Below are 72,089 nucleotides of genomic sequence, written 5' to 3' on the forward strand. Positions count from 1 at the left end.
GTGGTGGAGAAGGTCTACAAAGTTCTACCTTCAAGGTAAAATATAGTGAATTTTTTGATGGTGTGTTCTAGTGAGGCCACGCAAGTTTAACTGTGAAATAGTAATTACTGATTGAGTGATGCCTATTCTGAGCAACACATGAGGTGAGTTCTGTGGTAAAAATAAAAAGTGACAGGAAATCCAGACATAACTGTATAAGAGTACAATTTAGATAAATGTGGGTTGAACTGAAGACTGACAAACACATACATTAATAAATAGTACTTGAAGGATCAAATAAAGATGATATTGCTTCTTCAGTTTTAAATTCTGCATTCTCTCGTTTAATAATACTAGTGGTACTAAACTGTAGATTTTAGTTATTTAATAAAAATTAAATATAGTTATTAAAATAAGTGGTTGTCACAGTTGGTATAGCTTTAATCAGGGTAACACCTAGTAATTTTCTTCTACAATCATTCCTTCTTCTGTGAAAGGGGTCAAAACTATGAAAAGTGCTAACCACCTTGAGATCATTAAAACGAAAAAAAAAAACCAAAAAAGAAGGAGAAAGAAATTAAATATTTTCACACACGAAGAATTCTCTGTAGACTTCAGAACTCCCTTTCACCATATAGAGTCTCTAAGGTCTAGCATTTCATATCCTTTTCTTTCATTTTTGTATGGCTAAAACAGTGCATTGCACTGGAGACTACCCAGTGATTTATCATTGCTGGTTTAATCAGGGAACTGCTCTTTCAGATAAACTGTTTGCCTGAAATGCTGTCCCTGATGTACTATTTAGTTAGATTGGAAAAACAGTGGCAGATTCTGTGGCCTGTCTAAGGTTAAAAACTTGATAATTTTCCATTTTTTTGTAAGTCCTTTTCTAATAAATTTCCATGTGTGCTTCTTACATTACTCACCAGCTTAACATTTTGTCCTAGAATGTGGCTTAATTACTTGAGGAGCTAAAAGCTGAATAGGTGTCTAAACACTCAAAATGCCATTCTGACAATATCAAATTTTACAGTGAATTCCAGGATACTCTCTAAAATAGGCTTGCTATGCCCAGTCCTTCCTGAAAATGCAGGGGGTGAAGAGAAAATGAAACTTAAGGGTACAGGTTTTTAAAACTTCAATTTTGTTCCATAGATATGTAAATATCAGTGGGGACACAATTTTTTCCCATCCTGGTGCATGCCCTGTCACCTTGTTAGCCAGCTACTGACTATATAAAGACAACAGAATAAAAAATTCATTGGTTTATGTTGCTTTTCCTTATGTTCAAATTTGATCTGGTGATGCACACTTACTAAAGTCTTATACTGAATATGGTCCTGATTCCCTTTTTCCTCAAAAGAGCATCAAGTGGGTTAAACTTCCCCTATAGTCTTATTTCTCTAAAGTTGAAAATCCCCTATGAACACATAAGTTTTCTACTTTTACTGCTCTAAGTGCTTACAGAAATTTCAGTTAAATGGCTAAATAAGCATTGAAAAATGATTGGTGAGTTAAATGATGTAAGGAAGAGCTTGGAGAATTTCCCTCACTGCTTTTGAGCTGCAGCTTGGTTCTGAAGGCTGACTTAGTAACAAGAAAATGGAAGTGATCCTCTAGGTAATGAAGCTTTTAAGCCAAATTGTTAACTACTGAAGTCTGGGAAACAGCTTGTCAAGTCAAATAAACCCTGCTGACTTACAATTGCACACCCATATTCTTCCTTTCACTGGGACTGATTTTGTTTTAGAATTTAAATCAGTCCTTTTTTCCTAGCTCAGCTTTTAAAGATTTCTTTCAAATTGGTGCAAGTCCCTTATGTAGACATTTTTCATAAGTTTTAACTTTTAACTAAATTGGTTTAGTTTGAGACAGTCAATTAGGAAATTAAATTGCTTAAAGGAATAAGAAACTATTTAAAATATATTTTCTTATAGAATTTCCTGTGAAGTTGGACCTTAAGCTATTAGAGGGCATCCAAAGGAGGGTCATGAGGGCAGGGAAGGGTCTGGAAGAGCAGCTGAGATCACTTGGTTTGTTCATCTGGGGGAGATGAGCAGAGCCCTCATGGTAATTTTCAACATCCCCATGAGAGAAAGCAGAGGAACAGGGTCAGGAGTTAGACTTGACGATCCTGATGGGTCCCATCCAACTCAGAATATTCTATGAAATCTCCTTTAAAATGGTCCAGCTCCTGCTGAATGAACAACAGCTAAATGAGGTGTAACTTTGTGGCACCTAGATTTAGTCACATATGTGAATGATTTAGAATCATGATGAAAAACACTTGAATTTACTATTATTTTTGTTTTAGACAGTCCAGAAAATACCGAAAATATGCATCAAGTCAGAAGCACAAAACATGTGCCAGATCTTTCATGCTGTGTTGAATAGAAAACAAGCACTAATATCAGGCAGTGTGGCTTTCCCCAAACCTCCAGTAGCATGTCTGCCACCCAAATTGAAAAAATGTGTGTGGTGATATCATTTTAGACAGCAATGCTTTGCCTGTAAAATATTACTGCCTGGGAATTGATTTCAATGATACAAATAGAAAAAGTTATAATAATAGTAAATTAAAGGGGGAATTAAATTTTTCTAGGAAAGTGTCTAAGAGATGTTTAAGTCTCCTGTGTCATCTCCTTCATTAATTTTCAGTGAAATAGTTTTCTTGAATATAAATAACTCTTATCAGCAAATTAAGCTGTTACTAAGGAATGGCAAAGGTGCACAGAAAGGAACATAAAGCCAAGAAAATAAGAGTTTGGTCATCTGACCTAATAAGACGTGGTAGAAATTGGTCTAAAGAAAAAATTAGTTTGATTTAGTCTCCACTTCATAAATGGATCAAAAAGCATATTCTGAATTATGTGGAGAGATGTCACACTGAAATTCTGCATGGAAATTAAAAAAAATATTTTGTAGGACTAAGATCAGGTAGAGATGGCACTCACTAATCTAAACAAAATTACACCAGATCTGAAAACAGTGATAGACCAGAAGTTATCAGCAGAATATTTTGTGAGCACATTGATTATTATAAAATTTTAGTATTATACACAAGAGGAAACATATTTTTCTTAACATAGCGTTCTCTGAAAGCCTAACTATCCTCACTGTGCTATTACCTATAGAATGAACCTTAGACACCAGAGTGAAAATAATTAGGAAATTTCTTTTCTTCTCTGGGCTTTGGGTTTTCATTTCAGTGTCTTTGTTCCCATTGACACTGCACTGAGGAATGTTGTGAGACCTCAATGAGCTGTGAATCTGGTGCACCAGTTCTAATACCCTTACAAGCATATTCTTTGCATTAACCTCCATAATCCCCTCTGAATAGGTTTTTTTTAGTCTTTACCTCCTACACATTCCCTATCTGTTCCAGCAGCACCAGAAATACACCACTTGTCAAAGTGATCTGTCAGAGTAATGGTAATGTAATCATGGACTAATAATTTTAGATTGCTACAAGTAACACTGTTTACTAGAAGTCTTCATTCAAAAGACAAAGAAAAAAAAAAAGAAAAAAAAAAGGTAGTTAGTTAATATGATACAAATGGGTGATGATAAGTTCCTTCCTAGCCTACATACAGTTCTGCTCCTTGTCAGAGAAAGTACTTTCTACAAGCTCCCTCACCTGGCTTTGCTGGCATCTCACTCGCTTTCCTGGAGGATGTGTGGGAGTTGCTGTCCTGCTTTCTGCAGAGAAGCTCAGTACAGCTGTTGAATTTTGTCTCCATGGACAAGACTGCTAAGCATTCTACGCCTTAGAGTCGTGCCTCAACAGGAAAAAAAAGAATTCAAAAATCTCCCAAGAAGAATGATCTAATGTCCTTGTAATACTGCTGGTTTTCTCTTCTGCTCGTGTGTTCTGTTATTCAGGTGCTGAGGGGCACTGCATGACTCAGACTCCAGGGAGGGATGCATGAGTTTCACGCCTACTCTTTAAGGCAGCAAGGTAAAAAGTGATCTTGATGCCTTGTGCTCTCATTTCTCTCACTTCTTATTTCTCTTTCTCACTCATTTAATTTCCTCCTGCTTCTTTCAGCTTGATAGGGCAGGACTAACTGGGAAGTGAACATGAAGAGTGGACACGAGGTGCTGAATGTCCAGTGCATAGATCACTGCATGGCAGTGAGCAAAACTCACTTCTGGATGTGAACAAGATCTTTGCACAACAGAAATACTGCAGCAGACATACTTTTAAATAGATTTGTCATGCTGACAAAAACATTAAAATATACCCAAACTATATTTCAACAAGAAAAACATATGGTTTTATAGTCTTAATGTAATACTGAAATAGAACTTCTGGGCTTTTATTGTGACTCAGTTCAGTTCTGCAATTCCTGCTAATGTTATGTAGTTATGTGTTGTTAATTTTTAGTGTGATTCCAGCTGTAATCACTCTCACATAAAAAGTCAACAGCTACAAAGCTGGCATGCTTCTGCTGTTAGTATTATTAATCCTAACACACTCCACATGGACTACTCCCATGCTATTGTCGAATATTTGTTCACATCAGAGCAGTTTGTTTAATTATTTTTCCAATACATCCATAAAGCTTGAAAAGGAATCCTTCTGGAATGAAGTAGTGTGAATTTTTCATTGTTATCACCAAACCAAACAACTTCTGGCACAGATTGGGAGAAAAAATAAATCTAATTTGAGACAAAAAGGAACTCATTTGATTATGTTTAACAAAGGAAAAACAGTTGGTGGACTTACATAGAACTCAAAAAATAACTATACTTTCAAATTACAAAATGACTTATATTTGTAGCATTTCCCTATGCTTATGGAAGAGCATAGATTCAACATCCTGCTCTGGTTCAGGAACTTTAAATCTAACTATGAGAATGTTCTCAATCATCCTGCTTTATATCTGAGATTGAGCTATTTTAGGTCTTTTCTGTTTAAATTATTTCATTTTGTGTAAACTGCTTGGATAGTCTCTAAATCTGAGACTGTATATCACATCTCTAAGATAAGTACCCTAAATACAGTGTGGCAGATGAATTATCTCACAGTCCTGTTCTGTGCTTCAGTGAACATCTGAATGTTCTGTATGGATGAACTGAGGTAAACAGCTTAAAAGTGTTACCCAAGACAGCCTTGAGAGTTAAGAGTTCAAATGACTGCTCTTAAATAGATGTTAAATCTGTAATTGTTATTTTTGCAGCCTATTTTATTACTTTAGCATCAATTCCTCTTAGTGGGAAGGTATTTAGATTGTGCATGAAAATCTGCTGACTTTGATATCCACCTGGAATATAGGAAACCAGGTTTCCACTCTATGTTTCAACTGTGAAGAAATGTCAGCAGAAAAAGTTAAAACAGAGTATTTTTTGCCTCTAATACAGAACCCAACACATTCTCTTTTTTCCCTCATATGGTTACAAAGTCGTACAGCAATGTCATGGAGAACAGACAACACACAGGATCCATTCTTGCTCATGAATCCTTCTATGAAACCCTTGAAACAAATATAAAATGGTATATTTTTTTCAAATTTAGAGACACAACTCTGAAAGTTTACACTCTGTTCCTCCACAATTTCACTGCAGAAATCCATGTGGACTTAATCTTATCTGCCCATGGGGATGAAGCGGATGATACAGTTTACTTTACTTCTTTTTTTTATAGGTTCTCATAAAAGTAAGCACTGTGTCAAATGTTTGAAAAACTTGGGATGCAATCCTGTTGTAACCTATATTGGTGCAGATTTGGAACCACTTTGCTAGATTTTCAATGACAGAACTGTGCCTATAAATTTCTCTAAGTGCCTGAAAAAGCATCTTGCTTAAGAAAGAAAAATACAGTCTAGTCAACTAATCCTCCAGTGTTGTCACTTCTAAAAGAATTCTTTGTTTGTCTATATTATAGCAATAATTTAGGTAATATGCAGAAACATTCTTAGACAGTTGAACGTGACAGTCTCTATTTTCAAGCTCTTAGAATATTTCCTGAGATTATTTTGGAAGGTGTCAATTGTCCACTCTGAGAATTTCCAGGTATGCTCAGAAGCTGGAACTTCTTGTGGACTGATTTCAACAGCTTGAATAGAGCCAGCCTATTTAGAGGGTGAGACATGGATGAGAACAGAGAAAAGATGGTCTGGGTCACACAATCTCAGCTTCGAAAAGGACTCCAGAATTTTTACTTTATTAACTAAATGAACATGGTAAGATCACATTCTACGTTCAGAAGTCAGTTAAAAATTTTCCTTCTTTCATTGTCAGAAAATCTGAAAAGAAAAAAACAAAACAAAAAGCAACCCCATAAGGTGGTGAGTATCATGTATTTTCTAAAGAGAAATTATTGTTTTATAACTGTGTGACATGTGAGACTTTATGTCTACACAAAAAAGCAGAGTCCATGCATTTGCAAAGCAATTTACATCTCAGCACATCTTATGGTCAGCCTGTGCTGCTGCCAATGGAGGTCTGAGGGTGTTGAGATTTCCACAGGCATCACATTGGTGTCTGAAGGACAGAAAAACATCCCACAGTGATCTCATGGATGAATCTCAGAAAATGTGCCTGATAATTCCTGAAGGACAACAGTTCCTTGTCTTATCATTGTATGGGATAAATTTAAGAGAAATATGCATGAATGTGTTTAATTTATTCTAGTTTGCCATCTTCTGTAGGGTTTCCTTACAGCTTTCCATTGATAAGGCAGCAGGGGGAAGGGAAGGCCACTGACAGAGGTGTTAACAAAAAACATTTCTGCAATGCTTCAGTCCCACAAAAACACATGAACAGCTCCGAATGCCATGACCAGTTCACCTGTTCTCTTTAACAATGTACAGTCAGAGAAAAAGTCTTATTTTTGTGTTAACAGCTTTGCTTATATTGACCAGAAGAGGAAGGTGATGTATTTTTAGGAATAAAGTTGCATTTTGGTTCCTACAGGGTGAGTATAAAAGATCTGCGTGGACATCAAATGTCTGATTTACAGGGATAGAAAGGATGCACAACTCATGATTTCTTGAAAAAATGAGTCTTTTTCTGTTGAGGAAAGGAGTGCTCCTGCACTGCCAGGACCTCAGCAAACTTCAGCACTGCCTGGTTATTCCACCTATTTTGTGTTCTCACACAAATGCTGTAGATATTTTGTGATTTTGTATTGTGATTACGAGGCTCTGCTATTGTGGCCTTGGCTGAAGGTACAGGTGCCTTTTATATGACTTTTTTAATACATGACTATAAATGACTTTTTTTTATACATGATCTTTTCTGGTCATGCTACAGATAATTTTAAAAGTGGGAGCAGTGGTAAAATCATAGTGATCTTCTTGAAATACAATTTGAATGTGTTTTAAAAATGGTTTTTAGTCCTTCTGTGTCAAAGCCCAGGACGGCAAAAAATTAAAACAAATAGCATATATTTGAAAAATGTGCATTCAGGATTCATTAAAATTATCTAAAATTCTGGGTATGCAGTTCTAATTTACTTAATTGGGAACTTAACCCTAACCTTAAACCCCTTCATATTTCATTGCTGTTGTTTTTAGCTTTAAAGGGGATCCTGCCCAATCCCTCAGTACTCCTCAAACCCCAGCAAAAAAGCTGTAGTTACAGCACAAAATTATAGAGTATAATCACTTTCCCTATTGCAAGATTGTCTTTGTTTTTGTGCTATTTTTGACAAGGCAATAAATACTTCTAACTACCTACTAAAATTAGTAAAATTGTAAGATTATAAAGGAATGTGAAACAATGGTGCTGAGAGATCTTTGCAGTTTTTCCTCTTTATGGCCTTTATCTACCTCCAATTTTCCAAGTGGTATTGGAATGCCAAAAATGAACTGAACAGTTCCCTTTTGTACTTTATTTCCATTTGTCTTTTCATATAGTGCTTAATTTTCCCTAGAAAGCAAAAAAATTCCAGATGACAGACAGAAGACATGGACATTAATATGGATCATTGCTCAGACAACTGATTGGGGTACATTTTCAGCCAGTTCTAATGAAAGCCACAGCAGTCACAAATAGAGATCTATGCTTATGCAATAATTTATGGTTCTAATAATGCCACTTATATGAATAACATGTTTCTTATAAACTGGATAATAAACTATATGCTAAGACCATAGCAGGACTATGGCACATTAGTTCCTGCATTTTTAATCAAATGTGACTCTAGGGACTAGGCACTACAATCCTGATTTTACATCCCTTCATGGCTGGGCAGGGGTGGGGGAGGGAAATCACCCCAGATCATAAAGGGAAAGTGTAGAGCAATATTGCTCAGCCTGAAAGCTCACTGAATCTTTCATTTCTATGTCTTTGCATCACAGGAAGGAGAATATAAAGGAACTGTCATTTAGAAATGAATGACCTTTGCATTGAAGTAATAAAAGCAAAGTTCCTCAGAATCCTGCCAGATGAAAGATGCTGTATAAAAGTAAGATTGCTAGTGGTGGTTTGCAGTTGCAGTGACACTGCTCAGTTATGAGCTATAGAGAAACTGAGGGGGGATTTAGAATATTTCTGAACTAGTTTGCCATGAGCATTTTTGGATATTATTGCTTTGCAGATCCAAACACATTAAATCCATTAATAAATTCTTTAGAAAATATTTCTGGAGAATAATGACTCTGGAATTTATTTATTATTCTATAAGCCCATGTATATCTGGAAGGAAAAAATATGATTCATTTAGAAATGGAACATGTGTTTTGTGGAAGTTTTCATATGGAAACAAAGAAAAAGTACTCTGTCCCATCTTACTGCTCTGAAATAGTTGTAATTCCAGTCCTAAGCTGCACTTTTTCAAATTTAAACTGACATAAATAATTTAGCTATAACATGAAGTATCTTTTCTTTACATACTGTTTATTGAAAAACCATTATTATCAAATAATTTTCCTATTGTTTCACAAAGCTCATTTAAAAGTGTTTGATTGAACTGATAAAACATTTTCCAGGAAAACCTTGATTCTGATGAAGATTTATTTAAAAGAGGAAGGAGAAAAAATTGCTGCTTTTGAAATATTGCATTAGTAATTTCTGCATTATTGCTTTACTTTTTAAAATTTCAAAATAAATGAGGCAAGTAAGGCCTTGAAAATAGTTCAGTGCATATAACTGGACGGGAGGTGACAGCTAAGTTTGTTGCAAGTGTATAATCCACAGGGATATGTGCCTTGTTAGGGTGAAAAGTAATATCCATAGGTAAAGTATACATGTTTTAGAATTCTTGTAGCATTTTGTAGCTGTAAACTAGGGCTAGAAAAATGTGATTGTTTCATATTGCTTCTAGAAATTTCTTGCCCGACCTCTTGTCATTTCATTGTAGTTCACGTAGTGCACAGTTTGTGCAAGAGAGAATACTTCAGAAATAGTCAAAAATTAACATTGCTTTTCCTTAAAAATGGAAAAGATGTTTTGTGCTTTTTTTGTCATCTTATTGAAAATAATTTTTTAACAGTCAGTTTCTGACTATGTAAGAATTCTTAAAAATTTCCAAACTGCTGTGGATAATTTGTCATCCTCCATCTAAGCAGCATTATGAACATTTGAGGTTTTTTAAATCAGGACTGTCTCTTGGTCCCATGATTTAACATCAGAACCAACAATGTAATTGCTGTAATTGTTATTCAGTTGTTACTTGATTAAATTGTTCATTTCTTCCTGGCAAGTAACCACTGTGCACTTCTGTAGGTTGGTATCTTCTGAGCTCTCGTGCCCCACAGAAGCCTAATTTGGTTAATTTTTATTCTTTTCTATCTAGATACCTGCTGTTCTTTCCCAGCATCTTTCTTCTGCTTCATTACCCAAGCAACACTATGAAATCTGTGTAGAGACAATAAAGTCAATTGGTCAGAAAATGGCTCTTGGTTTGCCCAATGCTGCAGGTAAGACCAGAATATTTAATTACAGAATTGTCAAAGTGCCATGCTAGAAGGACAGGAAAGCACAAAAAGAAAAAAAAAAAAGTTTTAAAAGTTTAAATATTACCTCCCTGCTTCCACTACCTCTTCATTCTTCTTAAACCAAAATATTTCACCCGAGTTCATTCCATGACTGTTTCAGATTTTTTTTGCAAGGGTAAATAGCATCCCTATAGCTGAGCTAATCATGTCAACAAATTAAGTATATTATTGCATCAATTAGAAAAGTTAATTTATGGGAAATGGAAGTTGAGAAATTGTGACATTTTCTGTTTCCACAGGATGCTTTCCACCATAAAGTAGGTTGCAATTTGCAGGCTGAAGCAAGGCCAAACACATGGGGTTGGATTGAATTCATGCACCAATAATTGTCGTCCTATGTTACTGAAAACTCCTTGACTGGAGATAATCATTCATTTGCCATTATTTTTCTTCTCTTTTGTGTGTGACACATCATTACTGGAAGCCTATTCCCTTTGCCTCAGAATTCAGATTCTTGGCACACCATGTTGAATTTTATGGTTAAGGGTGGTGCAAAGCATTCACAGCTGTCTGTTGGTTAGGTGCTCTCTGGGCTTAAAAATAGACAACTTGGTGTTGCTTCAACTCAAAACTGAGAATTACAAGTCTCTGACTTGAACATGCCAATTTTCATACCCAATTTTCATCTTTTTTTTACTATTTTGGATGTGTGATGGACGCTTTGCAGGCAGTGTTGTCCAAACTGATGCCTGGAGCTAAACTGGGTCTGAATGAGTAGTCAACAGATATTGCCCCAATGGGAACAATAGTTTAATTTTCCATTATTGTACTCTTTCTTCAATAAAATAGAATTTTATTTCCAATGAAGGTAATAACCATAACAAAAGATTTGAATTAATGGTATTTAAAATTTGGAACAGTGCAGTTGCAAGGGTTAGATGTAAATCCTTTAAGCTAACATTTTGAAATTTGTCTGAGCTCCACTGGCAGCACTTAACCAAATAGATGATTCCTTCTTTTTTTCTTGTGTTGGCAAATTGTAAACACTATTTCTAAGCAGGGATATGATAATCTAGCATCCACTTACCATCTATGAATCAATATTTTGGCATCTGTCTGGGTGTTGAAAAGATCATTTGGACTTACATATCCAAGATAATTTGTTAGGCCTTATTAAACACATTCCAGCTTGTCCTTTCTCTGATGTTCAGTGGAGCTGTTGGTTCCCCATTTCTGTGCCTGAGATCCAACACCAGAAGCAGTAAAGCCGTGGATCATTTGGCAAGAACCCACAGCGTGCAGGATGCCAGCTGAGCATTGCCAGCCTGGTCTGTGGCTAGAGCTATTAAGAAATAAAACCTGCTTAGGGGCTGGCTTTGTCAGGTCTGTGCTTGCAACAGAATCTGAACCAGTAGCAATCTGAATGGAGATTTATAGCTAATATCTACTGCCTTGACACACTTCAGGAAGTGCAAAGGAAATTACACGAGGCCAGAAATGACTTCTCAGTCAATGAAATGAGGTCCCATGTTCACTGTTTCTTGGTGGCTCCTGGTCAAGCTTGCTCAGATTACATGTTAAAGAACAGGCTGGGTGGTTTTGTGGGTTTTGTTTTAAACTCTGCTCTGCCAGCATGATCTGTGATGCAAAGGTCAACTTGTGGTCTCTCTGGTTCTCATATCTTCTGGAGTTATGAATATTCTTGGGCTGAAACTTAGTAGCTTGAGATTTCTGTGCCAGAAGAAAAGTCTGGCTTGTACATTCTTTTCAGAAAATCCCTAAAAAATTTGCATTCTGTGGGATTTCTGCACAATTTGAGAATGGTGAAATATCTTTGCTTTTGAACACTTTTTCAATTAGCCTAAATTAACAAAATTCCTTACAGGCATCCTTCAGGAACTTAAATGAGAGCAGTATATGCTGTCTGCAGAATTGATTGCCAAGTCATTTGGTCTGCAAAGCAACCCCTACAGAAACAGAGTGAATTATAGTAAATGTGTTTTTAAGCTCTTCTACTCATAAAACCCATTACAGTCAGAGCAAATATTTATTGACAGCATGATATTTTTTGTGGATGTTTTATAAAAAAGACAAATTTCAATACCAGAAGAAAACAGTGCCTTTGTATATAAAGTGAGGAGAAAGATGTATATCACTCTAGGACCATGCCTATTAATTTTCTCAAGGGTGCCTTTTATCATGGCTTTTCATTACCTGCATTTCAACCAAATAAATCACTTGAAAAATTTCTAAGATGGCAAAGTTATTCCTCTATGTGTGTCTAGTTTGCATCAAGGATGACTCATGCTTCAGTGGATTTCTTACTGAACTCTTCAGTTGGTAGTTGCCATGATTTAGAAAGCCATCCTTTTATTTAACAAAGCACATTTCAAATACGCTACGGTCTTCAAGACCATTATTACAGACGTTGACATCCTGCTTTTTTTTCTCAGCAGATTGCTGACCTCTTAATGCCTGACAAGCTCTTTTGCTTTCATGGGTATGAGCATCTTGCTTTAGACCATAAAGTGTAAAATATTCTAAACAGATGGACGTAGAAGTACAATGGTCTATTGAAGTCCAAAATTATTTAAGACACTTGAGATTTAGTCTTATTCATCTGCATTAGAAAGTATTTCCCAATTTAATCAAAACCCAGTAAAAAGAAAGATAATCTGGCTGCCATTAGTCTAGACAATTTACAGATCATTCAACTTACAGAAATTAATCAGAGAGAAATAATAATTTTTTAAACAAATTTACAGTCAGTATTGAAGAAAAATTAAGAACTAGTTAGAAAAAAGGACATGTATAAAAATATAATTTTTAAGGTAAAATATTCACAGAAGGTTTTTTTTTTTATTAAAAATAGCTTGAAAATAGGGATTTGCAGAGTTGTCATTAATAAAAATACTAAAAATAGTCCCAACACATTGCAAAGAAGCTATTTAATTTGCAAAAATAAAAACTCACTGTATCTCTCTCATAAAATAAATTTTTCATGGAAAATAAGTTGTGATGTGTATATGGGAAACAGGTGACACTGTTTCCAATTCAGGGTAGCAATTCAGTCTCAACAGATCATATCCCCATTTAGAACTTTGGCCAAGAGGTCAAAGAGGTCTGCTAAGTATTGTAGACCCAGGATCTCATGCTGCTTTTCCATGTAAGTGCAAGTCAGAGCAATGTAGAGAAACAAGCAAACATTCAAAAGTGGGAAAGAAAAGAAAAAAAAAAAAAAAAAAGAAAGAAAAAAAGAAAAGAAGAGAAGGGGAAAAAAGAGATGCTTTGAAGCATTTTCTTTCATCCCCATGTGGATCAGGACCACTCAGAAAATTATCCTTTTCAGGCTGCATTCTTACTCACAGCAGCTGGATAAACAAACTGTTGAGTCATGAAAAAGGAGGAGAAGGTATATCAGCAAACTTCTTTAATCATCAGAAATGAAATTAGCTCCCAATAATCTGAAACAAAAGAGGATACAAAAAAAATATATTCCTCTTCCCTATATTTCTTGTTAAAATCTTGGTAGGTATGATGTCCTTGTTTCTACCTGCCTGCAGCTGGAACTGAGGATTGGCATTGAAAATTCAGTGAAACTTTGGAAAAAAGTATTGAAATTATTTCAGAATTTAGATGAAATCCACATGGGGTTTAAAGTTTATATTCTCATAAATCCTAACAACAATTTATGCATTTATTTTATATTGAACAAATAATTTCGAGTTCTCAACACTATCCCCCAAAATAAGAGAAATGATAAATGGTGCCCGCGATGAAAAAATATTTTGGGACTATTGAAAAAAACCCTGCTTCTTAAAATGGTGTGCTGGCCCAGCCCTCAGCTGATTCACAGTGTTTTACTGCTGCCATAAATATGGTAGTGCAAAAAGGAAAAGTTCAAAGAACAGCTGCATATTTGTGCTCTGATCCGGTGATGGGACAAAGGCAGTCAACAATCAAAGCAAATGAAGGATGGTTAGTATATTCTAAAGGACTTGCTCACATTCTTGAAGTATCAGTCTTCAAATAAATTACTGTGATAAACCTGTAGCAGGGACCCTCCTTAATAATTACATCTCTGTGAACAGCAGAGAGAATGGCAGAGCATTAAGCTAACAAATGTTCCACATTAAAGCTTCAGGATCAATAACATTTTTAAGATGTTATCAACAAAGCATTCAGTGTTGAAAGTAACAGCTTCAGCCTTATGCAGATAAAAATTGTAGCAGCCTCAGTGTCTCTGCAGAAATGCAGTTGCAGAGCCAAAATTCCCATTGTTCCTTAATGTTTACATTGCACTATAATGAGAAGATGCTCAATAGGAACTAAAATTAATTGCAGATGGACTTACAAGGAAGAACAGATACATACAGGTCCTATAATAACCCTTTTCTGCTTTGTGGAATGAAGCAGTGTTCCAAGTGTGGAATACAGGTCATTCTGCTTGGTGCTCTGAAGGGAAGAAGGAGATACTTCTGTGGCAAGGTTGGATGGGTCACTGGAATGCTGAAGTGTGGGTGACACGTGCCATCACTGTCTGCCAGCTGCAAGGATCCAGAATTGTCAGATTAGTGAAGCATTGCTGCTTCAGTCCTCAGAAGGAAAACCCTTTCCAGCTGCAGGAATGAACTGATGGAATATGATTAATTAGAAGCAGAGAACAGTGTCAGCTCCCTGGGACAGAGACAGCTGAGCTGTTCTTGAGATGAGATTATGTCCCTGTCTGAATGAATTAGAGCTCTGCATGGAAATGCACAAAAGATTAAATTTGTGTACAAAAAACCCTACAAACTGTGTGTGTAATCATTTGGGGTGGGAATCAGTTCTGGATTTAGACACCCAACTGGAGACTTCTTGTGTTCCCCAGGGATGTCTCCATATATGGCCAAAATGTCTGAGTTCCCTCTGTAGTCAGAGCAGACTCATTGATATAGTTAGAGTCTGAAGAACAATAACACTGTGAAAATACATTTTCAGTCAACATTTCTCCCCTATTCAGCACCTAAAATTTATCTCCTTCATTAAAATGATAGAAGCTACTGTAGTATAAGACTCTCTCTGTGTTCCTTTCTTTAGCTGAAAAAAAAAATTAAAAAAAAAAAAATTTTCCTGTATGCTTAGCTGAAATTTTACCTGTAATCAGGAAATCAGAATAGTATCTGGAAAACTCCAGGCAATTATTTGCTAATTAGTGATTGTAACAGAAAATTAATCCAATTTTGCTTTATCTTCTTTCTTTCCCTTCCACATTCCCACTTTCCTTTCTTCCTTTCACCTTTTCATTCCCAGTTCATTCTTTCACTTCTTTGGAAAAAGATAAAAACATGTTTGTCCAAACCTCATTTTTCAGTAGTCTGGTAATCTTTCTGCAAAATTTTACCATCTTATTCTTATTGGAAAGGCCTTTTTCTGATTAAAAATTCTGGATTATACCATGCAAAAATAGTTCAATTAACTAATTCACTCACTGTCTGATAAGAGATACTGGTGATTTTCCTTGTCAAAGGGTTAGTACTCAGGAAGCAGGGCAAAATACAGCATCTGAGAAATACATGTTCTGAGGAGCAGAAAAGTTCTACTAAAACTTTAAAAATGCATAAATTCACAATTGTTTTTCTAAGCTGGAGAGAAGGAAGACAATAAATTTTAGAAGTCAAAATTAGTTCCATTTTGTTCCTCAGGTACAGTGCTTGACACGGATTTCTACCCCAGGCATTGATTCACACTCGTGTCTGCACTTCATTTTCCTCACCTTTTAAATGGAGATAGTGAAATCCTCTCACCCCATGGAACCCAGTTTTATTGGAAAGAGAAATAATGTGATGTGCTTACTATTGCTGTTTCCAACATTAAAAAAAAAAAAGAAAAAAATGTCAAAATTTATTTTTTTCTCACGTTTCTCAAATCTAACTCTGGTGCTGTATAAATTGAAAATGGATAAATGTAAAAAGTCACATTCATAAACTTCAGTCCTCTCCCTTTTCCTCTGGATGGTATCACTAACTTCTGATCAGAAAGTAGGCAGTCACTGTTTCTTATTATAAAGGTATATAACTTTTGCTTGACAGTAAAGAATGAGATTTAGAAAATTGAAGTCTCTCAAAAGTCTGTGTTAATTTTCTTAATTAAATTCTGTCTCACTTTAAAGGTTACAATGTCTCTTTATTTACAGAACAGCTTATTCATTCAGCTCTTTTTTTCCCCCTCTTGAGCTTGTCAGAAGCTGTTAATGTTGATACAGTTTGACATTTTGCCCAGACTGCATCAAACCACAAACCTGAGAATAGAATGTAGCCATTAACAATTTAATAACCTGTTGCAATACTTAATTTTTTTCCACATCAGCAGTGTCACACTTGATAATGGTTTGTTTTTTACCTTTACTGAATGACATGAGACTATTTTCTTTAGATGCCATGGTTTTTAAATGTGTTTCAGAACCGTAACTAGCCAGAGGTTGAATTTTTGAGTGCTGGCCCATTGGAAATGTCAGAATCCATAAATATACTTGAGTTGAGATTTAACTGAAAGGCAAAAGTTTTGTCTGAGAAATAGACATGAAAGTCTTGATTCAATGTAGTAGATAAGCACAGGCATAATCTGGGTAATATGAAAGGCTTTGACATCAGTGGAAATGCTTTCACACATAAGGGTATGATAACATGGTTAAATATAATATATTTCTATTCACATCTTAGTCTTGGCAAAAATCATTAAGGCCTATAGAACTATTTCATTGATTTCAGCAATCCTTGACTCTTGCATTGTAATTGCAAATTTGAAAAGTTTGTGTAGAACAAGGTTTTTAGAACAGTTTCCATTATCAGTGTGCAGCAGTAACTTTTGGCTATAATGATAAGTATCTCAGGCAAACCATGGTTAAGATAAAGTGTATGTTATTTCTAACGTTATATTTGCCAAAAAGATTGAAGCTGACATGAATATTTTCAAAATATTTTGCACTCCAAGAGTGCGTGGGAGGAGCAGAAATGTCTGTAGAGGCTGTCCAATATTTTTTCAGTGCTTGATATAGCCATACTGGAGCAGGCAATGGTGCAGCTTTCTTCTGCCTTTGGAGGGTGTTTTTTCCCTGGTGATACTTATGGGAAACTTTTATAGACCATTGGTAGTCCAGCACAGCCTTTTGCACCCAAACATATTCCAGTGATCACAGTCCATTTTCCAAATGTTAAATCTGCTGTAGACTGAAGGAGCTCGTGTCTCTGCATTGTTTCAAACACATTTCCATAGACCGACATCTGATCTTGGTTATACCTCTATAAATTCACAATAACCTAATTGGTTTTCATGGAATTCTTGTTAGTTTATAGTGGTCTCAGTGCATGCTTTGGCCACACTAGAAGCAAATCTAAAAATTCCTCTTCCCTTTAAGGCTGTGAAAACTTTAAATAAGCTTTTTAAGTATGCTTAAAAATTTCTACTCCTTTCTAATGACTGGCTCTTAGTGTGATGCTGAATGCTACATGAAGGTCTCTCATGATTATCCCTGTTTTCTCTAACTAAATATTTGTTCCTTTGAAACTTTTTTGTTATTTCTGCTGGTTGATAATCTACTTACTTTTGTCTTTTTTTTTTCTTAATAAATATAAAAAATATAAGAAATTGTCTTTTGGATTCTGCTGAGTGGGCATCCTTCTTATACAAAGAAACTTTGCTTCTTTGAGAAGTAAAGAGTGCTAATATTTCTTTGGAGAAATAAGTTTTCTTTCTTTGCTAGAAGAAACTAGGGAAAAACCCTGTCAACCTGAGACATAATATTATACTAAATTGTCTATTTAGAATACTTGTTTAAGCTTTCAAAGTGGAATAATTTTTGACTTTTATTTTGTTGTCAGTCTGTTCTTTCATATTTTTATGCTTATTTTTTGGTGGAGTTCTGTGAAACACTCTGCAGAGAATCCCTGCATTGTTCATTATAGAATCGTTATCTTAGATGTGAGACATGCAGAAGTGCATGCTGGTTTCAAAATTTTCTTGGATTTCCAGACTTGAACACTTGTGGACTGGCATCACTGCCGGAATTCTTGCACTTTCTGTTTGCAATCAGTCTTTGTAGGGGTAGTTGGCATAGAGGTAAACAGAGGAATAAACTCTCCCAAGAGACAAAAAACCCCTGGATGATATTATTTAGAGGACTAAAGATGAAGGTCATAATTTCTTTCAGTAACTTCTTCACAGATTGAGTATTGACCTATAAAATACTAATTTCCATTTGTGCAGAAAAGTTTACTGGATCTTACCACAACAAGCTTGTTATCAGGAAATACTCCCACAAATTCTGAAATAAGATGTTAAGATAAGATTGCATGAGGTTGTCTCTGTGTTTATACTAAAATGACAATTCTAGACTGAACCTTAAACTCATGACTTAAAATAGATGGCAGATTGAAATTAGGTTAAAATTCTTCCATTCACTTCTTCAATCATTATTTTCTGACCCTGTGAAAATCTTATCAAAATTTCCACCAAATGCCTTAAAACATAGACGATAGCTCAAATCAGCTGAGAAAAATATGAAGCTTCAGTTTAAAGATATTTATTTTCTTTGTTTGTTGGTTTTGTTGTGGTGATTTTGTTCCCATGTTTTCCTTTTAGATTCTATATGGTTTACCTTGAATTCCTGTTTCAAAAAATTCAGCGTGCAGGTGCTGTAAATATTTGGATGATGTGCCTGGAAAGTTATTCAAGAATGCACAGTGCAGTTCTGGCATTTTAGTACCATTGCATTTGGTGTTCAGTACGAACCCCTTCAATAACTCTTCACAAATTTGAACCTTATTTTACAACTCCATTTTGTCTGAGAGACACTGGATCTCATTCAAGGCTGCAGCACGGTTGATGGCTGCTGCAGGACCAATAAAATATGATGCGTGCTTTAGATGTGTTTCTCTGACAGCACATTCTGTCAGGATTTAGCAAATTTGTCCATTGTTTTACAACTCAGTTTTGTGTAACACACAGACCTTGGCCTGAAATGGGATGAACATTCTCAGTCTGCTTTTTAGATTTGTGCGACCCTGTCTTTACAGCACCTTGATGAGATTATAGAGATGCTGTGTTCTGATGTCAAGAAGAATTTTTTGTGTCAGCTGAGAAACAACACCTCAAGAACATTAGGAAAAATAGACAATATGATGTATCTCCTCTTGCATAAACCGTGACATCTAGAGTTGCCATTAGTATTCCCTAATATGCAACAAAGTTAAAGGTTATCATCTGCTGCAGATTTAATGGATTGCATTAGAATTACAGCAAATGACCCTTGCAGCTCCTTTAAACTTGATCGATCACAATGTAATTGTCAAGGCAGGCTAGCAATTAATTTTCATTAGTCAGGGAAGTCATTAATGCTTGCTGTTCGGGAAAATGACTATTAGATTGGAATGGAAGGGATTCAATCATTTTTTACAATTAAAAATGTTGGCCTAATTTGCTGGTTCCATGTGCGCAGAAGAACCATTGTGCCTCTGCTGCCATGTGCTGCTCTTGCTGTGATGCACTGGTTCCAACAAAGAGTGGAGCACATCCCTTCTCATACCAAAAGGAGAGGCATTTATTACTAAATTTCTACTGGGAATATTATTTTTTAAAGAATGCTCCATCAATATTTTTTTTCCTTTTGCCTTTAAAGATCGGTTGGAATTTAATGCTATGGTGAAAGGCATGCTTCCTCAAGTCAAAGTGCAATTTGCTTTTCCTTTGACATTTGGGGCTTTTTTAATGAATAAGACAGAGGAGTTGAAAGATCCCAGGATCATTCAGCTGCCTTGATAAATACTAAATTGCTTGGCAGTGACAATTAGCTGCGATACAGCTGCCCAACATCACGGGTGATAGAACAATGCTCTTCATTCATGAACTACAATTCATCTGAGAACTTAAAAATATTTTTCACATTCTACCTTCAGTAAGTCCTAGCCAAATAGGGAAATTCAAATTGAAACAGAAAATCAAATGCCTCAAACTACAAGATGAAATTTTTGTATATGTAGTCTTGTCCAATTTCACTTTAATAAATTGGTACTGTTTTGCCATATCCTCGATGTCAGGATGCACTTTGCTAAGGTGTTTTTGTTATTTTAAAAGCACTGTGTCTTTCAAAGCATCATCTTTAATATCTCTGTAAATGTGTTTGATGGAACATTTTTAAAAATAACTTGAGTAGAAGAAAAACAAAGCTATACAGGCTTCATACAGTCCTTCTGAGACTAAATTTCACCTCTATTTTAGGTACCTAAAGAACAGCTCTTTGGGTTCTTTTAGTACATACTGCTGCTCTGTGTAAAATAAATACTAGAAAGCAGTGGTATTCGAATGTTTTCATAAAATTGCCTATCTCAGTTTAGGTCTATAAATCAGGTGAACATGATGTAGCTCTAAAGGCTTTCAAAAACACTTTCTGCTTTTCCTTGACTAAAGGAATTTAGGCATTGCAATGAGTAACTCACTTAAAATTTATGTGCTTGAAACCTGCAAAATTTGAGTAAATTGGCTCTTATCATGATGACTAAACCATATTGAAGAAGATATATTAATATTACTTATTATACTGAGAAGGATTTAGAAAATTCAAAACCACCTATGAAAGTGTAATATTTTCAAACATACCTAAGGGAATATGCACAGGGGTAAGACTAAGTTTTTAGACTTCAGAAGTTCCGTAAGCTTTTGGAAAGCTACTGAGTAACTAAAATTCCATTTATTTTAGACATGGACATGTTGACTTATAGTGCTTTAATTTTTATGTATAAAGTATGTGAAAGGGAATTAAGTACTTAGCTTCTTTTGTAAAAGCCTCAAAGAACCTTATTTTCACTTTTAGCATCCTAGAATAGGTTTAGATAATTTAATTCAATGTATAAATAGGTTTTTCAATAGTTAGTGAAGGCAAAGAGCTATGCAGGAGTTCATCTGGAATTCATCTGATTTATTTTGATGTCAATGCTATGCAGAGGTAAGTGGTTTTCTAACATTGTACTATCATTTATCTGCTAATTTGAAGGGAAACTGGAATGACTATCTCAAACCTAGATGTCTATATCACATATGTGTAAACATATATTAAGAGCCCCTCTACTGGTGTTTATAAATCTGACCTTTCCTTATTCAGGAGCCTGAAACAATTTCAAAAGCTACCAAACACAAAGAAGCCTAAAAATCCTAGAAGTGATTTACTTGATTCAAGCTTCAAAGGCACTTTTGTAAAGGTTCCCCTTTGCTAAAAAGTATTTGCTTTCTCACTTGGAGGATTTTCAATAGCACTTTCATTGTTTTGAGTATGTATATTGTTCTGCAGTTTGATGGATTGCCTCTTTTATAAAAGAAAAATACATTCAAGATGTGATAATCTATTCCTGTTTTTAGGTATGTGACAATGTAGGCGCTCAACTTTTAGAAGAATATTTTCAAAGTTGGGATGTAAATTAAAGTTTTTTCTTGTGTTCACTGATGGCCAACATTTCCCTTAGACAATGAAGTTCAGCAGTTCTGAATGCTGAATATTTGGGAAACTGAGGATCCTTATGTCATTAAATACTCTACTCATTCATTATAAGGCTAGATATTTAACTTCCTTTAAAAAATGACACTTCTACCCTTTTAGCTGGTACTTTACTGAAAGCTACCAAATAGTCACTGGTACAACCAAATGGATAAGAAAAAGAAAATTGTTGAGTGGGACTGTATTCTTTTGAATTCATGGAGAAGGATTCAGGTTCCTCACTTTGGTATATTCTTCAGTTTGAATATGTTTCTGTTACCAGATTGATTACTGTAAGTCAAACTTCCTCCTACCATTTATCTGTCACTCAGAAATGAATTCTCAAGTCATTATGCACATTTTACTTTAAACATTTGTGGTTTCTAAAGAAAAAATTGGGAATGAATTCTGGCATTTCATTCAATGTATTATATGGTATGCATTAATGGTAAGGCAGTACATTGTAATCAAAAGATTCTGTGGGAGATGGTGTGGGCAGACTTTTTGACTGGATAAATCCTTTTCTATTATATTTTTTTTCATGAGATGAAACACATATAAGCTGCCATAAATCATATTTCACAATATTAAAAAAAAAAAGGAGTAAGACCTTTACCCTCTCACTGTTTTTACTTTTATTGTTCCTAATTTTTTTCTGTTTAAAGACTTTATTCTCTCACTACTTAACTATTTAACTCTCTTTACAGAGGCACCATCAAAAACCCAGGCCTTTGGTATTGTTTTTGATCTGATTAAAGGTATAATTCTTGCTTATTTGTTCTTTTTAAACAGTGACATTATTTTATATTGAAAGCTACTAGCTGTAGATCCTTGGACACATGTCACAAAAAATCTTGAAGAAAGACCCTACTTGTTGCTCTTTTCCATTTCCTAAAGATAGGAAAAACTTAGGAATAGAACTAGGTCTAAGACTTTGGTGTTTTTCAGAAGCAGAGTGTTCACAGTCCTCCTGGGTTAGACACAAAAGTAGAGACACAATCTGAGGATCAGCCACGAGATGCAGAACAGTCTTGTGAATTGATGGTTAACCTTACCAAAGTTCATGTTAAATGAGCAGAAAATTAACTCCCAAACCCTGTAGTACTCTTGTGGTAGATGAGTGTATAAATGTACTGAAACATCTAAAACAAAATTCTGTCTTTTTAGGAATTAGCAAAGTCTTTTGAGCAAAAGTCCTGGCACCAAGAGAACCATGGATTCTCTTCTTCATTACCTCTCAAAATCCTTAAACTTCAAGGTTGCAATCAGATACTTCTACACCAACAAAAGAAGCACAAAAAATGAATGAATGTAATGAATTTACATTATAATTGCTAGTGTGTAGTCTAAATTTCCAAATTCTTTAGCTTACTATTTGGCACTATTTAATCTGTTTTAAACAGAAAATTTCATAGAGTTGTAGAATTACAGAGTTGTTTGAGTTAAAAGGGACCTCCAAGGTCCAACTCCTTTGCCATGTGTATGGACATAATTTCTTAGATCAGGCTGTTCAAAGCCCCATCCAACCCGACCTCGAACACTTCCAGGGATGGAACATCCACAACTTTGGGAATCCTATTCCAGTGTCTTATCACCCTCGCTGTAAAAAAAGGTACAGTAGTTTCACGAATACAAGCCGCACGGATTATAAGCCGCACCCCCGGTGCCTCGACAATGTTGCTGTCTTTGTCAATAGATAAGCCGCACCCCGAATATTAGCCGCACTTTCGTTCGTCGCGAGAATCCGTGCGCAGCTTTCACAAATTGGCCAATTAGTAAGAGGATCGCGGCATAGCGGGCTTTACTGGCTCGGGGCGGGGCCAGGCAGGCTCGGCCCGCTCATGGTTGCCGACGGGGCCGGGTGGCCCAGCTCAGCGCCACGGCTCGGCGGGGCTGGCCGGGTGGTGCTGCCGCCGCCGCCGGGCTCGCTGGCCCCCCTCTCCCGTCAGCACCGCCCCGCTGCCGCGTTCGCTCGCCCGGCTGGCAGGGCTGCCGCCGCCGCCGCCGGGCTCGCCGTCCGCCCCGCTGCCGCTTTCGCTCGCCCCGCGCCGCGCCTCGCGAGCGCCGCGCCCGCCCCGCGCCGCGCCCGCCCCGCGGCGCTTTCGCGGCTCGCGGCGGCGCTTTCGCGGCTCGCGGTTCGCGGCTCGCGGTTCGCGGCTCGCGGCTCGCGGTTCGCGGCTCGCGGTTCGCGGCTCGCGGTTCGCGGCTCGCGGCTCGCGGCTCGCGGCTCGCGGTTCGCGGCTCGCGGCGGCGCTTTCGCGGCTCGCGGTTCGCGGCTCGCGGCGGCGCTTTCGCGGCTCGCGGTTCGCGGCTCGCGGTTCGCGGCTCGCGGTTCGCGGCTCGCGGTTCGCGGCGGCGCTTTCGCGGCTCGAGGCTCGCGGTTCGCGGCTCGCGGCGGCGCTTTCGCGGCTCGCGGCTCGCGGTTCGTGGCTCGCGGCTCGCGGCTCGCGGCGGCGCTTTCGCGGCTCGCGGCTCGCGGCGGCGCTTTCGCGGCTCGCGGCTCGCGGCGGCGCTTTCGCGGCTCGCGGCTCGCGGCTCGCGGCGGCGCTTTCGCGGCTCGCGGTTCGCGGCTCGCGGCGGCGCTTTCGCGGCTCGCGGTTCGCGGCTCGCGGCGGCGCTTTCGCGGCTCGCGGTTCGCGGCTCGCGGCGGCGCTTTCGCGAGCGCCGCTTTCGCTCGCCCCGCCGGCAGGGCTGCCGCCGCCGCCACCACGCTCGCCGGCCGCCCCCTCCCGTCTGCACCGCCGCCGCGTTTCCTCGCCCTGGCCGGCACTGCAGGCCCCCGCACCGCCGGGCTCCCCCACGCTGCTGGCCCCGATTCTGCTGGGCTTCCCCCGCTGCCAGGCAGCCCCACCCGCCGGCCTTCCTGCTTCTGCCATGCTCCCCTGCACTGCTAGCCCCAGTTCTCCCGGGCTCCCCCGCCCTGCTGGCTCAGGCTCTGCCGCCCGCCCCCACACTGCTGGCCCCGCCTCTGCCAGGCTTTCCCACCTCTGCCGGGGCCGGCCGGGCTCCAGCTTGGCTTGGGGCTGCCGCGGGCTCTCACTTCCGTGTTGGCAGCTTTTAGAATTTTGTTAATAGATTAGCCGCCCCGGAATATTAGCCGCACTTCCGGGTTTCCACCAAAATTTTGGTCAAATTGGTGCGGCTTGTATTCGTGAAATTACTGTATTCTTTATATCCCATCTAAATGTACCTTCCTCAGTTAAAAACAATTGTTCCTTGTCCTGAGACTATAGGGAAGGAATTGAGTTATTGACTTTTCCTACTAAATCATTTCCCCAATAATTCTTTCTGCTGTTCAGAGCTTCTAAAGAAAGGATATTGAAAGTATAATTTGCATCTTATTGATGAAATCTGTTTCTTCACAGATCTGCTCCACTTTTATTTTCTTCTTGTGGCATCTACTTCTAGTGTGTTCTACTGCTGCTGAAACTTGGGATTTTCTCTCTGTATCCTCAGAAACACAATAAAGGAAAACTGTGTAAAGTCAAACAGCTGCAAAGCAGAGTAGGATGTCTTTACAACTTTGATTTGGCCCCTGTTTTGTATAGGCAATTGCAATTTTTGATTGCATGGTTACCTGCGATTCTTCCTTGTAACTCTGAGCTATGATCTTGAATTAAAAGCCTGTAACTATTTTTTCTTCATTATCTTCATTTCTCACTACCAAAGGCCCACAGCTTTTCCCCAGAAATTAATGTATGATACTTATTTCTGTCATTTTTAATGCTTCACAAACATTAATTTTCTTTGAGAATCTTTAAGCCAAGAGAATGATGTTTTGCATATGCTTTAGATTAGAGGGGTGAGGATGGAGAGATTAAAGGTCAAAAAAATTTGCTAACATATAATGAAAAAGTTGAGATGCACATGGCCTAATTTTTTTCAGATATATGACAGCAAGGAATTAAAAAAATTAAATCTCCTCAATTTACATTGCAGTTTTCAAGCTTATTACTTCTTCAAATCCTACTCCCTGGTCTTACAAGAGTCTTTCAGCAAATGGAGAATATGGTGCTAGTGAGCACCAGCTGTAAGTGTGAGGTGAAGCATTCACTTACACATACCTTTGTGGCAGAAGAAAATATGCAATTAATTATAAGGGGTGATGTCCAGCTCCCTTTTCCTCTCTGGATGGCTGCTCTTTCTTTCTATATGTGAGTATATTCATAATTTACCTGAGTTATGCACACTCCTCTACAAGAGTAAATGTATTCCAACTATCTACATTATAAGAATTTTCAGACTCTTTTTGGAGAAACTTAGGAACAGTAGATAGATAAATATTTATATTGTTGAAAGCAGATTCAGGAAATTTTAACCATAGAATTGAAATCCGTGAATGAGAGGCAGAAGAGAAAAAGCAGGGAAGGTGCTGACCTGCTAAACCTCTCATGTCCTGTATGAGTTCATGCTGAAACATCCCCCAAACACCTATTCCCTGCTGCGTGGTGAGATTACCTGGGAGCCTAGCTTCATATCTGGTGTCATTCTATAAAAGCTCTGTGACTCTAGGTCACACAGATCCCTGTAAATTCAGGCTGTATCTACTCAGACAGAAACAGGTTTATTTCCCTTGCCAAATTCTCTTCCTTCTATTTTATCCAAAGAGGTGGTTATACAATAGAATAACTTAGGCTGAAGGTCCTCTAGTCCAAGCCCCTACCCAAAGCTGGGTTAAGATCCCAGTTAATCAGGTCACTCCTGCCCTCATTCAGCAGAATTCTGAGTATCTCCAAAGGGTGAGGTTCCATACAGCTTTTGGGCAGTTTGTGCCATATACAGTTTTCACAGATTAATTGAAATAGTGCCTTTTTAAAGAATGAAATGCCTTGGTTTTTACACAAACTGATTTCAGCTACAGATGAAATGTATTCAACTCTTTATGGTAATGAAAATTTAGAGATTATCATATTATAAACAAGAGGTTACTTCCTTTTTAAAATTTGTTTACTGTGGGAAGGAAAAAATGTCCTTTTCAAAGTATAAAAAATAAAAAATTAAAATACTGTCTCCCTTTGTTTAAAGCTTTTAGCATAGCCTTGAATATAAGTGTAGTGAATGTTTTTAAACCCTCAAGACTGTGAGCTAAGATTTTTAAAGGATTAAGTTTGAGGAGAGGCTGGCGCTAGGAAGGAATGTCATCCAGATGCTCTGTTGCATATTCTCTGCATGCAGACCCATTCCTTGGTGCATCAGATGTGAAAGGTTAGGCACACAGGTCTAAAAATATTATCTTTTTCTTCTTTTTTAAGTATTGCTGGTCATAATTTGCATTTGAAAAATTTTCCTGAATGGTGAAAGTATTTGTGAAAATAATCTCATTTAGAAATAGGATTCTGTTCTTAATATGTGCCTTTATAATGTGTTTAAGCATCATATTTCCCAAGTAGATATGCCCAAAATGTTGTCAAAACAACTTATCATGGCAGCTTGTTTCCCATGGTTGCTTATATCTCATGGTTTCATTCATTTCTTATACCATGAAGCAACTTGGTCTTCCCATCTTGTCCACATGTCCAATTCTTGTACATTAGTACCTTTTAGTTGCTATTTATATTTAGACAAAATTTCTTTCAAACAAGGCACTAGAAAATTATTGCCACTTGCTGCATACTTAGTGCATTAAAAGTTAAAAGAGCTGCTCAAAAGAATTTTGCTTAAGGATTAATCACATCTGTGACCCAGGGGATAAGGGATCCTCACCTGCCAATAAAGCTTATTACTACTTATACCAGCTGAGCCTGAGTGTTTAAGTACCTTCCTGTGAAAGTGACTTTTACTTGGTGGGAGCTGAAATGAGGATTTCTCTGGACCTTAAAGTTATATTTTACAATGAAGAACATAGGGAATGGTAATTTTCTTACTCTTTACACCTGTTAAATCACATTTTATGTAAAAATAAAGTAGAATCCCCTGTAAAGCTATTTTTTCAGCATGAGCTACTGCTGTCATTGCAAGTGTAGTACTGCAGGATGGGGAATGGGACCAGGGAATTGATTCATGTAGCTGTGACTGGGAGGGAACACAGCCCTGTGGTCCACAAACCCATTTTTCTATTAAAGTCCCATCTATTCTAGAACTTTAGGTTCAGTTCACTGCATAAATCAGACACTCCTTGTATCATTTCCCCTCAACTCCCTTTCCATTTTGAACTACAGGCCACTGCAAATTCCCTTCAGCTTTCAAGGATACTTTCTTCCCCATTTCCATCCATTTTCTCTCCTCTTTGATAAATCAGAGTTGCCTTTTCACACTTGGATTTGTACACGACCTAATTTCCACCTACAAGAGGGTTCTGGAAGCACTTGGGAAGTCCCCAAGACTTCACAGTATCTACGCACACACCTGGCTCCCCTGCCTGCTTCCTTGCAAAAGCACCAGGAGCTGCTGCTAGGGCATCCTTTGGCCTGGATGCAGCTGGGGTGGTACAGGCAGAGGGATGCCCACCCCACAGGTGAGGAAAAGAAAACCCCCCTTGCAGACCATAGCTCTAACCTGTCTCTGAAACATGAGGTTTTGAGGTTTCCATCATTTTCAAACTGTTTAGGGAGGATCCACAATATGAATTAATGATCTCAATCAAGTTTTTGTGTGTTAGCAGGCAAAATCACAGAGGCAGCTGCAGCCTCTGGTGCTGCTAACCAGTCTGAAACCCTTTGTTCCCTTCTAATTTTTGTCTGTTTTTCACCAAAATTGAAAGATAACAATAAAGAAATGGCACTTTAAATGTGAACCATTATTTCTCTTTGTGTTCTATCAATAGATATCTTTTATTCTTTTTGTTAAAACCACCAGACGTTCTGCACTCACAGGTTAGCAGAGCAGTAACCTTTGCAAACTTTTAGACTGACTTTGGGTAACTTGTTCTTTCTCCTCAAACAATGAAAAACACACATTAACGCTCTCAGAGGAGGTTATTTATTATTCCAGTGGTGTAAATGAGGGCAGGATTTGGCCCACAAGCAATAAAAGAGGAGTAGAGCATGTAATTCTTCACGCCATTGTGAGGAAAACTCTGTCCAGCAACAGTAAATTATCTGAAATCCTTCAAGGATATATGAATGAGTCCATGGTCAGAAAAAGCTTGTGAGGTTTAAAGCATAAAAATGACAACTATAAATAAAGGTGGAAACCCCTCATCCCCACTGAAATGAAAAAACATAACATTCCCGAGGCACTTGTGTCTTTGGAAAATGCATTGCCTGGCTGACTAGAGGAAAGGGAGGGAGGAAAGGAAACCCATCATCCTACTTAAGGCTTTGTCTTGCCAAAGTAAAGTTTAATGCTCTTGCATAAAAGGACACTTTTCTCTGGGAAGATACATACTATAAGGATGTGAGTCTACTTAGTTTGTTAAACCATCAATCAACAAATATGTATTCTAACAGCTAAGTTTACCTAAGTATTTAAAAATGGGCAAAATACAGAGAAAATCCCTATCGTTTTCTCTGTAGGGTGCAAGGTGGGAACAAAGAGCAGTAAGCATTTTCAGCAATGAGGCAGTGCATATAGCTTATCCTGGGAGTGTTAAGCTGTCTAGAAAAAATACCTGCTGTACTCTGGACATTTTCAATACCTCAGTAGTGTCAGCCTGGTTGCTTTTATGTTATCATTACTCCACTTCATTGGCATAGTAATGCCCACTGTAGATAATGTGATAAAATAGATTCTCAAAATATGTGTCTTGGAAAGGAAAAATCTGCTATCCCTGTTTTGATTTAGCATATACCACAAACTTTGGCACCATTGCAACAACAATGAGGACAGAATCAAATCCATTAACACTGTGTAAACAGATCCATAATCTCAACATGCAGACTAATGCTGTGTTGAGTTTAGGTGCATTATGATGCTATGGATATGTTACTTCTTACCATTTCATTATGCAGGAATGAAATTCTAACTTTGCAAAAAACTGTGCTTGAGTTCAAGTTAATCATAGGGAAGAATTTTGTCAGTGATTTCCCATTGTTACAGTAACAGAAGTGACATATTAACTTTTAAATCAAACCAATCAAAGTCACACACACACACACAAAAAAAGAAGTTAAAAACACTAAAGAGTGAGGTAATTGATAATTTTTGGAGATGAACAATAATCAGAGACAGACTCCCAGTGAAACTTACTCTGTCTCATTTGGTCACAGATGGTCTAAGGTGTCTCTGTAGTCACTCTGCAGTCCACAAACCACAGGGATCTGCGTTCAGCACCTCATGGAAATGGGCAATGTACTTGATTTAAAACTCTGAAGCATAGATGTTCACATGCCATGCCAGCACAGCCTTTGCCTCCTTACAAAACCACGGACCATGGTCCACTGAGCCTATGATGGCCCGTGATGAGAGCTGCTGTGAGCTAGGTCAGATGTTAAGGAACTAATAAAATGACACAGCAGGTTCACATTAGTCTAGTCCCTGTTTCAGCATACATAATTTTTCAACTATTTGTCAGGTACTTAGTCTCAGTATAGAAACTGTATAATATTGTGTTGCTTCCTTACTAAATTGTGCTTCTCTTTTAGCACAGATTTATGATATCATTTACAAAAACATTTATGCACATATTAGAGAAAATATTTTTGCTGTAAGAGGCAATGTTGTTCAATAAAAATGTTTTTTAAAATGATTAGAACAGAATTTATATTCAGAGTTTAGTCTCAAACAATAGACCGACTATGACAAGAATAAATTACTTCACTCAGATTTGGAGACTTTTTGTTTTCCTCTTCTTAACTGATCATTGTATAAATACATTAAAGAGTAGAAATCAGCAGGAAATATCATTTGTTTTTTGTCTGCCACCTGAAAATTTTGCTACAGGTGTCTCCTTTTTCCTTGATCTACACCCCAAGGTAAAGCTCTCTTCTTTACTGGGAAACATTTTGAAAAGTAGAAAATGAATTAAAACGTTAGCTTGAAATATTGATTAAAAGATACTGGATGAAAATTAGTGACAGTTTCATACAGCGTGAGTATTTTTTATATGAATTATCTTTTGATTTAGACTTCAAGAAAATGCTAGAAGGCACTATCATTATACTGACATGCTGATTTTTTTTATCTTTTCAGAAAACAAATATAATACAGAGAAGGATTATATGATACAGCAGTTATAAGTAACATGCTTTTAATGATATGTTATTATTCTAGAAGGTCTTCTAAACGCAGAGGGTCCCTGTGGGATTTTTATCACTGTTTAAGACATCTCACTTGGTTCCTTTTCTTTACAGAAAGACATTGGGCAGAGAATTCCAAGTGGCAGTGAGTTTTCCTCTCAGCTGCCCCACTGAGTAGTTTAATGCATCAGTCTTTGTAATAAGTGCATATAATTCAAATATAACTTTCACTACCATATCACTCTGAGATTACTGTTTAGCTAGTGCACATGATATTCCTTAAATACTGACATTTCTGGGGAAATCTGTTTAGTCAGTGCAAATCAAAATTATCAGTATTGTAAATATTTCTCTTAAAATTGGATGCAAGATAGCAATATCATGCAATGGAGTTGTAATGCTGAAGCCTTTTTTTATTTATATCAAAGATAACCTTTCTAATGGATTTTTTTTTTTGATAATATTTTAGACAAAAACATATGTTGGCCAAGTAATTAGCTTATCACACTGAAATTCTTACTAAAACAGACCCACTCTTTTGATTCATCTAGTATAAATACTGTGGCTAAAACTATGGAGGTCATGAGTTTGAATATTAGAAGACTTCTAATTTTGTATGCCTCTTAAATTATTCTATAATGTAAATACAGAATAAATAAAACAAATAAATTCTAATATCAATATTATGCCAAGAATAATTTTGCAACTAGTTGCTAGTACAGAAACAAAAACTATTAAAAAAAGTATTACTTAAAGAAAAGGATAAAATTTCAGAAGATATGTTTCAATTATGTGAAAAAAAATTATGTATAAAAGAAATTTGTAAAATTCTATGTAATGGGGGAAATATAATAATATAATAAAAGTATTAGAATGTATTAGATATAGAAATATTTCTATAAATACATATAGAAATATATGTATAATACTATGATCTATTTTTGTCTCTTAGCTGGAGACAATTGCTGTTTTGAAAAATTTATGAATTAGTTAGGTAAGAGGCTGAAGTAAGAAAATCCTGTCTTTGGTTTCTAGACGCAGCATAAGGAAAAATAAAAACTGAGTACAAAGTTTCCAGGTGCACATAGAGAACAGGAAATCAACAGGGAACTGCATTTATCCAGGTAGTTTGTCAAATCCCACATGACCATTCAGTGACAGTATATGTATAAATGAAAGCAATTTGCTTAATTTCCTACAGAAATCTATGCAGAGGTGGGCACTTTGTTCCAGCTACCACAATGTGATGCTGGTGTCTTTCTAGGACAAGTGCACACTGTGCTGACATGATTCCACAGAAAAATGATTTCTCTGCTATGAACACTCTGGTTTACAATGAAGGTTAAGTTTTGTAGATGGATGAAAGTCAAAACAGCCCATAAGTGTATTAATCATGGAACCAGACCTTCAAATAGTGCTACTTGTGCACATGCAGGGAAGGAATCTGCCCCCACACGAATTTCTTGTGGGTATTGACTGATAACATGATATCTCTGGTCTCACATGCTATGATTAGACAGGCTTTCCTCTTTAAGCACTTTAACTTCAGAGGCTTAGTGCATTATCTGCAAAAGCTATTTTGAAATAGACCTAATTTAAAAGGATAGGTTTTAGGAAGGAAATAGGAAGGAGGTGTCTTCAGGAGGAGGTCTGAATCCTTGACTTCAGAGCCAAGCATTAACTTATTTTTTCAGATGCATCATTGTTCTTGAAGACCCTATATCAAATAAAGAGTCTTCCACACTCTGCTGCCGAAGTTTATGGCTCAAAAGAAACCATCCCCAGGCTGTAACACAGTCCATATGGCTGGCTGTTTGAAGTGTGCTTAGTGCTCCATTAGGGATTCTCGATTTGTACTTCTCAATCTGATTTCGATAAGACACAGGTTTCCTTTAGTGGCCTGACCTGGTGCAAACACATAATAGATTAATTCTATAATAAATTATGGTGGCAGTAAAGCTTTCTGGACCATTTTGCCTTTTAAGTAACAATTTTTTTTTTATGTACTCTTATAAAGCTGAACCAATGTTTCATTTGTAACTCACTTTATGTATATACAGAACTACTTGAAGCTTGGGAATGTAATTTTTTGCTGTGTGCATTACCTCTGAGTGTATTCCATTTTATTGTGTTTCTGGAGCTACTGACATGTTGAAGAATACTAAGAGCTTTATGAAACAACGTTATGCCTAGAAATGTGTTGAACTGCTTTTCAGGAAGCTCCAGCTGGTTTCCATCTTAACAGTGGTATAACCACATTATTTCTATATGCAAAACTGCATTTCCATAAAGTCCATTATTATCTTCCACTTGTATGTGTTGTTTTTACATTACACTGTTATTTTCAAACACCAAATTTATTTTAGATTTATTATACACTTGACACTTTCCATAGTTCTGCTGCCATTTCTAAATTCTCTGGTACAGAAAGAGTAAAAGATGTTATTTTAGGCATTGCTGCTAGTCAGAGTTGAGGACCCCAGTGTGTTAGCTGCTCTTGTCTAGGAGCTTTCTAGTTATTTCAGGGGAGGGCTCCTAGAGATAAGGGACAAAATGAGAGAGAAGCACTGGAGTGCTTTTAAAAATCTTGCCAATGGGTGACAGAGGGTGCTAATCTGTCAGCTTTTATCACCCTTCCTTTTCAGGCTCATGAGCTCCATGATATCTCTCCTCTTATAGACACCCAAATCCACTTCCTTGCTTTACCTCAGGCCTTCTCACCACTGATTATGATGGCAAGATAGGAAAGGAAGAGGCTGGGAAGGATTTGCAAGTGACTAAATGGTAACTCTTAGCCAGAAGTAACTCACAAAATAGCAACAATGCACAAAATTTTGGTGTGTTTTTTGTTCTTTGGTGTTTCTTGTAGGTCACACACCCTGGAAGGCACACCTGTGAAGATGCTGTGTGATAAGACTGCCCCACAAAAACCTCAAACAACACCAACCACAAAAACAAAAATCCCACTGACCCAGGCAGTGTTCTTGGTAGAAAGAAGATGCTGAGATGCCCATCTATTGTTTCATCAGCTGTCTGCCAAGATTCATCTGCACACATCAGAGACATTCATCAACAAATCTACATCCTTACATGTAAGGATGCCAGGAGACAAAAAGCATGGAATGAATGAAAGGGAGACGTGAACATTCTGGGTTCTGTGGGAGGACACAGAAAATGCAGATCTAGAGGAAGCCAAGATAGAACCTGAAGGTAAAGAGAATGATGTCAGCAACAGGCAGAGTATTTCAGGTGCACATGGTATGAAACTTTAGGCTTACTATAAGCAAGGAGGAAATAGAAAATAAAGATTAAAAAAAAAAAAAAAAAAGATGCTTAAATAGGAAAAAGAAGGAAAGAAAATACATAGGGAATTAAAATCAGTAAATTAAAGAAAAAAGATTAAATTATATAATAAGCATGAGAGACAGGGGCACATAAGCTTTTTATTATTAGAGAGGAATAAAATAACATAAATCCAAGCACATAACTTACCATTTTCTAATGGAAATATATAAGGAGAAGCAAAATGTTGCTGCATTAAAGACAATTAGCATTTTAAATTAATTTAACCTTAATGCCAAGATCAAGTTAATCTTTTAAAAACCAGCTGAAATTATTTTTTCCCAGACGGAAACGCATTTGTTTATTGCCCAGTGGCTTTCAGAAAACTTTGACTTTTCTTATTAAGTAACATTTCTTACTTATTTAATCTTTAAAAAAAGCCTCAGTTATTACAAACAAAAGGACACTGGCTGGCAGTAAAAAGGAAGGATTTTTGTGGTCAGTTAGTAAACCCATATAGGTAAAGGAAGGCTGAGAACATCCCTTGCCAAGTCCTCACCTTACAAAATGTCATTTCGTGCATGAGCAATCACAATGAACCCATAGTATTTATCCCAGTACAAAGATTTGTGCAGGGGCAACAAAAATGCTTGCATAACCCTTTAAATTTTCCACTATATAAAAAAATTCCCAAAACCCAACCCAGAAAGTGCTACTCTGCACATCATCTCCAGTATAGATTAATATTATTTTTACTTGCCCTGATCAGATTTAATTGATTTACTTTTCAAAGTAACTAAATATACATATTTATAGTACTAAATAGATATAACTGCATAGATAGTTTCCCCAAGTTTAATGCACTTAGGCATACTTTGCCAATTAATTCCAAACTTAACAGAGCTGTCTGATGATTCAGCATCTACTGTGGAAAATTACTTTTCATCATCCAGATTCTCAGCTTTGTTCATAGCCACTCTCTTTGAGATGACATTGCCTTGTGCCTGGAAAGTCACCAAGTGAAAGAGAAGAATAATCCCTTGAACAGGATAGTGTAAAACAGAAATTCTTTCATTATTTTGATTTTTGAGTGTGAGATATTGAGGTGAGCAAAGCTTATAAGTGCTTTCAAAAATTTAATTTCCTTATCTTGAAAGTATGAGATCAAGGAAACACAGTAAGAAACTTTTAACTAAAATAAAGATTCACTTAAGTATGTGGGGTAGTTAAACACTATACTAGCTAAATGTTTTTGTGAAAGAGTCAAAGTTATCGTTACAATGGACTTCCTGACATGGCACATGAGACAGGGGAATTTGTGAAACAGTTCTCACCTCCTACATGCAAGTTAATTATTTCTGTATATTGAAGACATCACAGCCTGACTCTATCTTGCCTAAATTGAGGAGGTCTAAAGAAGGACAAAGGAAAAGGAAATTACTTTCTTTCTGCATAGAAAAGGGAGTGACTGTCTCCTCTGGCCCTTTTGGGCACCTGGGGCAGATGAGGCAGCTGTGTCAAAGCTTCTCACCTTTGACCAGGTATATTTGACAAGGCCTAAAATTGTTGACATAATTCCAGATCAGTTTCATCTAGAAGTACTGAAGAAATCATGTTTTGTGCATCTGTGTTACTAGGTTTGTTCTCATCTTTTCTCTCCTATGAAAACAAAATGGACTTTGAAAAAAAATTACACACTTCAATTCAAAGAGGTCCTGAAATAAAAACCACTTTTGGTTCATATATGCTGTCAAAACTGAAGTATTGATTTTCTCCTGTTTTCAGTTTGGGTTCACAAATACATATTGACTGAATGAAACTTTCTACTGTTAAATTATTCTCTCTAAGGGATTCCAGATAATAATTGCAATGATTGGGCAAGGGTGTCTAATTTTTGAGAATGAAGATTTGGGTCACTTAAAGCTTCCTAAGTGACGTCATACTGGTTCTTTCTATCTTTTAATATGTGTGTCAGCACTCCATTTTTTGCACAGAGTATGTTCTAGAATTTCTTCCTCCCTCACACAGAAGATAAAGAGCATCTGAAGTAGGATAATTTTTATCTTAATATCAGAAGGTGCTTCAGAGAATGCATCTGCTGGCTGAAACATTTTCAAGATGCTTTATTTGAAACTTTTTTCTTTGGAACTGATTTTAACACACAACCAGTTCTTCTGGGTGACAAGATATCCATGGGACCATTGTAGGGAGAATCCTGATTGGAACCAGCCTCTGTAGCTGCATCTTCCCCTGGGAACAAAGGAGGAAACTCACCTAACAGGCAAATTTTGAGCCATAACTCTCATTATGGATCAGGCTTAAAGATTGTCCTTATCTCTCAGCTGGCTCCAGACCAGCTCAGAAATAGACTCACTAATCAGAAATAGTATGTGTCTTAGAAAGCCAAAGTCATTACAGTCATTACAGAACTTTGCTGAATCTACAGCTAGGAATAGCAATGTCACATAGGACAGAGCATCTTCAGGCTGCTGACTGAATAACTGGGTACAGAAAATGGCTCCATATTCCTGGAGTTCACTTGGACAAGTAAATGAAAATTAATTATTGTTCCTGCACAATTAGTCATATTTGCAATCATGTATCTAAACAATTTGCTAGTAATTAAAGTTTTAAACAGAATAAATATTTCCCCTTTTAATGTCCTACTTTATAAATCTTTAGGGGTTTTTACACCCAGGATTATTTTTAAGTTTTCCATTAAAAAGGAGGTGAAATACAGACTTACAGGTGATTTGAGGAAGGGGGAAATGGGAAGCAGAATTTCCATTCACTCAGAAACCTGGTCTCAGGCATGGTTCTTAAAATTATTTCTTTCATAATCAACATAAATCTTACCCATCCATTTGCACTGAGCTGTGTTGAAATGTTAAGTTTCCCTGAACTCATTGCTGTAATATTATCATTATATTAATTGGCCAAAATTTTGGTCTGTTTTATATCGAAGTTGAGACCAGCAGAAATATTGCAGGCTTGTAATAGTATCATAGAGGACAGAGTTTATTCTAATCTGTCTTGGTGCTTTTTTCTTAAGCTGCATTTGACATCACCAGGTAGCGATGGAAGAATCTGGAAAATTACTTTTGCATTTTGATGATTATTTATGTAATTTAGCTGGAGCCCAGAATTCTTTGTTTAAAGAAATGCCAATGAATTGCTGAGCAGAATTAAGTATTCAGCACATGTTTTGCAGGGAAACTCTGAAAAGTGAACATTTTTTAAAAATGGCTGAATAATGAAGATTAACTTTAGAGAAAATGAATATAACTGGTATCTTAGACCAGTCTCTCTCTGCAAAATCAATAATATCCAGTGGCCTTCTTGGGGAAATCCTAAGTTCCCACAGAAACAATTGACTTCAGTAATAGCTGTGGCTTCCACACACTTTTTCAAAATCAAGAGCACAAACACTTTAGGCCTGGAGCTAAGTCATAAAATTCCACCTAGGTATCTCAAAGAGAAAAAGAAATATCCTGCAGAGCTACCTTTTTCTGCCATTTATAGAATCCTGTCCTTGATTATCCTCACAAAAGGAAGCGATCACAAAAGTATGAAAATATGAAGCATTTTTATGCATTTCTTGCAAATCATGATCCTAATCAAAACAAAAAATAAAAAGAAAGAAAACTAAGCAGAAAAAATTACTAATGAATCTATGATATTTTAATTCAAAAATTTAAAATTTAATTCTAATATAAGATGAAGAATCATTTCAAGATGTAGGTACAAGTTAAATCAGGTTAGATTATAAGTTCATCTAGGCCAGTATCTGTCTTTAATAATGTCTAATTCAGGTGCTTACAGGAGAATACAGTATTTCTCCAGAACAGTCCCACAGTTTTAAGCAAGTTTTGCATCAGGGACTTTTTTAGCCAGCAATTTTCTTATGTCAAAAGCCATTTCATTTACATTTTAATGCAACGAAGAGTGACTCCAGAATTTCCTCATAGCTTTTTTTATACACTTGGTGGATTTTGTCTTTCTTCTCGTGTTTTACTTCATTTAATTCTTTCTATCAAATATTCACCTAATCTTTCCAGGAGGAGGGAACTTGAGAGTTCCCTAGACTTATATTCAGGATTTCTCTTTGTTTTTTCCCAATATGTTTCCTAATAATGTCAATATTTTTTGCCTACTTCTGATCACTGAGACCTTATTTTCATAAAAATACATATCATACTTCCAAGATCTTGCCCCTGGGGGACAAGAGACCATTACTTTATTAGCAAGGTCAGAATTGTTTTTCTCATGTCCACCACTAATGAATTGGTGCATCCATCTGCAGTGAATTTTGTCTGCCATTCTAATGTTCAGTCCCTTTCTCTAGCAAGGGTCTCACGAAGTTCTGCTCCACAGATTTTTGTCTGCACTGACCTGAATAATTTAGTACCATCAGTAAACTTTATCATCTCAGCAGTTGCTTCTTTCTACACAGTTTCTGAACATATGCAAACCACAAGGGAGGACACAAACTTTCATGCAGAAATCAACCTGCAATTTTTATTCATTATGAAAATTGATCATTCACTCAGTTTCATTTTTAAATTAATTATAGAGCTGTGTGAGAACCTTCTATTTTATATTATTTTACCTGTCTATCCTGTACAAACTTTGTTGAAGTGCTTTTTTTTTAAAGTTTCTGAAATCCATGTAACACACAGAGCATATAGGTTTTGCTGTTGCAACTTGTAATGGCCAAGGAAATGGGAAATTTGGCCAAACTTTGTCAGCTCATAAAAAAATGGTATAACAAATTTTTTTGGTTGTCAAACCTTTTTTATGGTCTGGCATTCAGAAATCCCCTGGTAACTAGATCCTGGAAAAGAGATAGAAGCACCTAATCTAACAGAGACAAGAAGAAAATTTGCCAAGAGCATAATCCCTTGAGACTGTATAATGAGAATATGGAGGTTCTGGGAAGGCCATCAAAGTCAATAATGAGTTAACAGTGAAAGAGTTGCTTCAAGAATGCTGCAGAGGTCACAACAAATTATTCTCAGACAGCAAAAAAGTAAATTTGAGCGCTAGCAAAATATTTTCAGTGGAGCAAGCAAAGATCAGAATAGCACTGGGGAAAAAACAGAAAAGGTAAAAAATAACACAAGGGAATGCAGTAAAGGAAGTTGTCAAGTACAATAGAAGGACAGGGACTTAGCATTAGAAGATAGAACTCAATGGGTTGAAGGAAATAAGTAACTAAGAAATTTATTAGGGAATAAATGACTAAATGTGAAAGCAATCAGCTCTGCAACAAGTAAGATAATTGAACATTAAACAAGCAAGAGTGGTAATTTAAAGTATTTGAAATCAATTACACAATTAAGCAGTTGATAATGAGGCAATTTAGGGAAAATATAACTAGGGACTATAGAAATAGCTGGCTCTAGTCAGAGAGTTACTTATATTGGAATCCAAGAGGAGTAAGGCACTCACCAGGCAATAATCTCTAAAGGAGAAGAGGGAATGAAGTCAGTACATGGTGGTTATGGCCTCAGTGCTGGCAGTCCTATAAAGGGTGAGTCCCAGAAGAGGGCAGTGGTGCTCCATAAAGGCTATAAAATGATGGTGGCCAAGGGTTTTAGTGACTCTGGTCTGATGCCCTTCCTAAACAAGAACTTCCTATGTAAGACTGACAGAGGAACAAGGTGTGGCACAGTCGTGTTTAAACCTTGGCTCTCATGGAGGTTCAAGGCTCTCCTCTAGCACAGAAGTTAAAACATTTAAGCTTTCTATCCTTTGCTATATCTTTATTTTTGAGGGGTGGCACTTGGAAATTCAGTGAGCACTGGGCTTCCATACCATGGTAGTGCTTATCTCATTTCTCCTCCTGCTTGTCTAGAGAGACTTGATACAAACTGACTTGCAGTGTTTGGCCTTCATGGGAGAAATGGTTCACTGAGATTCCTGGGGTCCCATTATAAGTTATAGCAGCTGTAATTTCAGCCACTTTATGGAGCAGTCCATTTGTGCCTGCTCCAGTTCCTAATGCTACCAGCCAGTCTGTAAAATGATCCTAATCTATTACATTTAAGTCATTTGAGTCATCTTTTTGAAGATTGTTGAGTGGGGAGATGCCCATAAGGAAACAATGTAAGTTTTCCATATACCACATATGTTATATGTCTGGTGAAATGTACTGCACACATTTAAAAAAGTGACAGTATTAAAAAACTGACAACTTTTCATGACCTTTTGTATTATAATGTATTTTAAACATATGGTAGGATTCTGTTATTCTCATGGATGTGTCAGATTCAGTATGAATATTTCATGAATTGTCTGTGCATGAGAAAGAAATGTAGGAGAAACAAGACATTCAAGAAAACATATTAGCCTTTTCTGTTTAAAGTGGGAAAATAGCTACTGGTTAAGGATATTATATTGAATATTTATAGAGAAACAGTGACTATTTATTGAGAAGCAGTGAAAATCAAGAAGAAAAACAGTAAAACCAAAATTATGGTGCATTGACATTCTTTACTTTTTGCTCTAGTTTTAAAATACAAGCTCTTTAAATCTTGACTTAGGTACCTTGATCTTCATACCTGCCACCATATTCAATGAAATATAAGAGTAATTACAATTAGATGTTTCTCATAGTTCATTTATGAGTATCCCAGGGATTCCCCCTACTAGACATACAGCAAAAAAATGTTAGGATGTGTTCTCTTGTTAGTGTTGTCGAACAGAGCCTATTTCTTCATTTTGATCTTCCAGCTACATATTAATTAATACCCAACAGGTTTTAATTTCTCTCCCTTAGTGTCTGAAAGCATGTGGATGGAAACAGACTGATGCAGTCTTAGAGACAGCAAGGTATAAATTGTTGCAAATATGATGTTCATATTGGGTGGAATTTTCTCTAAAGATAATAACAAAAAACTGTGAAAACTATTGAGTAATTTCAAACTTTAATAGTGTATTAACTGTTGATAATGAAAAAATATAATTATTTTTAGTCCAAGAAGTGTGGTTATTGATTGCAGATGGGTTTATTGCAAGTTTCTTAACACTTAGAATGCTTAATGGACAAATCACACTTGGAAATCCATGTTTGGCTATAAAATGGCCAAAAAGCCCTGCAAACCCTCTTAGTAATTTCTCAGTGTTTACAAACAATGAACCTTTGAACACATTACATTTTTATGTTTATCTTCTACCTCTAGTGCCTGTAGCTTGTGTGTGTTTTCAGGAAACACCTGCCATGTTTGGAAGTTCTAACGCAGAAGATATAAATTATAATCCTGGAAAAGGTCTACTTTTTAAAAGGCATTTTACTTTGTTTAACTCCTGTAGTATAGATGCATCTTACCTATTATCTTGCCAGTTCAAGCAGCAAGATGACCTCTGCTGCTAATTAGATGTAAATCACATTGATAATTCTTTTGGAATTTATTTTCCACTTGTAATTGCAATATAACTTCTATTAGCTTTATGCTCTTTGTGCTTTCACTTCAGCTTCTGTGTTATGGCAGTCTTTCATTTTCACAAGTTTAATCAGTTTTCTATTACTATTTTAATTACTGTAATAAGAATGTGCCAGAGACTATAGATGTATTTTGTTAATCAGAGCAGGCTTTTTAATAATGGTTCTTAGTGACTAGCTGCACTTGAATCTATCACAAGATATGTTTTTTGTAGAGAATATTTGCAAAGACTGGCTATTTCAATTATGCAAAATTTTCAACTCTGTATTATTCAAGGCTCTATACTGAATATATTTTTGGTAAGTTTTTAATTTGTGGGATATAAACCAAGCAGTGTTAATGAAATACAACAATATATGTAGAAAGTATAAGACCTTATAAACTGGATAGAGAATGAAAGAGTTCACAGAGAGCTTGTGGAGCATCTCTGAGAAGTACTTGGAAATCACAGTCTGAAATAAATAATAGATTAAAAAATAATATCTCCAAGTTAGTCACAAAACTCCTAATAATGCTGATGAGCTAAACACATGGATAGCAAGCTATGTATTGAAATAAAAAGATAAATGCCCAGACTGAAGATTGCTGGTTTTCTTACCCAGAGAGAAGCACAGGAACTGAGAGGACACAGAAATGTGTCACAGGTAAAACTTCAAGAGCACATCAGCTGAGTGGGTGAGACCCTCCCTGATTCAGCACAGAGGAGTGAAGAGGTTTTGTCCTGGTTTTGTCTGAGACTGAGTCAATTTTTTTCCTTGTAGCTGGCAAAATGCTGTGGTTTAGATTTAGGATGAGAATAATGCTGATATCACACTGATGTTTTGGCTGTTGCTGAGCAGAGCTTACTACAGGTCAAGGACTTTTCAGCTTCTCATGGCTGCCCTGCAGGGTTTTTTTCTCTCAGTTTATTCCCTTCCAGATATTTAGAATGCCATCAACTGCAGAGGAAGATACCTGAAGGAAGCTAAATTTAAGCTCTGTAAAGAGAAAGCAGAAAATATTAAAAAAATAAATTCTTCCCCAATGGCTACAGTTTTTCTAAAGTAATCCTAAATTTAAGTAATTTCAATAGAATACTGTTTAAAATAATTAAGAAAAACCAGCTCATATGCAAATTTTCAGTGACTTTCACAGGAGATACTCTTGGCAAAGATTTGAAGAAAGCATTATTCAGGGAAGTAGCTCAGAAAAGTCATCCCTTATCATATTTAGACATCTGAGATATTTGTCTTCCTTGATCTGAACATCCAAATGTTCGTCCCATCCAGTGTTCAGTCAGGCCATATCCCAGTACCTAATTCCATGTAGCAGCCCAGCCCTCTGTGTGAATTCTGAGTAACCCTGGGGAGATCCATGCACACCCTGCAGAGCAGGAGCAAGCACAGTAACTTTTCAATTTCCTCAGTAATATCTTGACTTCCTTTAGACCTGGGTAATATCTCAAACTTCCTTTGGACTATTCAGTGTAAACTCACAAGTTCATTGTTACCCCTTTCTTAATTAAGGGTTACCATTGTAGGGGGAATTACCTCATGTTATGAACATCCCTTTTTAATCTCTTCTCAGAGTGTGCATGGGACTGAAGCTATGTAATCCTTTGGCTGCAACTTTGAAACGTGCTTTTGGCTCACTTTATTGTAGATCCATTAAATACAAGGAATAACCATAACACTAAAATATAAGTTACTAAGGCAAATTTCAACTTTGTGTGTAGTGCATATCCATTGTTAAGAATATAGAAATATTAATAGTTTAAGTGTGGAAACATGGGAACGATGGGGAAAGAAGAATTTTGTCCATTTGGCAGCAAGAAGAGAAAGGATTAATGCAGCCATATAAGCTAACTGTACATTGACATGTACTGTTCTATTTTATGTTTCTGTGCTTGGACTGCCCTGAACATAGGTAATGCTTCAAAAGGATTATAATTACCACACAAAGGTCTGCAATGACTTTTCTCAGTGAGCTAAGGTTGGACTGAAGAATAAATTAAAACAGAACTCCACACCTGAGGAGCTTCAGGCATTTCTATAATTTCTATTTATATAACTGAAGATTCTGGTCAGAACAAATGAAATACAACTGTTCTTTAATATTTTATTTTCTTCAAGAAAAGTATTTATCCTTTTTAAAATAATGACCTTTTGAATAAGTTCAAAGGGACACTGGTTTTCTTTGGGTGTTTTGCCAATATTAATATTTTTGATAATGTTAAAATTTAACAGATTGAGTGCAAGTTTACTTATCCTTACAAATAGGGACATTTTCTGTTTCTTGCTTCATTTATCACAAAATAAGTATTTGTGCTTTGTCTATTATCCTTTATCAGAATATATCCTGAAAATATTTTTATTTTGTTCTAAACTTTCTATCATTTTAGAACATTTGAAGACTGAATTATTGCTTTATGAATCAAAAGTATCCTATAATGCACAAAAATCATTAGACTGTTATAGCATACAAGGGCAGTCCCTGATCAGTGAAGCTCAGTCCCTGAAAGCAAAGACGGCATCAAACCACTGTGGTGGAACTTTGAACCTCAGGAGAATGATTGAAGATCTTGGCAGGTGTCATTTACTGTGTCACTCACCTTGAAGTTTCCCTGGCCAGACATGTGGTTACTTTACTAGCAAATTTCAGACTGCCAGGGTAGACAAATGTTCTGTCTCTCCAGCTCACTCAGCGCATACATCCAAATTTATATTTGCCCCCTTGGGCGAAAGTCAGTGCTATTATCCATCTGTCCTGTATTTTCTCCTTGACCTCTTCATGCTCACTTCCTGCTCCAATGGGATAGTTTAACTACCTGTGCAATTTCCTTTTATCAGCCTTAGAAATCTTACATGTACTTTCCAAATTCAGAAAAGCAAGAAACTGGAATCAGATCTACTAGATGATAAATAATTCTGTGGTTAATGGCACATTTCACAAGAAGCATAAAATACTCATATATGCCTTACTTCAAAAAATGTATGTCGTTACATATAATGTATAAAAAAGCAAAATCTACAGTAACGTGCAGCTGTATTCTTAAAGAAAACCGCCAGCATTTGGCAAAAAAAAAAAAGCTAACAGGGATGGTGCACTGCTTTGTGTTAAACCCACCAATTATATAAGTTCTTTTACTCACAGAATTACATTATTCTTTTTTTTGAAGAGCACAGCATGAAGAGCTATTGCTCATGTGAGACCTGCCCTTATTTCCTTTTGGTGTGCAGGACTTTGGTGAATCTGCTATGATCACCATTTCCTATTGAACTGTCATGACGGACTTGGAGAGATACCATCCAGGATGCAGGTGTTCAGGGTCAAGCAGGAGAGAAGGAAGTTCAAAGGCATTCCCTCCCACAACTCCTGATGCTGTAATGCCAGCACATTGTGTCACGGGAAGTCTCTGAAACACCCATGCGAGGGTGTACTCACCCAGTGAACACAGACATATTTCATTGCAGATGAAAGTTAGAAAAAAAAAAAAAAGGATTTCTTTACCTTTGGTAAATGAAAGAAAGTAATTTGTTCAGATATACTGGGAAAGCATGCTCAATTGTAAGTGTTATACTTTGTCTTCTATAAGATAGTCAACCTCATCATCCTATCCAGATTTTCTCTGTAAATTGCAGTAAATGTTGTACAATAAGATTGTCATCCTGGCTTTTATCTGATTGCATATAATAGCTGGGAAACTCTTGAAACTACTTACATCCCTGTTGTTACCAAGAAAGCTAAAATTCTGTAAGATCTCCTGGGGGAAGGAGGGTTGGAATTAATTCTCCCTCCCTATTCTCCCTGGAGACACACATAGCTTGTGCGGGTTTAATGAAATTTGCTAAGATTTCTGTGTGTGTCATTAAGCAGCTCTGTGAAACAATTACCACGTTGTGCTGGGTGCTGTACAGCTATCAGTCAGGGCCAAACAAGCAGGCAGCTTCTCAGTTCACACCAGCAGGTGATCTGTGTAAAGAAGCCCTGCTCTGAGGAGGTTGTTTGGGCTGTGGTGTAATACAGATGTAAGGCCTTGTTGGGATGTCAGTTTAAATGGAAGCCATTATGTCATCCAATAACGATCCCTATTGGGGCTGTAGGCACTGGTGCTAATATCAGCACGTGGGTAGTAACCACATATAGTATGAGAAAACATGAAAAGCAGCACTAGAGCAAAGTATCTGTAATAAATAACTTTTATGTAAGTAATATTTTACAGATACTGAGCCCAGAGGGAAGGTGATGGTTACCTTGCGTAGTAGGATTTATTAGAATAAAAATAAAAGAAACTGTTTTTACCAAATATTTTTACAAAACATTCCCTGTGCTGTAAAATAGCAAGAAAAAAAATCACATTAAATCTTCAAATGGTGTGGAGAGGCAACATCACTTTGCTTTGTTAAAACTCTGACTAGTACGGATTTTTTTAAGGTACTCTTTTTGTGTGATCAAGTGTGTGATCATGCATTTTATGTTCAATTTCCAAAGCAGCACCTTAATGACCACTGCCCAGGACTGTTGGCTTTCTCTAAATGTTCCCTGGAGTAGCGTTTCACTTATAAGCATCATTTAAATGTAGCCTTCTGTAGCACTTTCCTTGTGATCCTCAACCTCTGCAAAGAGGTTATGCTTTAAAAACATGTGGCAAATGCTGGCCACCTGTTAAGAGCTAATGATGCTGAAAGAAAGCCTGTTATGTCAGGACATTTTCTTAGGGAAGGCAATAAAAAAGACAGAAATCCTTCAAGCTGGAGCAGCATTAACTTTAACCCATTTTGGACCCCGCCCTTATAAAAGCTACTTCAAAGGTAGACATAATCCTCTTGAAAGAATTGGGAGAGGGTAAAAATGGGGAGGTTTTGGCATAATAATTGCAAATGTGCAATTTGCTGTGCAAGTTTTACACTCCTATCTAGAAGGGAGATTTATTTAATCTTCCTTTTCCTCTAGAGAGTATTGGATAATAAAAAGATCTATAGACATATTAAGATTAATCTGTTCAGTAACCAAGGGTCTGTCTTTTCTGGTACACTTGGCATACAACATCATCAGCAAAACAGAATGGACAGTTTCCAAATCCACTTGAAAATGATACCACTCTGATGGCAGAGATATACTTAAACTAGCAGACAAGAAAGACAGATTTTCATTTGCAGAGCTAACTAAATGAATAAGGCATTATAAGTAAAGATCAAAATATAGGTGAAAAATCACTCCCATTTGCCCAGTCTCCCCCTTCAGGATTATATTTTTACAAGAGTATCAAGCAGATATTGAAATAGTGTCTGCTTTAACTTAATAAAAATGCAGGATGAGATTTTTTTTATTTAAATGTATATAAATTTAAGTGTGCAATCAGTAGATTTTAAGAGGGAAAAAAAAGGTGGGGTTAGGTAGAATTACATATTGCTAGAGAAACTGGAGCCATAATATTATAAATTTGGCTTCAAAATACATTTTTTCCTTGTCTCCAGATGCCACTAGCAAAATGGATAGTTTTGATCCACAAAGAGAAGAAAGGGTATATTTGTGCCAACATGTGTTTGACGTCCTTATTTTTGTTTGGCACCTTGGAGAACCAGTATTTCTCATGGGACTCAGAGTTCAAAGTTGGGTGCCACTTCTGTAATTACATGCAGATGCATAAGTAGGATTACAGCAGGCAAATGAAGGGCTCTTTTACATAACAAGGTGCATTTGTCTGTATTTCTTACTAATCAGTTACAGGGATCACCATTGTTACAAGCACAAGAAGAAATTACAACGTCAAGGAATGTCTTGCCTGGTAACCTTTTGGAAACTTTTTTTTGGAGTAATCAGCTAAATAACTTCCACTTATATAAAGGGTCCTTTTTCTTTCGTGGAGAATTTATGTCTGGATGTAGGTTGTCTCATTCTTTCATTTGTATTCATCCTGAGTAATACTTTCTTCCATGACAGTCCGTGTGACATTAGCTGTGTAGTAAGGCCAGTTAGATTATGATTGATAAATGTTTCTCCTCAAACTTCATGAATAATTCAGAATATAAACACGAGTGTACATCAAATTCTTGCTTGTATAAAATAAAGCTAGTTCAAAGAATTTTTCCTTTCGTCAACGACCTTCATTTTCATACCGCCCAAAAAAGTCCCATTTTTATTTTATTAATATCATATTCAGTTTCAAACAGAAAACAAAGAAAACACATATGGCATTAGTATAATCCATAGAAATGCTGCCCTTTGAAGCTCTAAGAGTTCTGCAAATGCTTGCAGTGGAAGTATATATTCACAACAATAGATACTTGGGTTTGGAAGTAAAGAACAGTAGCATTTTAAAATTATATTCTAAAATTACACCTACTGAAACATAAGCAAAGATGCATTATAACAGCACCAGCAAAGAAACATTATGATTACTATTTTTAGCTGCAAATGTGACACTTGAGCCTGCAATTGTATCTTGACTACAGCATCGTTCATGGTATCAAAATGTTACTCATTAAATTAGAACTCATTAAAAAGTTTTATGTTGCAGTACTTTGAAAACTGAAGTGGTAAAAAAAGTATAGAAGAAAGTTGGTCTTTAGAAACAAAAGATTTGTTAAACACATATATAAAATACCTCAGCTGATAATTTTCTAATATCTACCTTATTTTTCTGCTAATCTCTTTTCTCAACTGAGTTTCAAGATATTTTATGTGTGTCATTTCAGTGAATTTTATCTATTTTCTGTGGACAGGAACAGTAAGTCTGGAAAGTTCCTTAGCCTCAACACACAAACTCGAATGTTCCTCTTTGTCTGGAGCCATCACTGACAGAGGGAGAGAGGAGGCTGCATTTTCGTGCTCTGCACTGGGTGTTGTCAAAATTGGCAGCTCCAGCAGAGGGAACAGTGAGCCCCATCTAAATAAAAAATCGAGTGGGGAAATCTTTACCATCAGCACATTTTGTCAAAATGTTTTTAACAGGAGTACTATAGACACACATAAAAAATAAATTTAATATATTATACAGAATGCATATATAGCAACAAGCCCTGAATTTTTAGCTAAAATAAGTATTGAAAGCAAAATTGGTTTTACCTAAATTTATAACACTTGACTTTGTCTGGAAGGAGAGAATCCTCCATTAACTGCTGAATTCTTGCATAAACAATGTATTAAATTTTCCATTGAAGTTAGTGGAAACTATTCTGTCTATTATGTTGAAGTGGCAATTTAATGTTGTAAAACTCTGTAAGAACATCAGCAATAACTCTGAATGAATGGGAAATTCCTGCCTCAGTCCAGCAAATGAATGCTTTTTCTGTTAAATATTATTTTTAAATCAATGGAAGTACTATAAAAGAACAAGCAATCATCTGATACTAAATTCTAGATGATTGAGATACTTCAGAGTCTAAATTTCACTTGAGCAGAATTTAAGACCATCTAAAAAGCAAATACATAAATGTAACAATGTGATTTCCAAAAATCCTCCTCCAAGTTTCCTATCTATGTATGCTTACATATTTTCTGTAAGGTTATTCTTTCCAATAAGAAGAAAGAATTTAACATCTTCTAAAAGCATTAAATGTCTTCTAAAAAGCATATAATTGTCTCCATTTAATGTTTAGAACACTTAGGAATTTGTCTGATTATGCATGGACCAGGTGTCCAAGTCTAAGTAATTTGTGTGTTCAAAGCCTTAATACCTAACTTACTAGGTAAACCCAGGAATATATTCTGGGCCTTTGTACTGCCTTTCAGCAGTTCTAGTTTTATCATGTGCATATGTTAGTGACTGAAAATTACAGTGAAAATCTATAGCCATGGTAACTATTTCATTATTTCAACCACCTTACATAAACATTTCCCCTAAGATATCTGCCTTGCCTCATTTTGTGCTAAAATTTTTAGAAACATAACATTTTTCCTGCAATATTCTCTAACTAAGGAATGCACATTTTATTGCAGATGTAATAAATCAGATCAGCATTTCTGTTGGGAAGTAATATTTCATGGTAACAGTAGCATAGAGGCCTGTGGTAAAGTTCAGCCTTGTAACTCTTTCTCTCTTTGGTCTTTTTGTTTAACAAAACAGGTGTCATTGACATTTGGAGCCAACATTCATGCCTGAACAGCTACTTTCTAAACACATTTAAACAAAAGACAAAAGCAGTCATTACTTTGGAGTTTCTTTTTTTTAATGGATTCATACCTTCTGGGGACAAGAGATAAATGAAGGTAAGATGAAACCTTTAGATGTTGTCTTCATCAGTGTTGACACTCTTCCTTGGGGGCTGACAGCTGCTAATGAATTAATTTTAAAGATGACACACATGAAGAACAAAAATGCTGTTTTGGTTTTGCTTCATTCTTATGAAAAGAATAAGAATAGCAACTAGCACTGATCATAATGTGAAAGCTAATCTGTACTAATTTGTGATCAAATGAAAACATGAAGAGATTCATAAAGAAATCTTCACGTTTTCCCAACAAATGAAATTAAGTTGTGGCTTTTATTTGAATTTTGACATTCTTCCTGTTCATACAAAAGTGTTGTAAATATAATCAAACCAAATTACTGCCAGAATTTCAAATTTGGTGAACTGATTGACCAGAATTCAGGTATGTGCTATATTCCCTTCACTTAACAAAGTCCTTTCTTAACAAAGTCCTTTTATTTGGTTCTATTACTAAACCTTTGTCTTTTTTTTTTTTCCCAAATATGGATATTGATTAAATGTATCTTAACACTATTTTTATATTGAGAGTTTTACTTCTGATATAAGGAATGCATTTTTAGTTTTTACTTTTCAACATAATTTGAATTCTTTGTTTAAAACACAATGGTCTGCATCCATAACTATTCGGGATTGTCACAGCAATTCCTTCAGAATCACAATTTCAAATAAAAAGTAACTTGTTCTTGTAAACGAGTACAGTTTGTCCCTGTCAGCTGTGTGTGATTGTTGCCATGAATCTGACTGTGGCCCACTGACCTACTCTTATTGCCACCATCTGTATGTTTAACTGTACACTGTTCTTTAGCTACATGAAGGACACATGGTCACAATATATTCATGAGAAGAATTGTTTATGGCTTTTGATTGCCTTAGCACAATATAATTAATGGCCAGTACTGATTCCAGCCTTGTTTTCAAAACCCTTTTCAGAAGACATGCATAATATGCAAATATTTCGCACAGTCAAAGGATGTGGAAATATAAGGGCTTTTTATCAGCTGAGTACATACAAAGGTGTAAAGTAACAATTAATTTCACGCATTATGAAATGAAAGCACAAAGCTATTCACAAAGCTCTTTCTATATGATTTCCTTAAAAGCTGCATGGAGCTTAATAAAGACCTTATATACCCACTGTCCTCTGGAAAAGCTCCTTGAACATTAGAGGCAAGATTGGAAGGTAGGGTAAGTGTGACCTAAGGAAGAAGCCCATGTTTTACCTGCACAAGAAATTGCAGAACACAATGATGTCATCTCAACATTACTGTGCTCTGGAGAGCAGGGCAGGTCTTGGTAGATCTGGTAGATCTTGTGAGGAGTAACAAGCACAGCTCTGGTTTTCATCACTAATACTTCAATGATTTCATTCAAAGCTAGGGAATAATTCATTTAAGGAGAAGACAGACATGAAAATACAATGTAGTATGTTTTTCTGAAGGTGTAATATACTATATTAGAGAGCTTGCCTGATGTGGATAAAACATCTTCTGAAAAAAAGGTACTCTACATTTTTTTGCAAAGAAATATTAGTCAGGTGGATACAGCTGGAACTCAGAGAAACATTTGGCTTTTAGAAAACATGCCCAGGTATAAATATGTTTTCATAAAACTAATAAAGGGAACCATGGGATAAGGGTTCTCTGCTTTTCTTTTACTAACTTGTCCATTGGTCAGTCAGAACTCAATTTTATTTACAGATTGTTAAATTGAGAACCAGCTTATACAGTTCAGGCTATAGGCATGTTTAAGTCTTCAAGTCTTAATGTATTTAGATAAAAGGAGGTAAAAAATTGAAATACCATCAGTAAAAAACATGTTAGTATGCTCCAACTCAAAAGAGTCATAGTAGGGAATTTAGGCTAATAAGTGATAAATCCAGAAATTAAGCAGACAGCACAATTTTCCAAAGTTATAGTAACTTAAAAATGTATATACATATATATATATATAGTACAAAGACTGTATGTAACTGAGACACCAGCATAAAATAAAATTTGCTGTAATTTTTCAAGATTGTTTCCTAAAAATATTTTATTTGAAAGCATAAGCTTAGATTCCTTGTCCTTCTCTTTCAGGTGGTATTGAATTTGAAACAAGATCAAAGTTTTCCATGTTAGGTTTTTTTTGTTTGCTTTGTTGGTTTTTTTTTGCTATTCCATGCTTTTTAATGAAATTCAGGAATAAAATGAGATAAAAACTTGAGAAGAATTAATTCTGTTGACAGAAATTGCTCACAATTTGCTTAAGTGATTTTCTTTTTTTCTGCAATGCAAATTGCAAATGCACTCAGCAAAGGAAAAAGAATATTTTCAGATTCCCACTCTTTTCTGAAAAAAGTCGTGTATGTGGGCAGTTATTCTGTGGACTCTGTTTCAAAAAGGGTCCTTCCTCTTTCTGATATTCTGTTGTTGACAGCGGATCCTGCAACAAATTTGACACAAAGGTGTCATTTAAACAAAAAAATGTTTCATAAGGATATTTATAAATATATATTTCTGGTTTTTGTAGAAGGCCATTTCTATGTGCAGATACTGATTTTTACAAGTCTATTATTTCCTTACTCTCAGCTCTGATCTACATCCACTGTTCCTGAAACCTTTTGCCATCCTTGGAAGGCAGCTGCAGTTTTTCCTAAGCAGGCACATTTGATGTAAAAAGCTGTGTGCTGGACTTGCACATTTGATAGACATTATTTTGTGCCCCTTTTTATTGCCAACATAGATACCAAGTAATAGCAGCCATCATTAGAAAGAATAGAACATAAAATAAACTTTTATTGCTCTAGAAAGAGTTTTTGATTTTTACCTTTCCACAGTGATACATGAGATTTCTGTATGCTTTGGCAACAAATACCTTATAAAACTTTGATTTTTTTCAAACATCAGTCAAGTCTATGCCATTTTATGGTTATATCTGCAAGAAAGAGTCATATATAGTTTAAAATCTAAGCAGTTAGTTAACTATTTAAAACAGAAGTTCTTTTCAAAACAGCTGTATTCTTGTCAGCTGCAGGAAAATTTACTGCTAGAGAAAAGTGCCAGGCATCAGATCTATTGCTGTTATGCTTCATATAAATGAGATCACACCTTCTGATCTCTTCCTAGCAATAGTGCCAGTGCTTAACACTTTGCTCAGAAGTTGTGACAGGACACAGTTTGATTTTACAGTCACACAAGCAATACTATAATCTCTCCCCTCCCAGACAAAAAATCATGGAAATGTAGGTTACTCGCAGACACAGATGTAATGAGTGAAGGAAAATGTTACTCCAAAAAAAGGAAGTAAATTAAATGTGAAAGACACAGAATGTTAGTCCTCCCCTTGCTCACTTTGGGATTGAGCCTTTAGTATTTAATAGATATGATACAGAAAAACTACTCCTAATTTCTTACCTTCAGCATTGAGTTATAACATTAACTGTATATTCTTCTTGTTTCCTACACTGTGTCCTTCAAAACCTAGAACATCAAGAGATACAAACTGTCTAACATTAGTCAAACATTGTCTTTTTTCCCCTCTCTCATTTTTCACTCTCCAAACTTTACACCTTCATCCACTGCTCCTCTCACTCCTCAGAATCTTTCTGCTCTATGCACTGAGATTCAGAGTTGGAAAAATAGCTCCCTTTGCTGTTATGTCCAATGTTCCTGGTGTTTAATAGCCCCAAGGGTTATTTTCTTCTTTCAAGTAAGAGAGAGCCCTTTTCACAAAGATTGAAAGATTCTGCAGTCTAAAAGACAGCAATAATGAAACAGTAGACATGGGAAGGCATTAGTGGCAGTAAACAGAAGGTGGTTTTGGACTTTTCCTTTTGCCTTGCCTTGCCTTTCCATCCTGTACCATGGGAATGTAAGGACCAGTTTAGTTGTGAAATCAGGGAGGGAAACATATAATGCATAAAGCAAGCTGGTGTTCAAAAATCTTTTCATCAACTCCTGCAGCTGCTCTGCTGAGTTTCACTTCCATTTAACTTGTGACTGCCTCTTCCACAGTTTTGCCAGCTGGGAACAAATTGTTCCACTCTTTGATGTTGGAACTTCAGGTACCACAGAGCATCCTGCATGATCCAGGGCACAGAGCACAAGAGAATCCACCCCTGCTGGACCCCATTTCACTCCTGCCTCCTCCCATTACTATTGACTCAATTAATTTTCCAACTGTACTTTGCAGGCTCGGTTTCTGAGTGCTACTCCCTGCATTTTATTTTATCTCTAAGCCTATGCTTTCATTTCATTTTTTAAGGACTTAATAAAAGGCAGAGGCTTACTTTCCACTGAAGAGAAACTGGAGGAGGGAAATGTGTCAGGAAATATCTATGTGGCATCAGTCCTTCCCATGTTATAAATAGCACACATCTTTAGTGAAATAAAGCATTTACGTCCTCAAAAAGAAATCTGATCACTCGTGGATTAACAAGGAGACATCTCCTAAACTTGCCAGAAAGTGGCTGATGCAAGAAATAAAAGTTTTGGGGTGGAGATAGAAGTTCATTCTTCGGTTAGATTCCAAATGCACTGTAAGATCCTGGAAAGTATTTTACATTTATCTTTCATAGCTGGGACAGTGTTCTTGCTGCCTGTATGAATCTTTAATCTTGAAGACTGTAATTCCCTCTTCCACACAGATCCTGTCATTAGCTGTTTTTAGCACAGTGACTTGTGTGTTTAACACTGCATTTTTGTGGAAGAATGAGATTCATAATGATCTTATTTAAACTGAGAAACAAGCCAGGGACAATTCTAGTAAAATCAGTGGCAGTATGACAGTAAAAGACATAGATGAAAACACCTCCTGGGTTTTAATGTTAAAAATGCACCTACAGTAGTGTTAACAAATGCAAAATAAGATAGATGGGTGGCACTAAAAAACAGAGAATCTCATGCTTATAAAGGGATTAAAATTTAGATTTTCAGAATTCTTTATGTGGAATTCATGTGAAATCATTTCTGTCAGAGAAAGTCAAATTGCAAAAGGGCAGCAAGACAAGTGATGTTCTGTGCCCAGGGATGTGAAATTGCTGCTAAATTTCTTAATCTTGTCTAATTTTCAAATCTTGTGTGAGTTCCTCTAATTCATTGCTGATAAGAGAAAATATGTGTACATTAGACAGCAGTTTTAGTACAGTTATCAAAATGAATCTCTTTTGTTTTAATTGGACAATTTCATTCTGGGTGAATGGTCAAGACAAGTTCAGGTCCTTTTGCAATGTCATTTTTTGCTTCATCTGTGAACTTGGGCCTTTATGCTGTTGTGTGAGAGTAGATAAAGATGATGTAGATGTTTTGTGCTTCACCATCACATCTATCAGCACTCAGACCTAATGGACTTGCAGACCAAGCTCAATCCTCACTTCCTAAAGAAGAGGAAAGAGACAACTCACATATATTTAGCAGGTGGATTTAATATTTAGGTGAAGATAATGCAAAAAAAAACAGGCTATAAAACTCTAACACAGTGTTATCTAATGCTTTCTATGGCATAAATTTGTGTAAATCTGAGTTAATCCTCCTATGATCCCATTAAAGTCAAAGAAGAGATACACAACAGACAGAACTTGTTTCCTCTGGCCTGACCTACACATTTATCTTGGGGTTGGATGAGTTGCTCTTTGGAGTCAGTCTTTTATCTGCACTGACTGTGAAAGGGACTTAGGATCCCTGGCTCACACACTTCAGCATTTAATTTTTAGATACCTAAGATATAACACATGAGTTTCTTCCATTATCTCTACTTCTGGCATAAAACTGTTGGGTTTTATTGCTTCATCATCATTCTTTGAATATTTTTCATTTCTACATTGTTATTATAACCTTTTCTTTCACTAACATATGGAATTCTCCAGTAATGACCCAAATCTACAGGGAGATATGCTAGTAAATGCAATTTGCTGCAATATTTCAGTGGACTATTGTAATTATAAAATTAATGTTAAACAGCTTTTATTCAGTACTTTCACTGCTAATTTCAGTAGTCAGCAAAGGTTTTCTGTGCTCAAATCAAAACCTGAAACACTCTCTTGACCTGTTTGTCATTGGAATCCAAGTGAAATTACAGACCACCAATTAAAAATCATTTAAGTGCATTGGTTTATTTTGCTTTGTGGGTTTTTTTTGTGTGTTTTTGCACAGTCACAGTCTGTAACACATGTGGTTTTGTAATTGCAGTATGCTGGGAAAGTTCAGAGTGCTCATTGGCCTTTTAGCTCCTATTTCCACCTGCGTTCTCATACATTCAGTGTTAATAACTTGGGCTGTGAGTCGCACCAAATAGCTGGCTGGAAGCTTGCACTTGTATCTCCTTTGAATTTGCACCATGTCAAATCTTTTCTTCAGTTGCTAAGTCCCAACAATAAAATATCATAAGAAGTGAAGAACTACCAGAAGTTGTCCTCTCAGACTGATTTTTACTCCTTGATGATATTTTCTCCTCTTCATTTAAATTATCCATTCCTTAAAGCAGAATCCCATGATGTGTTTATGTCCTGGCCAGCATGTTGAATGTCTTTTTTTTATAAGGAGCTTTAAATTTAGATTAACAGTAATAAGCAATCCTAAATACTTCCCATATTTAATAGATTAGCCTTGATTAACCAAGAAGCAATAATTATTTATCTAGTTTTAAAGACAGAAATAGGAGAGTGCCAATGAGTCCTGGGTCAGTATATGCACTTGGGATGTATGAGACCAGAGTGTAGAGGCATCCTTCAAATCAGAGAGAGCTGTGTGTGCTTGCACAGCATATACTGGATAGATTTTATTTCTATCTCTAATCAGATATGAGGCTGAAACATTCCTGCATATCCTTCTTTTCATTTGATTGTCAGTACCAACTGTATTCATAAAATTGCAATTTAATCTGTGCCTAGATGACTTTCTCTGCGTGTTTTTCGTCCTTGTTAATGTGAAATAATACAATTCTAGGAAAATTGAATGCTATTTTATTTCAATATTCCAAAGCATGTGACTTCTAAAGACCATACATAGAGACTGTATAAACACCATTTTATAATGTTAAGATATGTATTGGATATAACAAGTATATATATAATTTTATCCCTCAGTAGATAAGTCTCTGGGAAATCAGTTTATCCAACCCATTTCCTTTTAACCCAGTTTACCCTAGATCTTAATAAAGGCATTCACACTACACATGGACTGACCAATTTCTTAGTCCCTAGGTATTTTGTAGCAAAATTCAATTTTCCATCAGCAAGCTGTTAGAATGTCCACCTGCTCTTCTCTGGTCCTGTAAAAGTAGCCTTGACTGAAGACTTTATTCTTCACAACCTCTCTTCCAACTGCTTGTTTTTAACCCTCTATCCTGAAAATACTTGGTATAGCAGTGTCAGATGGGGAGTTTTCCCTCTGTAAATATTCAATAAAACTACTTTTCAAGGTATTTTTAGTGCAAAACTAATTATTAGTTCCTAATTTTTTTTTACAGTTTTGCCTGTATCACGATTACTGCTATTAGTACTGGTTTGATTACATTAGAGAGTACTGCATTTTTCAAAAAGAATTAATGAAGCCTTGCAAGAACCAAATCAACTCAAACTTTGCAAAAGGATGTAAAGAGGGTACCTGTACACTGAGGCACAGAAGTGCTTTAATATGGGTCTCACAATCTCTATCATAACCACTCTTGGTTAGTGAAATTGCTTTGTACATATTCTGTAGCTGTTGATTTTCTGTAGCATTGAAGTATTTATAAAAAAAATCTATGAAAACATAAATTAAAATGGAAAGCCTTTAATCCAAATGAAAGTTAAAAAAAATAGCAGTTATAGCAATATTAGGCATTAATAAATGATAATAAATTAGGCATTAATAAATCCTCATGTAAGAATAGGACACTAAAGAAAATGTAGATCTTATGACCTACAGAAACGTATATAATGCAGATGTACTCTGATTTTTATCAGTTTGAATATCTTATCCTGGGATCATACTTCATCCAAAGACAAAAGATGTTTGCAAAACCCTGAAAGGCTTTTCCCCCATCATTCTAGCTTCTCTTTCTTCCTTCCAGCTTTGAAAATTCCGATTTTTTAAAATTATATACAAGGAAAAGATATAGAAAAATTTACTATCAAGGTGTAATTTTGAAGTGTGTCTTATATGGAAATCAAATTACTTAACCTTCATTGATAAATATTATTTAAGAAACTAAAGCAGAGAAAATAGGTCTGGTCCAAATCTTCATAGTATTTCATCTCTCCTTTCCCAGTGAACTGTATTCTTCATTAACTCAGATCAGTTCAGTTTTGTTTGAGCCTGTTAAAATGTGGAAACTGAAATCCTAATCTTAATTGCCTTTCTGTTGCTGCTTTTTAGATAAGACTGTAATTTATCCTCCCTTTTTGGAGCTGAATTAAGTGCATTGTGAGAGAGTCTGTACTACTTAGTGAAAAAAGCGCTGGACCAGGCTCAGGGAGTTCCTATTCCCAGCCTTGGCATTAGAGTGAGTGAAAAACCTACAGATTTTTTAACTCTTTAATTAAAAATTCTTTTTCACCTGTCAATTTTAGTTTTACCATTTTGATTTGCATGAATCATTTGTCACAATTTAAAAACAGAAGCCTAAGGAAACACCTGCATCATAGGCACTCATTGCTCCCGATTAAGTTACTGTTTCCTCCAGGGTATTCCAGTTTAGTTGTTCGTGGTGGATTTTGGAGATGACAGTGGTGTCTGGCCTTCTAGATGATTAATGAAGACATATTATTGATATTCTCATTCTGCCCAGTTTTTGACATCTCCCTTCCTTTAATAAACAGCATTTCCCTGCGAGGAGCTTGCGAGTGGTCAGATCTGCTCTGCTCTGCGCACTAACTGTGAAAGGGATACACTTTCCTCCAACCTGTCAGCATGCAGGACTCAAACTTGATTCAGATCTGCCTCATTCTTCAGTAGAGCAGGAGTAGCTCCTTTGAAGTCAATGAAATTCTTCTGGTTTCATATATGGGAAAATGAAAGAAGAATAAGGCCTTTTGTCTTTTTACAGGGCAGCCATGCTGCTTAATAAATCATTATATCAGCAGTTGTTTTTCACTGGGGAACAGCACAATAATTGATGCCACTGTCCAGAAATGCACAGTGGCCATTGATCAGGCCAGCTTGTTAGCATTGCTGTAAAACTATTGCACAGGAATGGAACAAATAGTATTGGAAGAAATGAAAATATACTCACACAGTTATTTGCAAAGTGTAATTTAAAATGTTTCAAATAAAACTGAATTACCACTTCTGTTTACATTTTCTATGCTGTTCCTGTAAATATATCTCTTTACTCACAGAGGGCACCACAGCCAAAATTTACATTTCTGCTTGCAAAGCAGGAGACCCTGTAAACATTTTATTCTGTTTACTAATTGTGAAGATTAACAATTTAGACCTGAATGATAGAGTACATGCTAGGCAATTAAAAAAAAAGAGAGGAACGTGTATCATGAGACTGTCATCCTTTAAAAACAAGAGCTAGGGGAAATTCCTGACCTGAGAAGAGCATTTTTCTAATTCTGTCATATTTTCCCAGGTTTTTCATTTGGAATTCATATGAACTGGTTTGTAATAAAGCTTATAAATAAGAGTTAAACAGAGCATGTAAATTCTCTTGAATCCCATCTATCCACCAGTATATCTTGAAGACTAGAGACTATTAAGATTTTCTTTTACATTTCTAGAAACAGTATCCAAATAACTGATAGTATCCAGTGAAATGTAAAAGGTAAGCTAGTCTGTCACTTTTCAATAATATTATAAGAGAAATTTTGACTGTTAAAAAAAATCAGTGTGTGTAGCATACATACTTAGTAAAACCAGAGAGTAGGTAATAAAGCATTTAGCAGTAGTGGTAGTGGTATGTTTAGAAGACCCTTGAAAAGGTGTCCTGTCTTCCCACCGAGGATGTGAATGTGACTTTCTGTCCCATATATGTGATTCAGGTGTCAACCTTTTGGTACTTGGCAGGAAACTAGAATTTTTATTAATTCTGCCCCATCCCAATATTTTTCCTTTTCTTTTTTTATAATTATTTTTGTTTTAAATGTAAGCAGACATTACAATCATAACCTTTAAAATAAAATTTAACATTCATTTCTCAGCTAACAATAGACACTGAAGCAGAAAATAGCTACCAATCCATGAGATTTAAGGCTAGGAAATCACAGTTTTCACTTGTGCAATAGAGCAGGGGTTTATAGGTCTAGAGGAAAAGAATTCTCATTAGTCAAACATTATCACTGAGCATTCTGGAGAAGAGATTTATTAATTTCTTAAAAATTTTTATTCTGAAACACAAGCCAGAAGATAGTCCTTGCTTGATTCTGTCTCCTTATTACAGAGCTGTCTTGACAATTTGTGAAGCAACACCTGTGCTGATAGCTCGCTGTCCTCCCACTTCCTTCCTCCACTTGGCTGTTTGCTCACCTGTTACTTGGTATTGGACTCCCAATTTAGACATCTCAGAGACTATGGTTTATTTTTGTTCATTTTAATGAAAGACTATGTTTATTTTTGTTCATTTTAATGAGACTCTTATTAAGAGACTTTTAAACAGGATTTCCGAGGACTATTGCAAGAAATACAATATATATATTTCTTCTGGAACAGAAATAAATATAACTAAGGACAAAAATTCAGAAAATCTAGTCAAGGAATTCATTTAGGAAACAAGGAAGGAATGGATAGTAATCTTGACTCCAGTTTTCCTGGTATTTTGATATATAGCACACCTGCAAGCAAAAAAGCCAATGGAAATAATAGTAATTGCTAGAAAAAAACTTCTTTGGGTGATACAAGGAAAATAGTATTTTTATTCACTCTGTGAAATCACTGCCCGGACCAGTGTGTGGCATGAACAAATAGTTCTCTGTACCCTGAGTTTTAGTGCATTCTGACAGTTCGTGTTCCTGATTGTAATGGAGCTGAGTAGCTTTTTGCAGCTGTTTGTTCAGCAGACCCCAAAGCTCTCCTCCCAGAGTCATTACTAATTCAAACAAGCCACACTCAAAACCAATTACATGTCTGCACCTTGGAACAACACAGACCTAATTGTTGACCTACATGCCTTCTAGGCTGAGGGAAAGAAAAATCTAAGACATGTCAATATGGACTATCCCTGCTCCATATGAAACCCTGGGCTGTTTTTACCATGTATCCCAGAGGCTGCACCAAGTGGATACAGAATTCTTAATGGGAGAAAGAAACGGAGAAGGTGATTTGCAATTGCATGTTTTTGGAGCTGCCTTGCATCCAGCTGTGCTGGGAAAGTGGTCTGTGTGTGCTCCCTGGAGATGCTGAACACACAAAAATACTTGGTCTTCTTGTGGATCAACAGTGAGACGCCTCACAAAATAATTAATGGCCAAGGTCTCCATTTCTGACAGCTCACATTAAAATTGCAGGCAGCTGGCACAGCTGGCATGTCTGGGCAGAGGGGATAAAACAGATATGGCCTGCCAGAGGAGTGGTAAAGGATATAGCACTGCAATGGTACAATAAAGATAGCCAAAAATACAGTTGTAAATAAAAACCAGTAATAAACCTAAATCTAAAGATGGCTTTGTGTTAAATTTCATGGAAGAGTGAACTGTAGGAAAGAAAAGAATAAGAATACACTAATTAGCAACATTGTGTGATATATGAATTAATTAGTAATCTTTGCACCTAACTTATGTTTTCCTTCGACTTCTGTTATGTAGAAAAAAATCAAATGTGTGATCATGTTGTTTATTCTTTTTTATGTTCTAAAAGTAATTAAAATACAGTGGTGTAGTCAAAATGGAATGACTTGCTTGTCCATTAGTACACAGGTGACCATCCAGTCAGGGACCACAGGTTTATGCACTTTTCAGGTTTATGCACTTTCGTTTTGATAGAATTTGTGAGGAGCGTACATTGTTACAAGACAGAAGGTCTCTGAATTTAGGCTGTTTGGAAGAATTTTATTCTTTTCACTTTTCTTCTGTCTTTGGTTTGGTTTTTCACTTTATCACAAACTCTACTATAGCATTTTAACTCTTGATTTTTTTTACCTGAAATTCATTTTGTCCCCGTTACTGACAGTGTTTGGTGAAGCTTTGCAGAAAGATTTCAGGGTATTCCAAAAATGTTTTTATTGGCCTAAAAGTGTGCTTTTGCTATACCCCTACTGGCTATAAAAATCTGTGAAACAATCCTGAGGTTTTCCATCCTGGACTTTTACCTTGCTCGCTGCAAATGAGACAGTTTTGAGGGCAATGCAGAGGTGATGCTTGCAAAAAGAAGATGTGCTGTTTATAGAGTCACAGGAATCACACACAACACACGTGCATGGACAGGAGGGACAGAAGTGCAGACTGGGATAACTACAGAAGGGTGGTAATTAGAGCCCTTGCCTCCACAGCAAACGGCAAACTTAAGTGTGCAAATGACCAAAGGATGAACTCTCTTTAGAAATGCAGAGAAATATTTCACCATCATTTGCTGCTGGTTTGGAGAGCATGCTACCAAGATAGATAAACTTGTCAAGCATGTTAAGTTCCTTTGATCTTGTGCCATGGCATAAATGTACAGCTTAGTGATTAACTCTTTCTTCTTATTAGTCATTTTATTACCTTTTCTTCCTTTCATATCCCACTTTGTACCCTTTCTCTCAAAATTTATTGAAAGTTGGCTTACTGAAACAGTGCTCAGTTCCTGAACTGTTCAAAGATTAAGATTCTAAATTTGGACTAGAGAAAAATCACTGGAGAAAGGAAATTTTTTCTACACCAAAAATTAAAAAGCTACTAGAAGATTGGACCTCTAAGAGCTGTTTTTCCATAATCTCTTTGCAGTTGCTTTCAGAATGTTTTTCTGATGTACCACACTAAATCTAACATTGAGTTTACATTGATATCTCAGTTGTGGATTTTTGCCCAGCCTATGACCAAACCCCTCATAATAATTCATTTTCTATAAAAGCTACAGAAGCTTTGTAGTTGGTTGGATGAAGTGCTAAAAAACCCTTCTTAAATTAACTTTATTTCTTCTGCCTGCATAACGACACTTTTGCTTTCTGTTTCAGGGAAAAAGAAAGTGGTGTGGAATCAACATTTCTGGTGTACACAAGAGTTCTAGTCCATGTTCATATTTCTCACAAAATATCTGCTAACTTGCAGACTACTTGACATATGTGGTTATTCACATTCAATTTTCCAAATCAGATTTAGTTCAAACTAGCAGAGAACGTGGAAACTCAACTGTTCTTGCCAGCTTTTCCTTCATCAGGGTTCTAGACAGTTAAATGAAACAAAAATTGTTCCAAATTTGTATTTGTTGCTATGTGAAATAGAACAATACTGAGGGATGACACGGAATTCAAAATTGATGCATAAAAAAATAAAATATATCTTAGAAAGAATAAGTTAAATCCTTTCATTTAAAGAATGAGAATTTATGTTTTTACATAAAGATTGGATAAGAAGATACGCTAAACCATTATGGGGTTTCTTTTGGATTGGGATTTAACAGTGCAAGGAAGTTCAGTTACAATTCAGTTTTTATAAGAACTTTGAGAGGGTTTGCTGATATTCAATATTCCAGTCTTGCCAGTATATGTATATATGATAAACCTGATTATATTGAAAATAATTCTTCAATTGTATTGATTGATTCAAGATTCTTGAATATTCCTTCAACAGTGAATTTTCTCTTACTGGGTCTGATCTTAAGACTGTTGTAATTCAATATTTTATAGACAGTAACAATCTTTAATCAGATTTAGAGTATGAAGGGAACAACTATTGTATCACCACAGAGAACGATAAATCCTAATTTTCCTTAATTTTTTTAGTTGCATTTTCTTCTATGAAGCAGTTTATTTATCAGGCCATTTAATTAAGCTATTGTTTTATCACTGACAAAAAATATGTAGTAGAATTTTTTAAATTAGGGAATTGAATGTAGACAAACTATGAAATATTTTTATCTGATGAGTTTAATCAAACTAAATGCAATTCAGAAGAATCTATTAGTTTTGTTTAATTTAACCTTCTTAAATTGGCAACTGAAACTTGGTGACCGCCTACATTTTTAAAAGTTTAGCCAACACCCTAGTAGGTATCACTGTTTCTTTCAATAGCTTCAGAAGTCATCTGTATGGCAAATAACACCAGCAACTGGGAAATGGCAGAAGGACATGCCAACTTCTCCCAGCACTAAGAAAACAGAGCAAATTTAAGAGGTGATAAAGTGGGGAAAAGAAACAGGAGTAGAAAGCAGAAAAGGCAAAATGTGGAGAAGAGAATATGAGAATACAGATCGATTAGGAGATAAATTTCATCATGTATTTCAGATTGTTCTTTGGATTGCATGCAGTAATTTTTAAGTAGGTTTGTACTAGAGAAAGTTTCATTTTGCTATGTCTCATAGAAAAATCTTCATCTTTATGTGGCTAGTCTGTAACATAATTTGAAGAGTCAGAAGACTCAGTTTTTCAGAGTGCTTAATTCCTAATGAAAATAAAAAGAAACAAGAAATTTCAGCAGAAAAGAAGGGTCCAGGATCCTGGAGACCAGTCCCAGAAACCTGAAATATACATGCTTCTATTTCATAAAGCTATATCATAAAACTTTAAATGGATTACTCACAAATTAACATTCTTATAATCAAGGAGGGGACTTTCTTCACCCTTAGTCCTTTTGGAAGGATATGTATGTTGTCCCATCCTCTCTTTGCTTGTATACCACAATTGTAAATAGTCATCTGTTCAGTATTCAGTGCCAGAATAAACCAATATTACCACTTCCTTTTGGATGACCACGAACTACTATCACATAATGGACATGCTAATCACATGTGTTAATACTTTACTCTGCACAGCAAAGGCAAGCAGATTTTAGAGTGAAATGAGGGACAAGGGGAGATAATTAATAAAATCTTCCTTATTAAGGCAGAAAGGGGTCTTTCATTGTGGACAAAACCGTGAAGAAAATTATTTCTGTGGGGATGTGGAAAGGGTAGAGCTATATTAATGATGGTATCTCAGTTCTACTTCATAATAGTAATTGAAATGGGCTTCATAACACTAAAGTATATGAAACATTAGGTTTAAAATGCATGTGTGCGTGTATATATACTGATAAGTCTACACAAGAGTGTGCTGTGTATCCTTGTTCCCAAATCCTGTTCACTGAGATATCTTCAACCTTTCACCACAATTGTATGCATCCCCTTTTCAGACATATAAAACAGGAGAACACACTTGGGGGAAAGAGGAATTTCTTCAGACTCCCCTAATGTTTCACAGATTGGATTTCTGTGGCTTTTTCCTAACTTCCTTTTCTGGGAAACAAGGTACCAAGTAAATGGGATGTTTTAACTCTGCATTTATCTGACAAGAATCTAACCTGCATGGCAAATTGTTAATGTCTAATAGGAGTTTGTTCCAAGATGTTTTATGTCAGTTCTACTACACCAGAGCAGGAGAAGCAATGTGCCATGAACATTGCAGTGTTTTAGGTCCCCTCCTTGCACGGGATCAGATTAAGTTCACTCCATAATTCATGGTTGTGTGCTCCATGATTGCCATGTAAGAGTGGGTCTTTTGGTTCACTTCCTCCTCAGTTTGTTATATCAAACAAGTCATATTTGCTTTTGAATTGCAAGGGAAAAATGAGTGAAGAGGAATGCAGAAATACTTTCTGGGGACCTTTTATTCTTTAAAAGGAAGCATGAAATCAGAGTTTTGATTGCTCAAGTGCTGTTTACCATTTCATCTATCTTGATAGTGCAGTAATTTAAGAGTTCTCAACATTTTGCCTCAGACGCTTAAAGATTTTGAGTATTTGTGTCCCAGCTGAACTTTTTAACTCATGCAAGGGGGACAAAACAGTGACCTACCTCTGAAATCATCTTTTTAAATCAGAAAAATGTGCACGGTATGACTGGAAAGAGAATTTTCTGAGTATCAAAATGGGAATTATGAATCAAAACTCACGGGCTCCAGTTTCCTCTAAATGAATAAGCAATTGCACACGACAGGATGTGCATCAGCTTGTGAAATTTGGGTGCAATACTGTGCCTTAACATAAAGTGCAGTGTCCATATATTGGATTATAAAAGTGATCCGTGGACTTACTAAAATTATAAAACCTTTTCATTTTGGAGAGCAAAAAACTACATATAAATGTAGAAAACAATGTTTAAAATCTTGCTTTAGAAATAAGCATTCTGTTCTCTAAGGGGGAGTGCTAAGGAAAATAGCAAAGGTACTTCTATGTAGAGTAAAAATTTATCATATTTCTTTTCCCTACTCCCTCTACACCAGCAGTGTTTCAGATTCAAGTTACTTATACAGTTTTTCCCTCTAGTTCCATTCTGCCTGTCACCTCCCAGTTACTGGGAAATGAACATTCTTAGAGCAGATTTTTAAATGCAGAATTTGTGTCTCCATATAAACACTAAGGAATAAGCAGGAAGGTTAGACTAGGTGATCTCCAGAGGATTTTTCAACAAGAAAATCCTGTGGTTCCCTGAAAAAATCAAAAAGTATCCTTGCTTGGATGTAGACTACATCCCCACACACCTCAGAGCTGTAGGAATGCACAACTAATCCACCATCACGTTCCACAAACACTCACCACATTGATTTATCCATTAAAAATGGGAAGTCCCACACAGTTCTTAACATAACAATGTGTTAAAAACCAGTAATGTGAAAAGACAGAGTTACTAAAGGAGCATTAATATTCAGATAAATAATCATTTCAGCTACTGATTTCAATTATTGATTAAGAAACAGATGTAGCCAAAAACTTCCAACCTGCCAAAATCAGAACTATGTATACGATTCTATTTCCCTTGCAGAGATTTTTCAGTACTTCATTTTTCAACACCAAATAAATTATTCTCAAGAGAAAAACTAAATTTAAGGTTACAATTTTTCATGTGAACAAAGCTACATTAGATTGCATTCAGACATCTTGGAGTACTCTTTCTCTTCAGGAGTAAATAGCTGATGATTTTCATGTGGACTTGACACAGTTGCTGTAACAAGTTCTGCAGATCTTATTTTTCTCTATTACCTTATACATGTTGATATTATCACTTAATTTCAATTATCATGGTAAAGATATTACCTATATAAAAAAAAAACCCAAACTTTTCATAATAATAGCAGACAAGGGAACAGACAGACAAAGGTAGCAATGTTAGTAATATGAAATTACCTTCTTGTGATGATTTTTTAAGTGAAGAGTATCTTTAACTGTAATTACCAATGAAAAAAAGGACGATAATTATATGTATAAAACCCCCTGAAATCTAAGATTTTTCTTCTTTATTCCAGGTAAATGCAGAAAACGTCTCTGCTAGTGCTTTGAACCTAAGTCATCTGCATGAGAGATATATGGTCAGTTGAAATATCCTAAACCTATTGGTTGGCCTCATTTTAGCTACATGTGCTCAAAGTTTTAATGGCATATCTACCATAAAATGAGATTATATTTCTATCATGTGGAAAACTGGGAAGCTGCATCCAACAACGTGTCCAAATGTTTAAGACTTTGTAGACACTGAAACATGGAATTCCAGACTTCAGAGCATCCTCCCAATCCTCATTCTTCTCCCTACTGCAAAGCCTGCAGACATTCTTATTTGAGATCTTTGGCTATGTATTTATTTCCTCATGAGCTCTGTCATCATCCACAATCATAAAATGGCTAAAAAATGCCACTTACTTTTCAGAGAAATTATAAATAGTCTCCTGCCTCTAAATATTTGTAAATTATTAATTTTAAACTTAACTTTAGTTTCCAGAGACAGACAGAAAATCCATAACATATTCTCATCTGTTGAGCTGGCATGAATTCTGATTCAATCCACTAAAAATCAGTGAGGTTTCTGTGAATTTTCATCACAACTTTCAAGGAAGATCCTCACAGAGACCAGGAGAGATACACCACTTTATCAGCTGAAGTGATTTAGTCTGCTCTCTATCTGTACAGCAGAGACAGTTTGAAAACTGGTTGCATTTATCTATGTATTACGTAGAGATAGACAATTAATATTAGACACTCAATGGCACATTCCTGTTATTGCTGGGATAACAACAACCACAGTGGGGAATTCTCTTTTAATAAATAGTCTGTTGTTGAATACAAGCCAGTTAGCAGATTGACTACAAAGATGCCATTAATTTGAAAGTAGGGGTTGCTTTTACAAGCTGCAAATGTCTTCTGACTAATTTCTGACTCATTAAAGCTTTTATGAATCTTGCCAGATGTTTAAGGCCTAAGGGAAAGTCAAATGTATGTGGAAAGATGAGAAAAGAAAAATAGGTAGAAAGAAATACTAAGAATTATGTTGAGTGGAAGCTGGCATATGTTGTCCCAGTTTTCAAGAAGGGCAAGAACAAGGATACCTGTCAATCTCACTGAGTGCATGGTAAAATCATGGAAAAGATTATTCTGTGAGGCATTGAAAAACACCTGGTGGGTAACACAGTCATAAGTCTAACAAAATTGATTAACCATTATCCCTTCAAAATTCATCTAAATGTGCATTATCACAGAATTTTGGTGAAATTCCTTTGAAACACACATTATTGATATTTTCATAATGTATTCCTACAGAAGCACTGCTGTAGCAGTCATAGATGCAATGCTGTAGTCAACTCTTGAAGTTTAATTCTGCTGCTGCCATAGAGCACGGAACACTCCTACCAAGCTTGAAATGCAGAATGAGTCAGCAGTTCAGAGCTTATGTTAGGAATGGTGGTCTCCTGGTTTTTGTAGACAGACTGCATTTTCAAATCAATTAATCTCAGCAGTGCTGCCACAGTGGAGGGGCAGCCAGGCTGGGAGGAGTGCGGGTGGCAGCACAGCCTGCAGGAGCACACGGAAGGCGCTCGACGCCAAGGAGATGGGCTCATGCTAAGGCTGTGGCAATGAATCTCCCTTCCTGCAGCTCAAGAGCACAGAGCCAAAATGCTCTGGCTCCAGACTCCAGTAGAATTCAACATTTCCTCTTAAATGATCCATAAAGAGCCAGGAAAACTCTTGTCAGTGCAAGCCAAAAAAGAATTGGATGAATTAAAGGATAAAGAAAAAGAGTTTCTGCAGTGCTACAGTGGATATTAATACTTCCATGCTAGGCACAGTTTTGAATTTACTACAGTAGCTTGATTACTTTCCATCTTAGCTAAATCTAGTCAGAATTGTAATAAAACCTTTTAGTCAAAGAAAAGAGGTTTAATATCACATGTCTATTGCAGCTGACAAAAACCTGTGTTGTAGCAGCTCCTTCCAGTGAGGAGGAATGGGATTAGACACTAGTAGAAAAATATGTCCCTAAAGACCATCTATAAGACCACAGCTCTGAAGTGATGAATGCTGTGTTCCAATAACATATTTTACACTAAATAATTAATGTATAGCAACACAAGGTGATAGAAATGCAATAATTACATTACATTTCTTAGTAGCGTGTTCACTTTTGTCAAATATTTTCAGTCCAAAGTGGACTGTACTAAACATGCATATCAAATATGTAAAAAAAAATCAATCTGCTTTTCAAACAGGAAGTTTTGTGTTAGATTTTGGAGTACTTCTTTCTATGCATAACCCTCTCTAATTTGGTCTTCTGAGAGAGTTCTATTTACCAAAAAAGATATTTTAAGTAAATCAATCAATAGTACGGGCAGCATGGTCTAGCAAATAGGGATTAAACTGAAATTAGGGTCTACTTCAATCATCTTTATCAACCAGTACAGAAACAGAAGGCAACCTCTCATATAATTTAATTCATATGCACAGCACTCTCGACAAAAATAATTAAATGTATCAGAACAGTGTACTGGATAATTATTTCAACTATTGGAAAATCTTGGCATAATAAGTTGTAATTGAAACTATTAAAAACTTTTGATTGTTGAGAAAAAAAGTATGAAGAAAGGTCATATGGTAAGAATAGTTACACAGACAGACTGGGAGAGACATAATTACTGTCCCACCATTGTCTATGTGTGAATACTTTATGGCATTAATTACTAAACATATGTAAATGTATTTTTACAACTACTTTAATTGAAACCATTAAAACCAGAACCACTATACAGCATTTATGTGCTATTTTTGGCATGAAATCTTATCTAAGGCAGTTCTTAGAAGTTTTATATATTTATTTATTTGGACGGTTAAAGAGTTGACTAGAGGCCTTTAAAAGTGTTTCAACTTTAAAGCTGAATTTTCATAATCTCTTTTGCCTTTAGATTAAGCCACCTCATCACTCACTGCTTATTCAACTGCATGTATGAATTCCTTTTCTCGTTTCTCCTCTCTCTACATTCCCTCACTCCAATATGTCTGGGTGAGATTTTAAGCTGTAATGCTAAGTGAAACAGAGTTTCCAGGTCTGGAAGTGCAAAGACTCCAATGGCTTTGTGCCTTTACTGTCCCTTTCTGTTCCAGGGATATTTCCAGAGCAAACAGTAACTCCAGCTTCATTTTAAGCAGCACTGAGGGCTCGTTTGCACTGTATCCTTATTCTTTCCATACTATAGTCACTCCAGCAATGTAGGTTTTTGTGACAATATATTCACAGTATTCAGGTTTCCCCTAATCTCCTCTGTTCTTTCTCTTTTTCTTGAAGAGATGGAAAGAGTCTCATCCTTCAGCTTCTGACTCCTTTTCCTAGACCAAAATTATAGTTGCAATTACTGCACCTAAGTATTTTGCCCCACATAGCAGAGCCAGTGGAGAGGTATTGATAAAAAGCAGCAGTAAGGAAGTATCTCATTTCTTTAGAAGTGACTAGATTTTGGGAGTCTACTTAAACTTACTTCAGGTTTATTTTCACTTTGTGGCTTTCCAGAGTCAGACAAAATAGAAATTGTTAGCATGATTCCAAGATAAGTTCCGTGCTTTAGTCATTTTTGTTAACCAGTGCCAGACTTTTTTTTCTTCTCCTAACTTTTATTGCGCAGTTTTATATCAGATGACTTTGGGATCATTCAAATTTCAACCCTTAAGACTCCTCTCTCTAACCCTTGCTCCCTTTTGCCCTGGTAGATGAGGTTGTGTCTGGGTAGTGATACATTAAACAGAACCCTGTGAGTCAGAATTCATTTGGGATGGAAAACAACAGGGCATCCCCTGTTGCTGGAAGTGAATTCAGCTTCTGTTCACAGCAAAGGAATCTCTAAAACAAGTCTGGAGAACTCTCTGCAGGCTAATAGACACATGGGTACCTAAATCTCTTCCTTTGCTGATCACTCGTGCAGTGATTTTAAAAAGTGATGCGCTCTTGTCAGCTTTTTAGCAGGCATGTTTAAACAAGTTGGTTAAGAAGAAATTTGCTGAGGGACGTACTCCTCTTCAGAAGTCCAAGGAACCATTCTTTATTTAACAGGGATGAATGAGCAGGAAACTTTTTTATGCTCAAGCAGATGCCAAAGCTGTCTCACAATTGCCCTGCACACTTCCATAGCTACACGTGGTAGTGGAGGAATATAAAATAGGATTCAGTTGCATAAAATACCAGGAAAAAAAGTCTGTCAACTATTTTGGAGAATAACATGTATTTTTTCCTCTAAAATTCTATGTTGTTTTACTGTACAACTGGATGATGTTTTTGTATGCACCTACGCACTGCGGTGCTACTTTATTGTTTCAAATATATTTGCCGGAATACTGAAGGAGCACTTTGGTGTTTTAAATTTAATTCTTAATGTGACCTTTATTTTGATTTTATTTTGCATTCTATGTATTTTGATACTCTATATTAGGCAAAAGAGGATGCCCAATACCACATAATTAGATATTTAGTTCATTAAAAATATAATTTATCTTAAAATATCATTCATTTAGAGGCTGCTACTTTTTGGGAACATTTTCAAGTTTGAGTCATTTCACTCTTTATGCTTACAGAAATGTGGGTACTCTCTCCCAGAAACTAAATTTAAATAGATATAAAAGAAAAATATATTAAAAAGAATTTTTCATGTAAGAAATTGAGACTGAGAAGTGAAAAGATACTTGTCTAACACCCCAAAAACAACTAAAGATATCTTGACCTTTGATGAAAACCTAGTGGATAAATGGTAAGAGGAACACTAAAACCAGCCAGAAAATTGACCTTTTCCAGTTTTTAGTTTATAAAGATAGTTCATGTTTTCCACTCTTCATGGAATCACACAGTATTCTGGTTTGAAGTTATCCAGTCCAACCCCCCTGCAATGAGCAGGGCCACCTTCCACTGGACCAGCCTGCTCGGATCCCAGTCCAACCTGACCTGGAACATTTCCTGGGATGGGGCATCTACCACCTCCCTGGGAAACTGCTTTAGTGTTTCACCAGCTCAGTGTAAAAAAAGTCTTTATCTTGTCTGAATCGACCCTTCTTTAATTTAAAACCACCACTCCTTGTCCTATCACCACAACCCCTGCTAAAAAGTCTGTCCTCATCTTTCTTCTAATAAGATCTTCTTGGAACTTTCTCTTCTCCAGGCTGAAAAAACTAAATTCTCTCAACCTTTCATCATAAGAGAGGTGCTCCAGCCCTCTGATCAACTTGTTGGCCTCCTCTGGACTTGCTCCAACACTCTAACATCCTTCCTGTTCTGAGCGCCCCAGAACTGGACACAGCACTCCAGGGACCTCACCAGAGCAGAGGGGCAGAGTCACCTCCCTTGGCCTCTTACGCTTCTTGTGATGCAGCCCAGGATAGA

Source organism: Catharus ustulatus, chromosome 4, assembly GCF_009819885.2.
Source record: "Catharus ustulatus isolate bCatUst1 chromosome 4, bCatUst1.pri.v2, whole genome shotgun sequence".
In the NCBI taxonomy this organism is placed as follows: Eukaryota; Metazoa; Chordata; class Aves; order Passeriformes; family Turdidae; genus Catharus; species Catharus ustulatus.